The sequence below is a fragment of the Marmota flaviventris genome, chromosome 7 (assembly GCF_047511675.1).
Source record: "Marmota flaviventris isolate mMarFla1 chromosome 7, mMarFla1.hap1, whole genome shotgun sequence".
NCBI lineage: Eukaryota > Metazoa > Chordata > Mammalia > Rodentia > Sciuridae > Marmota > Marmota flaviventris.
The window spans coordinates 134,832,239-134,904,327 of NC_092504.1; positions in this window are offsets into that span (position 1 = coordinate 134,832,239).

Consider the following 72,089-nt stretch of genomic DNA (forward strand, 5'->3'; position numbering starts at 1 on the left):
TTTTTCACGTGAATAAGAGTGGAAAATTAGCATATAAAACAGTAGCTACTCTACCGTGTCATATTATTAATAAATTGAAATTATAACTATTCAATGCTTACTGAAGGATGTTGGGTAGACAACTGTAAGCACCAGTTAGGGAATCTGTTCATGTGAGATGTGATCACACGCAGGAAAAGCAAGTGGGGTGTCTTTGTTCATGTAGAATGCTATAAAAGAACAATGGACTGGGGTGCTTTTAACCAAGAGCGATTTGTTTCTCACTGTCTGGGAGATGAGGGAGTTCAAAATCAAGGAGCAGACGCATTCTGCTTCTGGTTAGGACTCTGCTTTCTCGCTGACTCCCCACATGACCAGAGGGCCACAGGTTCCTTGTTGAGGTCCCTTTTATGAACTAATGACCTCATGAAGTCTCTGCATTCATGATGTAATCACCCCAAAGGCCCATCTCAAAATCTAATCACATGTGAATTATGTTTTAATGTATGAATGTTAGACATAAATTTTCAGACCATACAATGTGGTAAAAACAACACTTGGCCAATCAAGTCTGGGCTTATCCTCTCTGTTATTTATAATTGGAAGATCTTGACCAGATCTTGACCATTTAGGCTTTAGGAACATTTATTTATGTATGGATAATGGAAATAATCATACTGAGCCTCAGAAGTATCCTAGGTTCACATAAATTGCACAATAAATCACTAAATGAATAAAAACACGTTAACTTTTTTAAAGTATAGCTGAAAACCATAAGATTCTACAAAAGAGCAACAGATTGCTATGATCTTAAGGAGAGAAGGGGTTGAATTCTTTCGACTGGCAAATAATATAAAAAATCTCTGATGTATTGACAATTGCTCTGAAATTGAGGGGTAAGTGAGATGACACTTACCCCTCAATTCCACAAGCTTTTGAAGCCAAGTGAACAGGCAGCACTGCTGAAACAGAATGAAGAGCTTTGCTCATATCAAGAACTGTGGATGCTAACCCACAATAAGGAGGGAGAGGGGAAGAATAGGTATCAGTAATTAGCCAAACAGGATGAAGGGAAGGGATGGGAGACAGGAAAAAGAAAGATAGTGGAATGCATCTGATGTAATTTTCCTACATATATATATGTTCATATATATATATATATATATATATATATATATATATACTCACACATACATACATACATACATACATATGGACCATAGTGAATCCCATCATCATGTAAGTCAATAACAATTGGGCCCTAGTTGGAATAAGAGATATTCTCTCCTGATATCATTACATCAAAATGGATTTGACTGTCATATATAACTAAAAAGAAACAATATAGAAAAGACAAAAGAAGAAGAACACATGAATGAGGAAGATGGTCAGAGAAAAGCCTAAGGAAGCAGAACAAGAAATAACTTAAAGAGATTGCAAAGAAGACAGGTCACACAATACTGAGATGCAATGAAAAAATAAGCAGGGAAATAAATTGAGAAATTATGTGAAAGATAAAATAAGTCAAATATTTCCTTGAAGCTGTCACTATAGAGCTCAATCTTATCAATGACAAGTTAAAAAGGAGGTAGTGGTTAAAAATATATATTTGTCACATTTTTTCTGAAATTATGCAGAACCAATTATCTGAAATCCACTCCAATATACAATGCATATATAGCATTTGAGATTAAAATATAGCCAACTTCTCTTAAGTGAAGAGTTGATGGAAAACTTAGCATTTCAAGAAAGTAAAGTATAACTTATTTTTTTTTTCTTTTTGGTAGTGGGGATTGGACCCAGAGACACTTCAATGCTGAGCTACATTCACAATCTTTTTATTTTTTAACTTGAGACAGGGTCTCTCTAAGTTGCTGAGGCTGGACTCAAACTCATGATTCTCTTGCTTTAGCCTTCCAAGTAGATCAGTGAAAACCAGTGTTGGACTAATTCAGTGACAGGCTTGGGAGTTAGATTTAGCTTATTTAAGTGGCTAAGGGACCTGAGACTTATGGCCATGTAGGTAAAACATGAGGTTTATGTATGTGATCATTGCTTAACTAAAATACACATCACACATGCATGGACACTCAGGGGAAATGCTGGGGTTGGTCAAGAGGCAGATACCATGGAGGGGAGACTATGGACCAGCAGCACCTTAACTGTAATCTTTGCAGGAAGGAAATATTAAGACAGAGTAAGCAGGTTTAGGACTGACCAATTTGAATAATTTTGGTGGATACTAGAACAGAGAAGTGGCTCCTATTTTTTTGGTACTTGGCCTTGGAGCAATTAGGGCAAGTGCTCAGCTGCCAGTGTGTTGAGAAGTCACAAAGAAAATAGACTTCATCCACTGCTCAAGAAGAAGAGCTGATTGACTTCAATGGGGATCTCAAAACAGTGATAAGATAATTTAAAAACAACAAACAAACCATATTATAGGCATATAGTATAAACAATAATCAAATTATGATTCCATATGATATTATGAAACTTCAGAACGCCAAAGACAAAAGACACCTCCCATGCAACCGGAGAAGAAATAATAATAACTGGAAGAAAATTAAATTTTGTCCCCAAAGTATTAAGAAAGAATAATTAGTATCCTGAAATTCAGTATCCAATTGAACTATAGTATAAAGCAAAGAAATATAAATGTTGGTATGCAAACATATGCTGAACATTTTATTTTATAATATTCCATGCATACATCAACTGAGTTATCACAATAATCATTTAAAATTGATTATATCAGTGACCTGGTTTCCTAGAATAAAAAAAATGAAGCATAGAGAGAACATATCAATTTATAACATTCTAAATCCAGTAAGACAATTTCTAAATCATAAGCTTTTAATTACAATTCTAAACAGACTCACTGATGTACTGAATGAAATTACCTCCATGACTAAAGATAATATTAAAGTATGTATTTCTGAAAAGAGGAAATTCTTCCCAGAAAGAAAAAAAGAAATAAAAAATAAACAGGGAAGGGACGGAAGGAGACCCTCATGGGTTCACAAAATATATATACAATGGTGTGAGGGGGAAAGGAAGAAAAAAAAAAGAGAAAGAGATAAGTGTCACAGTAGAATGGGTAGAGAATAGTGATGGGAGGGGAGGGAAGGGGAGGGGGGGGATAGAGAGGGCAGCAGAATACAACTGACACTAGGATTGCTGTATGTATACACATGGATGTATAACCAATGTGATCCTGCAATCTGTACCCCTGGAAAAATGAAAATTCATACCCTATTTGAATCAAATGTATGATATGTCAAGATCATTGTATTGTCTTGAGCAACTAATAAAATAAATAAACAGGGAACAAAGGAAACGGAAATGAGGAAAAACACTCCATTCACAATATCCTCAAAAAAAATAAAATACTTGGAATCAACCTAACAAAAGAGGTGAAAGATTTATATAATGAAAACTACAAAACCCTAAAAAGAGAAGTAGAAGAAGATCTTAGAAGATGGAAAAATATACCCTGTTCATGGATAGGAAGAACTAACATCATCAAAATGGCGATATTACCAAAAGTTCTCTATAGGTTTAATGCAATGCCAATCAAAATCCCAACGGCATTTCTTGTAGAAATGGATAAAGCAATCATGAAATTCATATGGAAAAATAAAAGACCCAGAATAGCAAAAGCAATTTGTTAACATCATCTTGCAAGAACAGATTACTCTTGTAAAGACTTTGGCAAGAGGGTTGTTAAAGACATAGTAGCTTGAAATTGGCCACCTGAGTGTATTTACTCCAAAAGCACCAGCAAGTTTCAAAAATCAGAGGTTTTTCTCAGAGAAGTAGATACACTTGGGGAAAATAAAATGAATAATTCATAAGAATGGAAGTATACTACTGATAACAAAATAATGACTAATTTGGAAAGAGTAGAAATAAGGTGAAAGGCATATAGTAGTCAAAAATTTGAGGGTATATTGTTAGTGCCAAGTAATCCTTGACTGCTGGGAAGTGTGGTAGAACTAATGACAAATGAAAAATAATAAAAATAAAGTCATAAACTGAACACAAAAACACAAAACGATAAGAAAGAACAAAATGATAGAGGCATTGTGAAAAGCATCTGACAACAGAAGATAAGGGGGGAAAGCAGAAATCAATTAGATCACAGTAAAACTTTGCTTGTGTAGATGCATGAGAGACTTCAGATGAAATTCTAAATATATTTTTTAAAGTAAATATTTAAAATCAGTGAAATTGGTGATTGTGTAGAAAAATACATCATATTAAAGCTGGGGGAATAAACAAAGAAGTGTAAAATAAATTTAACTATTAAAGTAGATAAATTTTAATAAATTAAATTGGCCAAAATTTTATAGTGCAGACTTCCAAACATTTAAGTAATTCCTACCTTTTAGGAAAGAAGACTTTGGGAATGAAAGACAAAACATTTCCTTCAATGTTTGTTTCTGATGCTATCTGGCTTTGAAACCAAAATCAGTTAAGAAAAGTGTGAAACAGATCATTTTAACCTCAAAGATGATTATTTCTACATCTTATACAGATTGTAAAGAAAATTCAACAATGACATTCCATGTTTTTGAAAGAATTTTAGGAAACAAAGAAGAGAAAGAGATTCCCTCAATCTGATTAATATCTTTTAACTCCCAATAACCCACAACACTGGGTTATTACAAAATCACATATGAACAAATATAAAGTTTGACTGAAAAAGAAATCTAAGTGACCAGCTCCATAACACATAAGATTTTATACTTAATCTCACTAAAATAAGAACAAATTTCAATCATAAAATATTTCATTTATTCTTGTCTAGTTGAAAATGAGGTAAATCAATTCCACTCCAACCAATATTCAGATTATCCCAAGATAATTATTCATATATATGTTCACTGACTTTTTCAAAAACACAAAACAATAAGAAAACATTAATTAAAAGAGTACTTTACAAAAATTAAAATGGAACAGTATATAGCAATGAAAACAAAAGAAATAATGTTACATATATCAAGGAACATATATGTATTTGCATAGTACTGGAAACAAACTTTACTTTACCTGAAAGTTAGTATATAAGGGCTGGGGTTGTGGCTTAGTGGTGGAGTGCTTGCTGGAACATGTGAGGCACTGAGTTCAATGCTCAGCGCACATGAAAGTAAATAAAATAAAGGAATTGTGTCCGTCTACAACTAAAAAACATTTTTAAGAAAAGTTAAAATATAATAATAAGCAATGAAGACAAATTTCTGACATTGTTTTTTTAACAAAAAATAATGTGTACTAAGCTAAATATTGATAGATCAGCATTGCGATCCTGATACGACTAATAATTTCATTACCTTCAACACAAAGAAGTTGTTCAAAATAGCAGGTAGTGGTATAATTTACCTTTTAAAAGTGAAAGTATGCCTCTCGTTTATTTGTTTTTAATACCAGGAGAAAAATGTGTTTGCATCTATCTCTGAGAAAAAGTCATAAATGTGTATGGATATCTCTATCATTTAAATTTTCTGTCAAAAGGAAATGATCTCTTAGCCCATTTAAAGTCATGGATGGGCCATGACCTATTATGAAAAACCTTAAATGCATATTTTTAAGTGAAACTAGCCAATCTGAAAGGCTATACTCCAGAACACAACATTCTAGAAAAGGCAAAATGATAGAGACAGTAAAATGACCAATGTTTTTCATCAGTTTGGGGCAGAGGAGGAGGAATAGGTAGGGCACAGAGAGTTTCAGTGCAGTGAAACTACGCTTTATGATTCTGTAATGATGAGCACAGCGGGTTCTGAGTTGGTCAAAACCCAAAGAACTGCAGAGAATGAAGAGTGAATCTTCATGTGCACCATGAACTGAATAAACACTAAGATCGATTTTGGTCCATCAATTTTAATGCATATAGCAAATTCCTGAAGGATGTCAGTAGGAGAGATGGTGTGAGGCGTGGTGGGGACCTCTAGAAATAGGGGACTCTGCACTTCCTGCTCCAATTGTCTAGGAAACTAAAGTTTCTCTAACAAACAATATCTTTTATTTAAAATTTTTCAATAAACAAAACATGAGGTATATTTTTAAAATGTAGATAAGTGATCTAATTTTATAAAATATCATCATGTGGAATTTGCATTGGAAAGATGAAAATATGCCCATTAAAAAGTACTCTGTGGCAAGATTCTTTACTCCCAGCTACTGGGAGGCTAAGTGACTCATTTGAGCCCATGAGTTTGAGGCAAGCCTGGGCAATGCAGTGAACCTGCTTCTTAAAATAAATAATAAAAGAAATAACTTTGCAGACTTGGGCATATTTTTTGGCTTGAGGTAGGTAGCTTAGTGTTAGAGTACATGGTTATCATGCACAAAGCCTCAGATTCAATTCCCTTCTACCCCCATCCAAATATATATATATTTTATGTTTTTATTAAATAAATATAAATATATATGTATATATAAATATAAATATATATATATTATATATACACTTTTGTGTATGCATGATATATATATATTATATATATATATATATATATACACACACACACAAACAATAGGACAAATAATAATTATCTTTATATTTCCATGATAAGACATGAATAAGGAGCATTTACTGTCATGGATATTTTATATTCTGTATTCTGTATTCTGTAAATAATTTCCACTTTTGAAGATGCTTTGAAATAAGATTTTTAGTTTCAACATTTTTAAAATGTTGAAAAAATATATATACAATATATATACATGTATATATATATACGGAGAGAGAGAGAGAGACCACATAAAAAATAAACTCAACATTATTTGTTTTAATACTCTGATATTCATTAAATGAATGAGCACCATGCTGAAGGACTCTCACAGATACCATGCAGATGGCTTTCACATTCATTTTAAGGTCACTTAATGTGTTCACTGTCTACCCCGCACACCGAGAGCCTTTTGAAACATGACCAGCTTTGTTTCTTCGAAGTACCTGTGTTCATCTTTCACTAATGGAGCTCTTCATCTATCCTCTACCTTGTACCTGTTTTTTATTTAAATATGGATAATATGTCTCTCTATATTTCTGTTTGAATGATGAATTCCTAAGCATTTTTCTCATTCTAAAATTTTAGATTATCAAACTTCTTAAAATTAAATGGTTGTTGAGAATTTTCCAAGGCTCTTCTTTGTCTCTGTATACTCATTTATTAAAAATCATTGGTGTTTTTTAAAATTATTTAATGAATCTTTATTTAATTCTCTCCACACACATATATTACATTTCTATCTCTTTAAGATCCTCTTAAAAAACCACTTGTTTTCTATAATTATTCACTTGCTATCACAACCACCAATTGCTTTATGTATGTATTCTAACCATATTTGCTTCTCACTGAAACTCTGTATAAGGCTTTCACTGTAGGTTAATATTTAGTCAGAATGAAAACATCACTATTGTCACTTTCTGGTCTGCAATAGTACATTTTTTTAAATTTAAATCACCAAATTATACAAAACTATAGAGTTTTTTTTTAATTTTTTGAGTAATTTTCTTGTTTCCTTATAAATCTCTCCTAAACCTCTTTCTACACTGATGCAATGATGCAGTGATTCTTCTATTCACATTATCACCATATGTGGACTCAGCATGGCAGTCAGCATCATGGTTAAGAACGATGGCAATAAAACTAGGACTTTTGAGTTAATATCATTCTTTGACACTTGTCCCCTCTTTCCTTGGGCAAGTTATTATTTCTTCCAGTGGTTCAGTTTCTAATGAGAGGGGCTAATAGCATTTGCCATTTCAAGCAAAAAAAATAGATATAAATATGAGGTTTATACAAAAATTTTAGTATATTATTTTAAGGGTATTGCTATGATTCTTATCAAGGTTGTATTTTACATAACAGTGTATTGCTTCCTATAATATCATATATTATATACCATGCTCTATATGGTTCAGAAAATTAGAAGATACTTAGAACTCTCTTTGTCATTTCTGTTTTGAAAAACACTAGTGGAAACATATTAAGCAACGACTCAGGAAGAATGTTGACTCTGGGAAAGTGGTTTAGCGTTCATTACAAATATGAATTGGTAATGAAAACCAATTTTAAATTTATTGGGCATCTGTAAAGTTTTAAACCCATAAAGGCTAATTTAGCTTCAAAAATGCAGGAAGTATGTCTTGTGACCTCTTTATTTTATAGGTGGTGAAAGCAGATTTGAGTTGATAGAGCCCTGATTTCCAAGCCCATAAGCCATCTATGATGCTATTAGGGAAATAAACACATTATCCTGATAGCCCAAGTCTCCGCATCATGGCCATACAAGAAATGTGTATTTTATTACTTTTATTTTACTTTATTTACTTTGAACACTAAAGGACTTATTCTTAGTATTTACTAAGAAGGAAGGTAATGATACTTTTCCTCTCCTAACCTAATTTAGAACTCCATACCCTCCCTTGGGGGACAGCAGTTTATTGAACATTCACCACATCAATATTTTTAAGCACTCTCATGTGTAGAAGATCTGTATAGCCAAGCTATGGGTATAATAATATTTTAAAGTGTATTTTCAGTTATCACAGTATTTTATTTTAGCATTGAATATTAAGTGATTTAATATTACTCCATTAGAGTCTAATTTAAGTTATAAAATCCATGATTTCTGCCACAGCTTTGCACATCCACAATCTAACCTTTCTTTCTAGTTGCATGGTTTTTATTGCTTTAAAAGGTAATTCAATTAATAAATTACTCTTAGGAGAAAAAGTTGAATTATGTTGTACTTCTCTTTTTTCCCACAAATTAATCACCAAATTATGATGCATGTACCAAATGCCTGTACCTACGATTTTCAATGAACTGTGACTGTAATACAGGTTTCATATGTTGAAGCCTTTCCCAGAGGACTCTAGCTCCTAGTCTTTCTGGTTCCACCCTTTCTCTTACCACCAGCAGACCCCAGTATGTCACTGACAAAGCATGTTGACGCTAAAGAACTTGGGTGACTGGTTGAATTTCTCCCATCTTTAGGGTCTCAGCCAATTGAGTTTTGTCCCCTTCTGTTATTTTTCTCAGCAACATTTTTGGTAGCATTACTGGAACAGTGGAATCTCCATTCTGTGTTGTCAGCCAAAGTTGTTCATTTGGTCAAGTTTAAAGTCAACTTTCAAGGAGGAGCAATCTACCTATTCTGAAAAAGTGTCAAGGTTGTCAATGAGCAAGAGAAATAAATATATGAGCAAATAATTCGAACTAACCCAGGTATTTCTGTAGAGTCAAACATGTCACCCCTTGACTCATAAGTTGACCTCCTAAAGCCAATGTAGGTAGTATTTGGATACAGACCTTTGAGAAGTAATTAGAGTTAGGCAAAGTCATGGAAGTTGCATCTTTTATGACCTGAATGTTTATGTCCCCTCCAAAATTTATGTTGAAACTTCTTCCTCAATGTAACTGTACTAAGAGCTAAGACCATTACAGGATAGTTAGATCATGAAGGGTCCCCCAATAAAAGAGCTAGTGCCTTAAAAAGGAGCTAGTGGGAGCAAATTGTCACTTTCGTTGGTTACTTCTGTTATGTGAGTAAACAGTAAAACAGTTTTGAAGTGAGACCAAAAAGGGAAAGTGTTTATATTTTGGAAAGTTATCTTCTACTGGAGCAAATATGAAATATGATCCTAGCTAGCAAATACCCATAGCACACACACTAAGTATAAATCATATTCTGATACCAAAAGAGTTTATAGATTGTGTATTCATGAATCATTTTCATATGTCGCACATAATATGTCCCAAAGAAATAATAAAAAAGAAGTTCAGAGGATCTCAGAAAAGGGAGAAATCACTTCATAGAGGATACATCTCACATCTCAATTTGAATTTAAGGAATTTAGATTTTCAAATAGAAGAACAATAGATGTATCTACTAAGTTTAAAAAGAGTTTGCACTAAATTATACAATGGAGACTCCAAAGGGCTAATTTTACCTGACACTCTGTTACCCAATTTTGAAACAGTTTAAGTTCAAGGGTATTTATGTTCTATAAACATTGACAAGAAGAACCAAAGGCAAAATACTGTCCTAAAAATAAGAATACAAGATATTTCTTGCTTCTTATTTCATATTATCTATGCCTCAAAATGAAACAAAATTTACTTTTAGTTATGAAACATGCTAAAAATCTGACAATTTTGGTTATCTGAAGGTTACTATCATTGTATTATTATCATTTGTGAAAACAAGGTAAACTGTGCGGTTCTTTTGTTTAGATTCTGCCACAAATTTAAGACTGGAGGGAAGTATTTAATCTACCTTTATGTAAAAATGAAAAAAATTGCTAAATAATCCCCTCTCTGCTATTTATGTTGAACCTTAGAGAAATAATACCTTAACAATGTTTTGAATCATTGCCAGAAAAAATGTTTTACTGTAACATTGAAAAATGACTCAGTTGTAGGGATTTAAATCATTACCATTCACCCTTATGAACACAATCCAATGTCCATGATAGACCATTATTTTAAGAAAAATAATTTCTTAAAAAATAGATGTGATTTAAATTCAAACAAGAGGGCCAATTTTTGAAAATTAATGTAGATAAATTTTTAAAAAGTTGTATTTAAAAATAAACTTCAGTTACATATACATTGTCTAATGCAGTCCCAAATTATATTTTTTTATAAAAATAATTCTGCATTTTTATAAGAAATAAATTATTTGAATGTAACCACAGCAGTGCAATGTAAATATTTGTAACAAAGTAATAAATTACATGGTGCTAAATTCATACTTAAAATTTGATTGCTTTTAATGAATTGGAGACAACATTTAGAATTCAGTTTGCCATTTATTTGGAAGATAGAAAAGCAGAAGCCCACAGTAAATGTGTTCTGGCATCTACCTTTCTGGGGTTTGTTGTTTAATAATTTTTAAATTGTTTCTACCAGATTGGTTTTTGCTAATGGATTTCTGAGTTAGTGGCACATAAGATTTACATTCATATCTGCAGAGTTTTCTTATGTCAAAATCATATTTATCTCAATGCCATCTGTGACAGCTCACAAGGAGGTGAGTCAGCTACTACGGAGCACAAGTGTCCCCAGTGTTGTGTTCCTGTAGTATTGTTAAATACAACCACAACATAGCAACAATGCATAATTTTATATCCCTGTTTTTTCTTTATTTTCATTAATTTCATCTTTATTTCATGGTATAACCAATTAGTTAAGGATAGGGCAGAGGGGTGGGAGGGAAAGAGAGGAGACAGGGAATTAGCAAGGATGGTGGAATGTGATAGACATCATTATCCAAAGTACATGTATGAAAACACAAATTGGTGTCATGATACTTTATATACAACCAGAGATATAAAAAATTGTGCTGTATATGTATAAAAAGAATTGTAATGCATTCAGCTGTCATTTATTTAAAAAATCTATAAAAATTTAAAAAAAATTGGAAATCCTTTTGACATAACTTTGAAACTGTTTTATTCATCTCACCTCCTTAAGAGAAACAAATTCAATGGAATTACAACATTAATTTAATATTTGATAGATCACTTTTTTTCCTAGAAATGAAAATGTTAGAACAAGAAACAGTGAGCAGATGGAACCAGGACTAAAAGAGCAAGAGGAGAAGCAGAATTTAACCAAAGGGAGTTAATACATGATGCTGCTCTAGGTCTTTTCCCTTTTCCTTAGCTTTTTTTGTTTAACAAATGGAGTCAAGAAACAAATGCGATTTTTTACCCTCCAATCATATAGATTTTATGAATTTAAATAACCTCAGATAAAACTTAGCTCTCAGTGATGTGCTTATTTCAGAACCAAGAAGAAGCCCAGAGAATGCAACTGTCCCCCAGAATATGTACACAACATAGGTATGTGAATGAGGACAGCTATATAATCCCATTTTGTTGTGAATTTGGTCCTTGGTTGCCTTTCTTATGCTGCTTTGTTCAATTCAACCCCCGTTTAATAAACAACCCTAATGCCACTCACCTTGGTAAACTGTGCAGAAATTGAACCATCAGCATGTGTAGTTGAAGCCACCATTTGTTTTCTCGGCCAGTGGGTCACAGAGAGGTTGATAATGTGGTTTCCAGTGTTTTTTGTTTTTGTGGAGTTTGTTTTTTATGAAGGATTCGACATCCATACCAATCAGCTCTGCAAATTCATCTAGCATAATACATTGTTCATAAACAGTACTGCTTCATTTTCCTTCAGAGAGTGCTGAACATGAATTGAATAGCATTGGTGGGACAAAGCCGACTGTCAGGGATGTGTGAACAATAAGCTATGCTTGTGAATTAGAAAAAATAAATAAAATCAAACATTAAGATAATCTATGAGTTTTCACTAATAATAATATTACCACGAATTTATTATTTGTCATACAAATCTGTTTATTGGATTTACGTATTAAAGAATCATAATTTTAATCAAATTTATCACTCAGATTCACTAGGATATCATAATTTGTTGCAAACCCATTCCATGCCATACTTTAATGAAAATACTTTTTTGACTGCTTCTTCTGTTTTCTTCTATCTCATAGAAATGATTATCATTTTATATTTTAAGTTAAATTATAGAACTTAAGTGGTTTTTAAGCAATATTAATTTCAAAGTTGACCTAATCTTCTTTCAAATGATACTTGTGGAAATGAATATATTCTGAAAACTATGAAAAATGTGTACAGTAAATCACTGCATAAAATACATTGCAATGCTTCAATGAGAATTACATTAGGTTTTAAGGAAAATACACTTTTTAGCTCTCATATTTTATACTCCATCTATGTCATAACCTTATTTTCATAACTCTACGTCAACTTTAAACATTTTTACACGACGGCTGTATTTCATATTTATTACATTTTTTAAATTACAGAAGTCATGTATAACCATGATATTCTTTCATATTGGCAAGCCTGTTTCTCAAGATAACATTGACTCATACTATAATAGGAAAACATGATGCTGAAAAGGAATTTTAGAAGAGAGATGGACTGAGAGAAGGGGAACCTAAATAAAAGTGGCCACATATTTCTGAATAATATCCTTATGGAAAGGGGCACTGACGCCCCTTCCCATGCTGAGGGAGATTGGGTCTTTGTCTATTAGAATCCAAGGAGAGAACACTCTCCTTGGGTGCCAGTTCTGAACCTTGTTCTCACTAGACATGAATCACCTGCTTCCTTTTTCTGAAAATTCTTGCTTTTGAGACATTCTCTTTCATAAATGCATCTCCACACTGTGAGAAGCACAAGGCACCTGTGCTATGGTTGACAGCCCAAACTAAGCCCAGATGCTTATCAACTGTCAGCCACTTGAGTCATCTTGGACCTCAATTCCCCAGCTCCAGAAAATCAACTAGAATGACACCATGTGGAGCAGGGAAAATAACAACAGCGTAAACGTGAAATGATGTTGTTCTAAGCCAGGACATTTCATTCTAATTTTAATGGAACTTTAAGTATTTTTAAGTTTTTCAGTTTTCTTGAAATTCATTAATTGAGGTTGACACAGACCTAAAATTTGTTAAGTCTTGTGTCAATTGTGATTTTTAGGGTTTTCTTTTCCACTCCATTCAGCACACTATCCTCTCACCCCCTAAATAGGTGACTGGCATCTAAACTGCAGATCTTGTGCTGGTCCTGTGAGATCTGACACTATCTTAAGACAGAACTGAACTGGAATAAAACATACCCAGCTGGTAGCTGCTGGAAAATTGATGGCTCGCTTACTGCATATTTGTGGGGTCACAGAAGTCTTCTCTATTGGTTTTTGTAGAATACAACAGAGAAAAGAGGGTTTGTTTTTTAGTAAACAAAATTAAGCTACATGTCCTTCAATGAATGAATTACTAATAAAAATATGATGTGTGTATGTATATGTAAATATATATTTATGTATAAATATGTAAAAATATATATATAACACATACCTATACATAATAGAATACTATTCAGTCACCATTTACAGCAACATGGGTTGAACTGGAGAATATTACAGTAAGTAAAATAAGCAATGCACAGAGTGAAAAATACAGCTATTTACAGAAGATTTTGAATGTTTTCAATGCAAGGAAGTAATAAATATTTGAGGTGACAGATATGCAAATAATATTGATCAACACACATTGTATACATATATAAAAATACTGTAGCCCATAAATATGTACAATTTTTAAAAAGTATCCCATCAAAAAATTGTTAAAATTACAATGTATACTCTTGGCAGAGGTGAGCTGTGAATTGCATATCCACATATTACCATATAAATGCTGTTTTCTCCTTTCACAACTAAAAATCATTTTCAAATTTAAAACTATCAGACACATGATAAGGTTTCTTGGCATCATGCATGCTATTTTATAAATCACATGATAATCAAGATCGAAACTTCTCAGTGTCAGTTTTTAAAATATAACATAATTAAAACATTTAATTAGGATAAAACATTTATTGTTACAAAGTTTTTGGGATTTTTTTTAAACTTAGTTTAGCTTAGACATTAAAATCTCCAATAATTGTTCTTTTCTGGCACACTCTTTGATTTTCTATAAAAGTCCAGACCACCACCATCTGGTAGAATTTTCTGTCCTCGGGGTGGTTATTGAATACTTAAAACGTACCTACAGCCATTAACAACCAGAAGCTTAAATTTTCTGTTCTTAATTAATTTATATTGAAATGTAAACAGCAGCCTGTGCCTGGTGCACACTGTCCTGTGAAGTACCAGTTGATGATATCAGGTTCACAGCTGGAGTGGGGGTGCTAAGTCTGGGGCTCGGTGGGTGGGTGTTGTGTTCTTTCTAGTATTTAGCCTAGTTCTACCAGGCATGATCAACTTCTTAGACTGTATATTATCACGTTTGTTGAGAACAACTTAAAAAATACGAATGTGCTGTGTTGTGCTCGGCATCTTCAGTCCACATCCACAATAAATAAAGAAGTAAAGGGAAAATCAATATTGCACTTTTAATCCTTCACAAATGCAAGCTATGCTTAGAAATGTGAATAGTTTAATAACATCGTGTATTCTTCTTATTTAATGTTATATTGCCCTCAAGTGTTTAGTCTATTAATATGTGCATCCCGACTATTGGCATTTCTTAACCTGGGACAAAAAGATGAGTTTAAATATTTTTGGTTCTTTGTGTTTTTTGTTGGCTTACTTCCATGTTTAGTTTTTCATAGTAACAGCAAGCAACTTACATTTTATAATGAAACATTTTAAAATTATCATACACTAATCATGTAAAAGGGAACAATCAATTAATCTATGTAAAATTGGGTGTTCAGCTTCATTTCCATTCAGCTAAACACATAGTAAACGCAGGACAGCTGACAGGCTGTATATGGTCAGTTGAAATACAGCAAGTTTTCATTGCAGACTTGATAAAATATGCCCCTAATTCTTTGGAGGTAGCTTTTATAAATGCTTCTGTAATTTTAAATCTTTCACAGTTAGGCCGCATTTGATTAAATGGACAATGAAAAATTATAAACATTTACCAAAACCGTGTATCAGACAGAAACTTTCTTTCTTACCGAAATGTCATGTGGCCAAATAACCATTAAAATAAAGATTCATGATTTTATTTTCTTCTCAGGAAATGAATCTGATTTGAAACTGTGTTCATCAAATATAGTTTTTAAATTCCTCTTTTTTTTCTTATTTTTATGTGTATATTAATTCATTGAAATTCCAGATAAATTCACCTGTCATATCATACCATTTCAATCTTATATGTAAAGAGTGTGAACTCTAAAACAATCACATTTTTCTCTTTAATGTTTCATATCATATATTATCAAAGAGGTAACATCAGATTTATCTCTCCTTAGATCTAATTCATGTTCTTCAGATTAGCTTAAAAAAAAAAAACTGGAGAACACTTTGTGATCTTTTTATTTATACAGTAATCACTATTTCTTTTTTCCAAGTCAGAGATTTGTGAGATGTAACCTCTATGGTTGGAATTCTTTGCATTTGGAAAATATAAAAAAGATAGGAATCTAGAACTGAAATGAAAAGAATAAGAAGCTAAAAGAATATGAAACTGAAAGAATAAGAAGCAGATTGTTCATTCTGCATGTCCCTTGCTGGTTTCCCTATTGAGCAGTTGGTAGTAAAGTTTTGTGCAATTTTTGAGACTGATTGTACTTATAAGCAATTTCTATTTTTAAAGTGTAAAGGACGATGATTCTAATACAGAAGAAAAGTTTCTAAGTTCCAGTTACTTTTCAAATTAAAAAAAGGTAATGCAAACATATTAAGTGATTACAGCCAACTTTTAAAAAGTCATGAAGAGTAAATGTTAAAATAGAAATGGCAACCATTTTGAAGTGCTAAATGTGTTCATGATTTAGTATTTTAAGTGAATTAATTCGGTCCATTCTAAGGAAATATCAATGCATTAATTACTCTTGCTCTTCCCAGTACATAGATTAGAAAACAAGCTACTGTTGTAGGTGGAGTGGTTGCCAAGGACTACATGGCTAGAAGCAGAAAGGCCTGAATTCCCAAGAAATCAATGAGACTCCATTCCTTAAGCCACCCTAGATGTGTGGGTGTCCCTTTCTAATACATGTGAACTCTGTTCATCTCAATCACCCTTTTGTTTTCCAAAGAAAGAGTTTGGTAATTTTATTCAAACCAGATTCTATGTGTGTCATGTAAACATCACTCATTTATGCAATTCACAAATAATTCCTGGATTAATTACATGAGAGGTGTTTTGAAAATCAACAGATATACAGCACTGAACTAAATGTTTTTGTATCGGGCCCCAGGAAATTTGTAATTTATCCAGAAAATAGACAAATAACAGTTGCATAAACACAAGAATTAGAAGAGAGTTACTGTTAGTATGCTAGGGTACATTTAAAACTTTGTAAATGCTTCATAAAAATAAGAATAAAATAAATAAAAACTTCTATTACGAGATTTGCAATGAGATTGCTCTATATGCACCTTTTGTTTATAATTGACCTGTAATAATAATTGTAAATATTAATGGGGTATAGTATGATGTTTTAATACATGTACACATTGTATAATAATCAAATAACTTTATTTAGTACATCCCATACCTATATTATTTCTTTGTGGTTAAGAACTTCATCATTCTCTCTTCTAGTTAATTTGAAATATTTGAAATATTATTGCTTAGTCATCAGAGTATGGAAAAGATATCCAGAACTTATTCCTCCTAACTATAACTACACACACTAGACAAACTCCACAAATTCTTCACCAATCTCCCAGCCTCTGTTAACCATTATTCTACATATGTTTATATAAGAACAACTTTTTAAAACAATTTTATTTATTTATTTATTCCAATTTGTTATATATGACAACAGAATGAATTTCAATTCATAGTACATATATAGAGCACAGTTTTTCATGTCTCTGATTGTACACAATGTAGAGTCATACCATTCAATTCTTCATACATGTACTTAGGATAATGATGTCCATCTCATTCCACCATCTTTCCTACTTCCCACCCTTCCTCCTTCCCCTCCCTCCCCTTTGGCCTACCTTATCTCCCTCCATTCCTCCCATGCGCCCCCAACCCCATTATGAATTAACTTCCTCATATTAGATAAAACATTAGGTAATTATTTTGGGGGGATTGGCTTATTTCACATAGCATTATATTCTCCAACTATAATTTTCTTACTGTATGATTCAACAATCACACTCTTTGGTATTTATACATATGACTTAAAAACTTAGACCCACAAAATAACATCCCAATAAATATTTATTCCAGTGTGTGTGTGTGTGTGTGTGTGTGTGTGTATATATATATATATATATATATATATATATATATATATATATATATCACAGTTTCTTTATCCATTCATTTACTGAAGGGCATCTAGGTTGGTTCCACAATTTAGCTATTATGAATCATGCTACTATGAATATTGATGTGGCCATGTCCCTGTAGTATGCTGTTTTTAAATCCTTTGGGTATAAATCAAAGAGTGGGACAGCTGGGTCAAATGTTGACTCCATTTCAAGATTTCCAAGGAATCTCCATACTGCTTTCCATATTGGTTGCACCAATTTGCAGTCCCACCAGCAATTTATGAATGTACCTTTTTCCCCACATCCTTGCCAACACTTACTGTTGTTGTATTCTTAATTGCTGCCATTCTGACTGGAGATGAATTCTTAGAGCATTTTTTATTTGAATTTCTCTAATTGCTAGAGATGTTGAACATTTTTTCATATATTTGTTGTTTGATTGTATATAATTTTCTGAGAAGTGTCTGTTTTTTTTGGGGGGGGGATTAAATTTTTTGAGTTCTTTATATATTTTAGAGATTAGTGCTCTATCTGATGTGTGTGTGGTAAAAATTTGCTCCCATCCTGTAGGCTCTCTATTCACCTCACTGGTTGTTTCTTTTCCTGAGAAGAAGCTTTTTAGTTTGAATCCATCACCTTTATTGATTCTTGGTTTTATTTCTTGAGCTATAGGAGTCTCAATAAGGAAGTCAGGACCTAATCAGACATGATGGAGATTTGGGTCTACTTTTTCTCCTAATAGGCACTAGGTCCTTGAACCACTTTGAGTTGAGTTTTGTGCATGTTGAGAGATAGGGGTTTAATTTCATTTTGTTGCATATGAATTTCCAGTTTTCCCAGCACCATTGGTTGAAGAGGCTATCCTTTCTTCAATATATATTTTTGTTGCTTTTGTCTAATATAACTGTATTTATGTGAGTTTTTCTCTGTGTCCTGTATTCTGAATTATTGTTCTACATGTATATTTTGGTGCCAATACCATGCAATTTTTGTTACTATTGCTCTATAGTATAGTTTAAGGTGTAGTATAGTGATGCCATCTGCTTCACTATTCTTGCTAAGGATTCCTTTAGCTATTCTGGGTCTCTTATTTTTCTGGATAAATTTCATGACAGCTTTTTCTATTTCTATAAGCAATGTCATTGGTATTTTGATTAAGATTGCATTGAATCTGTATAGTGATTTTGGTATTATGGTCATTTTGAAAATATTAATTCTGTCTATTAAAGATCAAGTTAGAGCTTTCCAAGGTGGACCTTAGAAGACCATCATTAATTAAGGTCTTAATTAATTTCTTTCTTTAGCATTCTATAATTTTCATTGTAGAGGTGTCTCACCTGTTTCATTAAGTTGATTCCCAAGTATTTTATTTATATATTTATTTATTTATTTATTTGAGCCTATTTTAAATGTGGTGGTTTTTTCTTGTTTCTCTTTCTAAGGATTTATAAACTGATGTATAGAAATTCCTTTGAATTTCTATACATCAGTTTATGGATGTTGGTTTTATATGGATGTTGGTTTTATATCCTACTATTTTGCTAAATTCATTTATTAGTTCTAGAATTTTCTGATGAAATTTTTTGGATCTTATCTGTATAAAATCCTGTCATTAGCAAACAGTGATAATTTGAGATCTTCTTTTTCTGTCCATATCCCTTTAATTTCTTTCATCTGTCTAATAGTTCTGAATAGAGTTGTAAGAATTCTAGTAGTGGTGAAAGAGGCATTCTTTCCTTGTTCCAGTTTTTTGAAGGAGTGCTTTCAATTTTTTTCCAGTTAGAATGATGTTGGCCAGGAGCTTCGCATAGATAGCTTTTACAATGTTGAGATATATTCCTGCTATCCCTAGTTTTTCTAGAGTTTTAAACATTAAGAGGTGCTCTATTTTGTCAAATGCTTTGTCTGCATTTATTGAGATGATGATTTGATTCTTATCTTTAAGTCTATTGATGTGATGAATTACATTTATTGATTTCCATTTGTTGAACCACTCTTGCATCCCTGGGATGAATCCCACTTGATTGTGGTGCACAATCTTTTTGATATGTTTTTTGTATTCTATTTGCCAGAATTTTATTGAGAATTTTTGCATCTATGTTCATTAGAGATATTGGTCTGAAAATTATTTTCTTTGATGTGTCTTTGATTGGATTTGGAATCAGCATGATATTAGCCTCACATGAAGTGTTCCCACTTTTTCTATTTCATGGGATAATTTGAGGAATATTGGTATTAGTTCTTCTTTAAAGGTCTTGTGGAACTCAGCTGTGTATCCATCTGGTCCTGGGCTTTTCTTCCTTGGTAGGCTTCTGATGGCATCTTCTATTTCATTGCTTGAAATTGATCTGTTTAACTTGTGTAAATCATCCTGATTAAGTTTGGGCAAATCATATGACTCTAAAAATTTGTTGATGCCTTTGATGTTTTCTATTTTAATTGAGAACAAATTTTTAAAATGATTTCTAATTATCTTCTGTATTTCTGTAGTGTCTGTCATGATATTTCCTTTTTCATCACAGATGTCAGTAATATGAGTTTTCTCTTTCCTTCTCTTTGTTAGCATGCCTGAGGGTCTATAGGTTTTATTTATTTTCCAAAGAACCAGCTTATTGGTTCTTTGAAATATTTTGGTTCAAAATATTTTCACTTGTTTTTTTTTGTTTGTTTGTTTTAATTTCATCCATCTCTGATTTTAATTATTTCCTGTCTTCTACTGCTTTTAGTGATGATTTATTCTTCTTTTTCTAGGGCTTTGAGATGTAATGTTAAGTCATTTATTTGTTGACATTTTCTTCTTTTAAGGAATGAACCTCCATGCAATAAACTTTCTCTTAGAACTGCCTTCATAGAGTCCCAGAGATTTTGATATGCTGTATCTGTGTTCTCATTCACCTCTAATTTTTTTTAATCTCTTCCTTGATGTCTTCTGAAACCCATTGTTCATTCAGTAGCATATTATTTGGTGTTCAGGTGTTGGAGTAGCTTTTATTACTCATTCTGTCATTGATTTCTAATTTCATTCCATTATGATCTGATACAATGCAGGGTAGTATCTCTACTTTTTTGCTAAGAGTTGCTTTGTGGCATATCATATGGTCTATTTTAGAGAAGGACCCATGTGCTGCTGAGAAGAAAATGCATTTGCTTGTTGAAGGATGAAATATTCTATATATTAGTTAAGTCTAAGTTATTGATTGTATTACTGGGTTCTATAGTTTCTTTTTAATCTCATTCTAATGCATTTCTTGTGTGTGTGTGTGGTTGTCTTTAGTTTTCTCTAAGCTTCATGATGTGTTCTCTTTTCCTCAACATTATGAATTTTTATCAGGTTTTGTTATCAGGCATTCTTGTTTTTCTCAGTCATTACTTGATTCTCTTGCTTCAATGCAAACATATTTCAATCTTGTGTGTTTTATTTAATATGAGAAAATAACTTTTTAATCAATTCAATAAAATTTAAACAGATATGCATGCCAATGTCCCAGATGCTATTGCAGCATTCAGAATATATCAGCAACAAGTGGAGACAAAAGCTTACTTTAGTGATGGGTCCATTTTAACATTTACTTTTAAATTGAGTATTTTATTCATCTTTTTTCTCTTGTGATAATTAATGAATTGTTTTAAAGAAGTAATGAAAGACAGTGAATACACACATAAATTATGAATATATATTTTTTGTAAAACTCTCTAAAATACACAGTATGTATATGTAATTTTCTAATTTAGACAGGCCCAGCATATTTACTGACAAAGCAAATTTGTCTTAAGATATAATAAGAGTCAATCTATAAAATGATCATTTTATATTTTTGTCCTAATATTATGAATCAACAATTTATAGAAATGTAAATATATGCCATTGATACAGGACTAATTGGATGTAGTAGGCTCTTTTGAAATAGATTGTTTTCTCATGTGATCAATTAAACATGGATATGTGTAAATTCATTGCAAAAACTAAAAAAAAAAAAAAAAGAAAGATATATAATTGTGATAATCTTTGGGAAGCTGAAATGTCTCCAAAGACTGCAATCTAATTTGCATTTTAGTCATTTTCAAACATCAGTGGATCATTTAGTCTTAAGTGAAATTAATATAAAAAATTTAAATGATAGTATTCTATGTCAAATGTTTTCTGTGATAGATATTTTAATAACCAGTTCATTAATACCAAGCAATTTCTGATCAATGTTCATGTCTATATATTACACCAAATTAAATGTACAACATAATCAATGCTCAATAGGAGCCAATCAAGTGATTAATTAAACATCCATTTTTGAAAGAAATTGTGCATTTAAACAGTGCCTAAAATATAATGCTATAATATAATCTAATATTTCTGGAAATAATATGAACCTTTGGTAGCAAATATAACTTTTCCAATTTTTGCTTTATCTGTCATGAAGTATTAATGGCCATTATTACTTTCCTAAATTCAACCTATTTTTCAATTAAAGATATAATAGTTTTTATTTGTGAAAAGAAGTATTGAAACTTTCATTGGGGCCTATAATTTAAATAATGAATAAATGTTAAAAAAAATAAGGTAAACGTTGGCACATTCATTTTAACCTATTTTCTTATTTATTTCCATTTGTAGAAATACAATAAGTAAGGAATAACCCACAGAATATTTTACAGTGAAACGTGTTTATTTTAAGAAATCAGCATATAGAGCAATTGGAATTCTCATTCACTGTTGGTGAGAATGAAGAAAGGCACAGCCACTTTGAAAGAGAGTTTGACAATAATTTTTTTACAAAACTATAATTCTCTTACTGTATGATTCAACAATCACATTCTTTGGTATTTATACATATGACTTAAAAACTTAGACCCACCAAATAACATCCCAACAAATATGTATATTAACTTTATTCATTCTTGTCAAAATCAGAAAGCTACAAAAATTTTAATAGGTGAATATCCATATAATCTTTGGTACATCCATGAAATTGAGTATTATTTAGCCTTAAAAAGACATGAGCTGTAAATGAACAAAAATATGTGAAGGATCTGTAAATGCATATTGCTGAGTTAAAGAAAGCTGTCTGATCTGAAAAGACTGCATACTGTATTGTTGCAAGTTTTGGTATTCTGAAAAAAAAAGATAAAACTCTCCAAACAGTAAGAAGAATATTGGTTGGCAGGGCATGACACTCTAGTTGTGGATGTATATCCCAACATATTTGTCAAAACCCATATAATAATGAGTGTTACTGAACACTGTGGGGGTTGGTGAATGGAGATGGATCAGTGTGCCTTCACTGATCATCAGGCTGGTGGGGGTGTTCATCCACATGTCCTGTGCATGTAGAGGGGTACATGGAAACTCTGTACTTTCTGTTAGTTGCAGTGTAAACCTAAAACTGCTCCAAACATTAAATCTATTGATTTTCAAAACAGTGTGTGATCAGAGTAAAACTTGAAATTAAGGTACTGCCAAACAATGTAAATATAATACTAATTTCTGTAATACTAAACAGAAATAAAATTGCGGCTATTTTTCTGTTTTTAATACAGCTTCTTTTTCTTAAAAAACACTTTAACAAAAGAAAGTAAAAAAAAATTAAAAATGAAAGACAAGTAAACTTACTTCATTATGATTTTTAAGCTAAAATAAAATATTGGAGAAATTTAAATGTCTTTCTGGTATATTGATGAGCAACTTGCTCTTAGGGGGAGAATTCTGCATTGCTCTCTTGTATTTATTCCTAAATGTGCTCTAAATAAAGCACACTGCCTCTTTTAATTCTGAATAATCTTTCCTAGGATATTTGTATAGAAACCCATATTAGAAGAGCCAAGTGTCTCAATTCAGGGCAAAAGGAAGATTCATTTTCTGGCTAGGATAACAGAGATTATGCCTTCCTTTAGGGCAAAGTTCAGGAGAACTGGCAACCTCTATGAGATTCCTTAGAGATTGTGATGCACACCCGATGTTTATGTAGAATCTAAATGGACTGCCTCACAAAATTTTGAATAGTTGTGGGAATCAAGGGATTGTATTGCCCTAATAAAACACACACTAACTGCTAATTTGAGAGTTATGAAATCCTTTGTCTCTGACCTGGAATCTTGTGTTTTTGGTCAGCTTCAATAAACCTGTATGAAGCAGACTAGTTAATTTACAATTAGAATAAAAACTCAGATGCTTAAAAGCTTCTGAATATGATAGTAGAATTATAAGATGATCACAACAAATCCTTGTATACACATTCTGTACTACACATTCTCATTGAGTGTGGGGAAATCCATGCATATTCATGACATGGTGCACATGATGGTTACATTGTACCACAAGTTGAATGGATCTTTCAGATAAGGTTCTACCCAGTTGACTGTTAATCAAAGAAGACAATCCTGATGCTTGGTGGATCAGGAAAACTGTGGTAAATCCTGTAAAGTTTGAGTTAGATCTTGCCTATCACATTTTTTTCTTTCATACTAACCTTTATGAATTGAGCCATTAATGAGTTCTACAACTGTAAGGAAATAAGCCATTCAAATGCCATATAAGCTCAGAGAAACACGTCAATTCTCCAATGAAATCACAGTCCATGATGAACTCTTAATTGTACCTTTTTGAGAACTGAAGCACAGACCCATGATATTGGCTCTGGAAACATTAAAATGGTAAGTGTTTGCTTTTCCAAGAAATAAATGTTTTTGATACTTTGTTATAAAACAAATGCAAGGCAAATTACACTTATTTCCTGTTTGTATATATCATGTTCATTTGTTGTTAAATAACACACATATTTTTCTGATTATTAAAAAATTTTTCAAGAGTCTTCTATAGCATTGCTAAGTGTTATGTTTTATCTTTCATCTCAGTCTTTAAAATCTTGTAAAAAAAGTTACAGGCTTTTGAGAAATACTTATAATAGTAGTCCATTTGGAAAACCTATTTAATAAATGAAATAAGTGAATGTTAAAATTTGTGGATGTCTACATGCTGCAAAATTCATCTGTATAATCTGAAACTTCTTTTGCCTTTCTCCTTTTCCTGAGTCTAGATCTTGCAACACGGTTGCTTCAAACCTGTTAGAAGTTTCCCCAGATTCTACATTGTAGACTGAGTCCTGCAACTTCAGTCTTCCTTTTGCAGCCAATCACTTCAATCTTCCAGTCTCCCTTCCTTTCCTTGCAGTGTGACTTTTATCTCACTTGCAATATCTATTCTTATTGCCGGTACTAGGAGCTGCCTGTGCCATCCGGTCACTGTCCTGACATATGAAACCACCATTCAGTGACAGAATTTCTCATTTGTACAATATATACAGTAAGGTTATGGTGTTGATATCAGGTGTCCTACTCCAAAGCTCATGTGTCAGACAATGCAAGAAGGTCTAAAGGTGAAATGACTGGGTTATGAGAGTTTTAACCTCATAGGGATTAACAGGGTGGTGACTATGAGGAAGAATGGTGCAGCTGGAGGAGGTAAGTCATTCAGAGAGTAAGTAAAGCTCTTTCTCTGCTTCCTGGTCATAATGTTTTAAGCTGCTTTCCTCTGTCACCCTCTTCCGTCATGATGTCCAGACTCACCTCAGGCCCAGAGGAGCTGCCTGTCTCTGGAATAAGCTCTTAAACCATGAGCCCCAAATAAACTTTTCCTCCTTTAAAATTGTTTGTGTCAATTCTTTGTTCACAATAGAAAAAAAAATGATTTAAACAGAAAGATTAAAGTTTTCTTAAAATTTTATACATCATAGATATTATTTAGTGTTTATTATTCTAAGAGTCAAGAGAATTTCATTGCCTCTTTCACCAGTAAGTCACTGAATTTCCCTGTACACAATACACTTGTTTTGTAGTCTTAATTCAACCATAGTATGTAAAGTGCTGTTATGCATTCCCAAAGTGATGACACAAATAACTAAGTAGCTTAAAAACATAATTGTGCAAAAGTTCATATGTGCAGAACATTTGTTTTGAAATTTTATAAAATCAAAATTTGTTTTATTTTACATCTTAAATACTGTTTCAGGCTTGAGTGAAAGAAGAGTTAATAGTTTAATATTAAACTTTCATAAAATAACAACACTTAATCTGAACCCATTCATTATTAATAGGCTAGAATTGCATTCTTAATTTCATCATGCAGTATGTTAACTATAGTCTTTTGGTTAAATAAATTTAATTTCCTAAGAGATTATCAAATTATTACTACATGCTTGCAATATTTGAATACTTTATATTATTATTTCTAATTTCATACCTACTGAATTTGATTAATGATTTACTTTTATTAATTTTAATTTCTAGGAGACACATTGGAAAGACTTTATTAAATACCAGCTCTTAAACAGGATCTCCTACCTTGCTTCAATATTTATGTACATATTATAAAGGTGAAAGTATGATGTTATGACTTTTATATATTCTCTTGAAGCCTTAGGTGGTTTTTAAAAATTAAAGCAATATTGAATAGACACTAAATTAAATGTAAAGAAAGTATCTGAAAGTTAACTTTTCATAGATATTTTAACCAAGAATACAAATTATATTTCTGAGAAATTTTTGATACAAGCAATAGAACTCAAAACCTTAAAGTTTACTCACTGTATCTCCATCCATCTTTATTATATTTCAGGTCCCTTTAAATAACTACTTCTAATTGAACTAGCTTAATTTCTTAGCAAGGGTTAAATTTTACGTAATTCTACATATATTTTGAGTAGTGACATGATTAATTAAAAATTAATATAAGTGATTTTAAGACTTGTACTAATTGTACAGCTACCAAATGGTTATATGTGTGAGTACACACCCATACACATACTGGGCATGCACATAAACTGATGTTTATGTGTACACACATACATACACACTCTATATATACACACATGTAAATGTTAAAGAACTATTATCTCTTATTTTATCCTCTTTGTTATAGTAGAAAGAGAGTAAAAAAATCATGCTTAGTCATAGGCTCATATTTAATTTAAAAATAGGAAACAGGTAAATTTTCTAAAAGTCAGAGACAGGATAAAAATATAATTATGATTAGCCCTGGTTAACAACTATGAATACTGGAATTGAAAATACTTCTACTTTTGCTGCTATCAATATTTCCTCTGATATAGCCACAATGTTTCACCAATATTTATATTACATCATTATGCTCTTTTACATATGGTATAAGCTACAATTCTCAATAACCTGATCATGTATGTATTATCATCATTTCATTGATAAGAAATTTAAGGCTCTCAATACAGTTAATTTGCACAACATCTGACAGGTAGAAAAGGATTCCTGGAATAGCATTCGATATAAAGGAAACAATATTTATTGCACAAAAAACAATTAGTTCAAAAGATGTTTTGTATTAGGTTATGTCAAGTAATGAAAATGTAAATATAGATATGGCATAATTTCTACATTCTAGATACATACAAATGCAAGTAATAATAGTATTTATAATAATAAATAACGAATACACATTTTTAACATTAATGAAGATGAGACTCATTTAGAAATCCTTAAAAAAACTTATTAAAATAATAATGAATTTAGTAAATACAACACTGGTGACTTGACATATCTTTACATAAATCTTTAGACAGTTAAGTAGATATAGAGTGAGAGCAAAAAGGAAATGGAAAACAGAGGGGGCAAAGGATGGGAGAGAGGCAGAACAAAGCAAGAGAGAAGAAATATGTTTCTGGTTTTAAGCTTGTATTACAAAACATTAAATTTGCTTAAGAAAAATAGTTTTGCTTGAAATAAAGCTCATTCAGCTCATGTTTGCTAGAATTATAAGTAAGAATGCATTATTAAGGAAAGAATTACAAGTAAATGTCAGCAATAACTACAATTTCTACCAAGACTCTGAAGGATATCTGTCAAATATATTTATATTTGACCTAATTATTTTCATTTTTTTTTTGTTTTTATATTCTTCAAAGTTCTTCAGAATACAGAGCTTCGTCAGTAATTAATTTGAGTAACAGAGTTAAGGAGCCAATTCTGTAAGAAGTCAATAACAAGAAATTGCAACGGTTAGTGTAATAAAACAAAAAGGTAACACTGGGAGAAATAAAATTATAAGAATAAGTAGAAGACAAAATCATGCATTGAATAAGATGAATACCAGAAGAGAATCATGATTGAACATTTTAACTACTTATGTTAGAACAGTCTCTATAGGAAGTTTAATTTTTGAAAATGCAATTGATTTATAGAAATTTTATGTTGAAAATCATTTATTCATAAATCAGTAAACTGAAAGATCAAGGTGAAAATATCTAAAGACAAACAAAAATAAATCTAAATGCACAAATATACAGGTGGGGATGATAGATGATAGAGTAGAGATAGATGGAAATACAGGAAAAAAAAAAGATTGACAGATAATTTTGGCAAAGATGTAATTCAATTAGGATACTATGTGCTTTCCTGAAAATGAAAATTACATGCAGATTTTGCAAAGATCTTTGCATTACTTAGAACTATAGGAAATAAAATTGATAAACCATAGCCATGCTAACAAACAGAAGAAGAGAAAAAACTCAAATTACTAACATCCATGATGAAAAAGGAAATATCATAATGGACACTACAGAAATACAGAAGATAATTAAAAATTATTTTGAAAATTTGTACTCCAATAAAATATCAAAAGCATCGCCAAATTTCTAGAGGCATATGATGTGCCCAAACTAATCAGGATAATATACACAATTTAAACAAATCAATTTCAAACAGAAAATAGAGGATGCCATCAAAAGTCTACCAACCAAGAAAAGACCAAGACTGGATGGATACACAGCTGAATTCTACAAGACCTTTCAAGAAGTAACACCAAAACTTCTCAAACTATTTCATGAAATAGAAAAAAAGGCAACACTTCTAAGCACATTCTATGAGGCTAATATCATCCCAACTTCAAAACCAAAGACACACCAAAGGAAGAAAACTTCAGACCAATATCTCTAATGAATATCAATGCAAAAATTCTCAATAGAATTCTAGCAAATCGAATACAAAAACATATCAAAAAGATAGTATACTATGCTCAAGTGGGGTTCATCGCAGGGATACAAGGGTGGTTCAACATATGGAAATCAATAAATGTAATTCATAAAATCAATAGATTCAAAGATAAAAATCATGTGATCATCTTAATAGATGCAGAGGAAGCATTGAAAAAATACAACACCTTTCATGTTCAAAACAATGGAAAAACTAGGAATATCAGGAACACATCTCAACATTGTAAAAGCTATCTATGCTAAGCCCCAGGCCAATATTATTCTAAATGGAGAAAACTGAAAGCATTTCCTCCAAAAACTGGAGCAAGATAGGGATATCTTCTTTTACCACTTCTATTGGACATAGTTCTTGAAACTCTGTCCAGAGCAATTAGACAGACAAAAGAAATTAAAGGGATATGGATAAGATAAGAACTCAAATTATTGGGCTGGGGATGTGGCTTAAGTGGTAGCACAATCATTACTTGCCAATGATAAAATTTTACACCTAGAAGACCTAAAACATTCCACCAGAAATTCTCTAGAACTAATACATGAATTCAGCAAAGTAGCAGAATATAAAATCAACACCCCTATCAAAGGCATTTCTGTACATCAGTGAGAAATCCTCAGAAAGAGAAACTAAGAAAACTACCACTATTACAATAGCCCTCCCCCGAGAAATACTTGAGAATCAACTTAATGAAAGACCTCTAGAATGAAAATTATAGAATGCTAAAGAAATAAATTAAAGAAAACCTTAGAAGACAGAAAGACCTTTCTTATTCTTGGATAAGCAGAATTAATATTGCCAAAATGACCATAATTCCAAAAGCACTATACAGATTCAATGCAATCCTAATCAAAATACCAATGACATTCATTATAAAAATAAAAAAAAAAGAGTCATGAAATTTATCTGGAAACATAAAAGACCCAGAATAGCTAAAGGAATCCTTAGGCAAGAACAGTGAAGCAGATGGTATCACTATACTAGACCTTAAACTATACTATAGAGCAACAGTAACAAAAATGGCATGGCATTGACATCAAAACAGACATGTAGAATAATGGTACAGAATAGAGGACACAAAGACAAACCCACATAATTATAGTTATCTCATATTAGATGAAGGTGACAAAAACATATATTGGAGAAAAGGTAGCCTCTTCAACAAATGGTGCTGGGAAAACTGGAAATCCACAAGTAACAAAATGAAATTAAATTTCTGTCTCTCACCATGCTCAAAACTCAACTTAAAGTGGATCAAAGACCTAAGAATTAAACCAGAGACCGTGCACTTAATGGAAGTAAAAGTAGGCCCAAATCTCCATCATGTTGGATTAGGTCGCAACTTCCTTAATAAGACTCCTATAACACAAGAATTAAAACCAAGAGTCAATAAATGGCATAAATTCAAACTAAAAATCTTCTTCTCAGGAAAAGAAACAGTGAGGTGAATAAATACCCTACATCTTGGCAGCAAAGCTTTACCCCTCACACATCAGATAGAGCACTAATTTCTAGTGCTCAAAAATCTTAACTCCAAAAAATCAAATAACCCAATTAATAAATGGGCCAAGGACCTTCTCAGAAAATGATGTATGATCAATCAACAAATATATGAAAAAAAAATGTTCAACATCTCTAGCAATTAGAGAAATGCAAATCAAAACTACTCTAAGATTCCATCTCACTCCCATCAGAATGGCAACTATTAAGAATAAAACAACAAGTGTTGGAGAGGATGTGGGGGACAAGGCACACTTATTGCTGGTGGGACTTCTAATTTGTGCAGCCAAAAGCAGTATGGAGATTCCTTGGAAAACTGGGAATGGAACCACCTTTTGACCCAGCTATCCCACTCCTCGGTCTATACCCCAAAGACATAAAAACATACTACAAGGACACAACCACATCAATGTTTATAGCAGCACAATTCACAATAGTTAAACTGTGGAACCAATGCAGATGCCCTTCAGTTGATGAATGGATGAAGAAAATGTGCCACATATACACAATGGAATTTTACTCAGCATTAAAAGAGAATAAAATCATGACATTTGCAGGTAAATGGATAGAGTTGGAGAATATGATACTAAGTGAAGTAAGCCAATCCCCCAAAACCAAAGGCCAAATGTTTTCTTTGATATGAGGATGGTGACTTATAGAAGTGATGGGTGGGGCACATGGGAGAAAGGAAGGAATGGAGGAACTTTAGATACAGCAAAGGAGAGGGAGGGGAGGAGAGGGAGCATGGGAGTAGGAAAGACTGTGGAATGAGTTAGACATCTTTACCCTGTGTGCATGTGTGAAGACACGAATGATGTGAAAATGGTTTGTGTACAACCAGAGACTTGACAAATTGTGCTGTATATGTGTAAAATGAAATAAATTTCATTCTGCTGTCATATGTAACAAATTAAATAACTTATTTAATTAAAAAAAAACAAAATAACCACGTAATCTTATAAGTAGTTTAATTTCACTCCCAGTTTTGTATGTACATGTTCATTAATAAACATGAACTAAAATGTTTATAGAATCAGTCAAGTACTGAAAATTATTGAAATATTACCAATAGTTGACGAAGCTAGATATATACAATGAATACTACATTGTAGATACATGGCTACTTTAGATACACGGCTACTTTCAAAAATATAAGCGTGACATAATTTGTTCACATAAGAATATCTGCAATATAATTTGGTTGAAATACAGTTCAAAAATAAAAATGGGACTGGGGATGTAGCTAGTGACAGTGATCTCATAGCATGCGTGAGATCCTGGATTTGACTCTCAGTACTGCCAAAACACCCCATCAGATTGTTTATAGTAGATTGGAAGTAGTTGGCTATGGATATAAACACAATCATACCATTTTTCCATGCAAACATGACGGCATTTATTTACTATGATTAGTGGGAAGTGTTGATGATGAACTTTGCCCCTGGAACATCCACATACCTTTAAGATACAGACTTCTGTTTCAGCTTAGCTCAGGTGTGATGCTTCAGTGAGCATATCCAATGTTCACTCTGGAAGCCTCTTTCTTCCCATGCTCCAACCTGCACTGGAGTCCTGAAGTCGTGCCAGACACTGCTCAAGATATTCAGCAACACCTCTCTGGGCCTGTTTTGTCGATGCTGATGTTCATTACTTGTTACTTTGTGTGTGTGTGTGTGTGTGTATGTGTGTGGCTTTTCCAATTGTTTTGTTGGTAATTGCCTGTCAGTGGCTCTGGGCTATTTGTTTCTTTTCAAAAAAGTATGACGATGGGCTTAGAAGTCTCACTCATGCCACAGTTGTGTAGACAGACCTTCAATTAAGTCATTTTACCTCTAGAAGTTGATCTCACAGTGCCCCCAGCCAGTTTGGTGTCACTCTCCATGGTAAACCCACATGCATGTCTTCTTCCCTCAGCTTTCTGCAGTTTGTTGTACCCACCAATGTCTTTCAAACTCCTTTCTTTCTTCTACAAATGCTTTGAAACCTTTGGAATCTTAAGATCTTTCTCATTTCCTTAGAGGTTTTATTAAATTTCATTTCACAGCTAAGTCTATAATCTTGAATGGAGGCATGGAAATAAAGTCATGATTTCAAACTTCACATAAAAATGCATTGTTTTAAGATATGTCGTAACTGAATTTCCAATAGCTGAGCAATAATTGAATGTTACAGTTTTTAGTAAGTTTTCTTTTTCCACATTTCTTATTCTCCCCAAGTTGTTCATGTTCTTTCAAATTATAAAATACCTAGAAACATTTTGGTCAAGTTTGTTATTTTTTTGAAAGAGAATTATTTGCTTATTTATCTATGTGAGGATGCTAAAATGTCCTATAATAAGAATAAATCTTTTATGAATGAGAATAAAGCCAATGTCGATTTCTATTCATGTAAATGTTAAACTGACCTATATCTGAAATATGAATATCAGTCATCAGATGGTAAAAATCTGACACTCTTCAGATAAGAAGGCACTAAGTGGCAATATCTTGATGAAAATAGTATACAGAAAATATACTTTGCCTAGAAATCTAATCTACCATGTTCTCAGGATTAGTCTGCCTTTGAACAAATTTATAATAAATAGCTGTATAATCTTTTTTTAGCATGGCAGATAATATTGTAAATAGATGTACATTTCAGATCTATTGTGACTGTAGCACCGTTCCTATAAACAAAGTTCCTGGGAAGTTAGTTAGATCACATTATCAAAGACATTTTGGCACTTTGTTGTATCTGGTAAAAGAACAAAGTCTGGTAGCTTTCATGATTCTTCATTGTGATCTTGATGATAATAAGGAAATCATAATTTTTCTATCTAGCATCTCATTCCTGTTTTATAGAAGGCTAATCCTCTCTGCTCCTGCCCCTCTCAGGTTGAGATTGTGAATATATACAGTACAAATTCAAAACCAAACCCAAAATACAAACACAGAAACTGGCACGATACTTCATTGTATTACAGGAGTTTTGGCAACACCTGCATAAGCAGGTAGTATACCTGCACAGGTTGAGTCCAGGTAGTTTCCTGTCCTGCCTTACTGAGGCACCGTTTTCTCTCCTGACTGCGCTTGAGTGGATTCCATTTGCCTCCTCCTGTATTGTCAGGAAATAGTTTTGGCTTTTTGTAAAACAAGCCTGTTTTCATTTTAATGTGTGGGTTTCACTCAATTTTAGAAAATAATAGTGTTTTCCATATTTGGTATGAATCTTAGTTTTGTGTTTCCTTTGCTAAAAAGAATCCATATAATCTACACTTTTTCTTATGGCAGTAATCAACCAAAATTAATGGTTTCCTTAATTTTTAGCTCACATGTTTAATAGAAAAAAATACATGTCATTGATTTTCTTGTTCAACCAATTTTTCTTTTCTTGCCAGAGTTCCTTCTTCAGTTTCTTGTATGATCTATTGTTACTTACTTCAAAACTCCTTATGGGAATGACCACTGTAACCTTAGCGTTTTCTTAATTTTCTATAATAAATAAAGTGCCTGAGTCCAATTTCTTCTGGGAAACTTATTGACTTTTAAATCAGTACTTGCATTTACATAACGTAACAAAACATTTTGCATACTAAAATAATGTGAATTCTTAATGGCTTTTAGTAGTCACATGATCAGAAGCAGGAGGCAGTATGGATTTCTATGGGAACTGGAAAGCTAACAGTATTTGCCATGAATCAAGATCAGTTCTAAGACCAACTGGGCATAGAATTCTGCTCTGGGATTTTCTTTAAAGAACACATTAGAAATGCTCATTTTGTTTTGAACTACAACAGCTACTGTGTTGCATAAGGTTTTAGGATTTTTTTTTTAAGTTTTAAAAAATAATTGTGAATTGAATGCTTTACTGAAAAGAAAGCCAGTGTCAATGTCCTGGAGTAGTCAAATGATGTGTAGTCTACATCTAAAGTTATGGGCTTTTAAAACTGACACTCTACTTTATTGTGTTAATAAATACTTAACTACACATATGGGTGTAAAGAAAATGTATAATATAGTATTAATGGGCAAGGAGTAAGCATTTTTTAACAATTTGAAAAAGTGATCAAATTCCTACTTTTTCTTTTTTCTATTTTATCTTCCTTCCTAGTCCCTCAATCTGATAATGCTCTCATCTAAATGTTACAGTATTTTATTTTAGGTGACAAGAGTATAAATAAAATAAACTTTATTTATATATATATATAATTTTTATTTATAAAAATTTATATTTATATATTATGTATATGATATATAATATATAAACCTATGTTTAATTATATATATTTATATATAAATATGTTATATATGTATATAAAATATGTTACATATTTAATTATATATTTATATAAAATATATAATTTATTTTATACTTATATATAATTATATTATATTTTGTATAATATTTATATTTATATATAATATTTGTAGACATATATAATTTTATTCTATCCTTTTCTTAGATCTAATTATTCTAATTTCCATAGTTTATCATGCAGGCAGATTTTGAAAAACTATTTCATAGTCAACCCTTACTTGATTGTGAAAATGGAAACATTACCAGATAAAGTGTGTTTTTTGTCAGAATAAATATGAATTGTTATCAGAATAAAACACGAATAATTAATAAGCTTTACTTGTGTTTCTCCATCTTTTCAAGATGATCAGGTAGATAGATGGCACTTTAAATAATGTGTTAAATTTAGAAGATACATTAAATAGCAAAGAACATCATGGAAAATAGGAAACCATTTCCATTATGGGTTCAAATATAAAATGTTCTATTCAGACACAAACTAAGCCTAAAATGAAAGTTTCTTTCTTTTTTTTTTTTTTAACTGAAAGAGCTGGAGAGTAATTAAAGGTAATTGGCATGTTATTATTCTTAAAAGGTTTCTTTTTCTGTTCTAAGAATACCAGTGAACAATTGAATAGATAAAAAGCAAACTATAAATGGCCAAATAGTTCTTGTATATAATAATACGTCTTTCTAGACAAGATGTTTCAGACCCATAAAATGTAGAAGAGGCGTATTTGCCTGACTGGCCTTGCACCCTGCCTGATCGCCATGAACTAAAGTTGTGTCAGGTTTTAAACTCACAGTGTTATAAAGTATCTTAATAGGTGAAGAGGGAATAGAAAGTGAGTGTAATAATCATGAGGGGAACCAGCTGGCAGAATTTAACATTGGGCTAGTAGAAAACTACTTAATAAATGAAATTGAAAGCTGAAAAAACATTGTAAGTATTATCAGTGGCAGATTGATGCTGTTAACAATATTGATCCAACCTTGGAAGCCCTCTCTCTTGACCTTTCTCTACCCAAATCCTGCATATTTTTCCAGAATCAGATCAATACAAACTCTCATTATGAAGCCATTTATTTACTACTCGATTCCTCAATGAACTCTTTTGTACAGCCTTCTATCCCTCCTGCAGTCAATACAGTCACACACTCTTTCCCCTGCATATTTAGTTGCTCAGCTCAAACACAACTCCTTAGAGACTTAACATAATTAACCCAATATTAATTTAAGTTAAATGTAAGCCCTTACACATTTATTCTTTCCAGAAATTGACGTTTTTCTGCTTTACCTATTGCCATGTGATTTAGAGAGTTGTTTTATTTCTACCTCCATTATTTTTTCTACATTGAGGACAAGGATTGTGATTTCTTTCCCCATTTTAGAAACAAAAAACATTACTGTTGAAATATCGTGCCTTTAAGACCCAATGTTGACTTTGTCAATGCATGAAAAAAGTGATCACAAGTGGGTCTTTCTTTTTTTCTTTCTTTTTTTTTTTTTTGGTGCTGAGAATTAAACCCATGGGGCTTTACCATGGAGCTACAACCCCAGCCCTTTTTTTACTTTTTATTTTTAAGCCGGTTCTCACTAAATTGCTTAGGACCTCACTAAATTGCCCAGGCTGGTCTTGAACTCACAATCCTGCTACTTCAGCTCCCGAATCCCTGGGATTACAGGTCCATGCCACCCTGCCTGAAACAGTGAGTATTTCAATTTAATTTTAAATTCAATGGGGACAAAGTTAACATGTTTATTTCAACTATAGTATATGACATAAACATAAGGATCCCTTTGTTTTTATATTCTGGAATTGCATTAAAGGCATGTGAGAATGTGACATCAACTTCAGCCTAGTATTTTGGGTACATATTGATGAGACAAGAGGCTATATATGAATTCCAGATAATTAATAAAAGTTTACCTAACACCTAGTATTTGCACAAAATATTTCACATAATTTTCTAAATTTCATTTTTTCCCAATGATATCAGTCATAAAGATCAAACTGGATGTATGTCAAGATCATTGTAATGTTTTGAGCAACTAATAAAAAATTAAAAAAAAAAAGATCAAACTGAAGACTTATGATCACATAAGAAGGCACTGACTGGATAAGCCTATGGATTAAAACTGCTCCTTTGCCATAATCTAACAATAGACTGGTAAAAGTAATTTATATGTTACTAAAATAATTGTACAATGAAAAATCAGGAGCAGGTTATATAACTTCCCTTTGTGCTTCCTTCTCTTCTTTCATTCATTTTATCTAATGTAAGTATACTGGAGTCATAGTTTCAAGACCCTAAGCAGACAAAATAGAAAAATAAATTGTCTAAGTGGTAAGCAAAAACTTATATTGGTGAGGGGGAGATAATCTTTGGTTTTTATCCTGGGTAGCTTCTATTCTTCCTTAAATTTAAAGGGTAAAATTATTCCTTCTGTTTAATAACAATTTTGGCATCTCTTTTGATACAGTTTTGGCCCATTATTTTCACTTTTTTATCTTCTTTGTCTACTTCTACATATATTAGTGATAGAGGCAAAAATATTAAAAAGAAAAATGAAATAAAGCCCTCATCCTTCAAAATTATTCTTCCTTTGAATCAAATTTTGAGGATCTTTGCCTCCACTTTATCTGGGGGGGCGGAATTAGGCATTCACAGCTACAAGGAATCTGGTGGGACAGTTAGACACATCTTTTCCCCTTCGTGATATTAATTTCCTAGGCTGCCACAACAACTTAACCATCCCTATATGACAGCAATTTATTCTAAACCACTTGTGATCTTAAAACTCCAGAGAGTCCACACTAGCCCTGATTTTCCCAGGTTGAGCACGTTTGGGGCTTCCTCCATCCTCTGGTGGCTGCTGGCTTCCTTGGCTCATGACAATGCCATTCCATTCCTATTCCCTGGGCACACAGCCTCCCCCCTCTGTGTGCCAGGTCTCTGTGTGCCTCCTACTTTACAGTAGGGCACTTGCCTCCAAATTTAGGTGCCAGAGGACAGTTCAGGATGAGCCCTTTCTCTAAAGTTTCTTAATCATGTGCTTTACCCTGTAAGTAACGGCACAAAGGTGCAGTCATACATTCTGGGGATTTTCTGACATATGTTTTAGGGGCAGCTACTCAGTCTACTTACTATACACACAGGTTTTCTCCTCAGACAAGAGCAAAGTCAGGTCCAAATCTCTACAGTATTCCACCCCTTCACTAAGTTTTATAAACAATGTACACAGATATTTTTTTTTTTTTTTACAATTATTGTCAATAAGAATAGGACAAAAATGTAACTCTTGTCTTCTTTTGTGTTGTTGTTTTTGCCCAGGTTCCCCCTTTGTATCTTGTGTTAATTGTGAATTGTCATATTTACATTTTTCCCATTTGAATTAATTACAGTCAATGGATGATATTTAAAATTCCAGGAATTATTATTTGTAAGGTCTCAGGACCACAAAAGCCACAATGTGCAATTAAAAAGCATGTTCAAGCTTTAGAATTTGTGAAAGGAGATTCACTTTTAGATTCTTTAAAATGTTCAATGCTCCAGTAAGTTAACTATACAGGTGAACAATAATATTCACAAGAGTTGAAAATGAAATGATTATGATACAATAATAATTCATTCTTTTTTCACAATAATATATATTTACCAGGTAGTGATCTAGTGATCTAGGCCCTCATTCATTTAACCTTCATTTTATAAAGCACAATATATGTTACATATTATGTTATATAACAGATGTTAGGTATATCTATAATATTAAATATTACATATGCATTCCATATTATGTAGCTTATAATATATTGCAGATACATAATATACCACATTATATAATATATTGTATGTACTATATTGTAGTCAACTTATATGTTTATGCATAAACTGACGCTCATGATTTCTAAAAAACTGAAGATCACAAATAAAATAGGTACTTCAGTGACTGAGCAAAGATCTCATTCCAGAGATTTTGCTTGTGTACCTTGTACTCTAAGCTTTCAAACAGAACAAATGCAGGTGAGGATAGAAGACAATGAAGTAAGCTGTTCATGCTAATGACTGGAGGAAAGAATTCATGTATACTAGAAGGGTTTTTCTGAAGTCAATAAAATGAGTTTATTCACAGAGGGACCCTCAGTTTTAGCTCCACATTTAGTTTAAATTTGGAAAATATATTATTTGACTTAACTTGAGTATTCTAAAAACTTATTAAATGATTAAATATTGTTAAGAAATAACATCTTTTAAGTTTTACTTCACAACTATGCATCTTCAGTGGATGAATGTGTCCAATAACAGCTACTCTATAACAGTCGCACATTGTTTTTTAACACAGATTTACCAACTCTAATGATAACAAATTGTTCATGTGGGAAGTATATAATTTCATAAGTATTCGCTTACTATATATCAATGAAATAATTCCCACAATCCAAGTAGAAGCATATCTGGAACAGCCACAAATTTATTCACAATTAATTTTATTTTTCTGTAGCACTTCCCACATTCTCTTTCTTGCCTCCAGACAAGCAGTAATTTTCTTTATGTTATTGCACAGGAGTTTATTACAGCTGTTTATCCATTTGCCTATTAGTGGATACTTTTATTATTTCATATTTGGGAATATTTGAAAAATGGCTATGAACATTTGTGCACCAGTTTTATATGTGCATAAAAATTTTGTGTATACAGCACTAATTGGTCATCACAATAGAGGTCCATAATTATAACATTTAAGAAACCAACAATGATTTTTTTTTTCCTTTAGTCACTGTACTGGTCTTCATTTCCACCAGCAGTTCAAGAGATTTGAAGTTTTCTGTTGGCTTCTTGTATTTTTATCAAATGTTTATTGAAAGTTCTGTATATTCTTTTTATATTCTTTAGACTTTACTTAATTCCTTCCTAAGCCACAGCTGTTGAGTTTAGAGAGAATTCTTCAACTCAAATTTTCATCTTGCTACTTCTATCTGACCATGTCTATTCTGCGCTTCAGAACATCTGGTAAGTTCTTAACCTAAGAACTCTTATTATATATTTTAAATGTTTGCAGTGTTCCCCCTCTCTCTCTGAAGTTATGAATTTTACTCCTGCTAAGTGCTCATCTTTCTTGTACTAACTGATTCTTTGGATGGTAGTTCTGTTGGCTGAGGTTTGTGTCCTTATTTTTTGACAGAATAACCAGTTTCCTTGTCTGCTAACATTACTGCTTCCTGGACATTCCTGGTTTTGCCAGTTTGAAGTTCTGCCCTGTTGAAGGTGCAGGCAATTGAGGACAGTTTTACCTTGCCACACTGAGGCCCCTCCTGGGCTGTCTGGGAAGTGGTCTCTAGGACATTAACTTGAGGTTATTTCCCTCTTTTCAAATTTTCTATCACCAGCTATAATGCTGCTTTCTTCTTTTCTATGAGATTTCCTACTCTATCTCAAAAATCAAAACAAACATCATCAACACTATGAAATACTCCAGGCAGAGAGCTTCCTGATCAATTCTATCAAGTGCTTATGAAGGAAAAAGAACACTACTCAAACAAAATCAAAGAGAGGAAAAACCTGCTTAACATAATCTGAGCTCAGAATAACCTTGACAATCATGAAACCCCAAATATGACAAGACCAGGAAGGGCAATCATAAATCAGTGTCACTTACAAGTACAAATCTCAAATCCAGAATCAAATATTAGAAAATCAACCCCAACCAATTATAAAACTGGTTAGTTAACATGCATTGACCAATAGTAGGGCTTTTAATGTTCATCCTTATCCATGACATAGTGAATGAAAATGCACTGTGCTCTGAATCACAGTCACATTTCCTGGTGAGCATGTAAGACCCATGTTTGCTCCAGCACTTTTCCTGGGGTAATGCTGTAAGTTCCAGGTCACTTGAGCCAGAGTAGTCCTCAGACCCCCACATGTAAAGGAAAAGGAAAACCTTTCCTTTGCCAATAAGTTCCCCTCCTTACTGAGTGCTCCTTACTCCAAACTTTTTTATATAAAGTCAAGTGACATAGAATCCTCCCTGAGGCCATTAGCTTCATCACTCCTTGAAAGGTAAATTCCAGGGAAGTTTGCTGGGCTCTTCTGCTGCCTTGTTGCTTAACCTGGGGACCTTGTTCTGGGCTGTAAATACAAGCTTAGTTTTAGTATCTTTTCAAGTAGAGTAACTAAGTAGTCAAATGTCTACATCTATAACCCTCACAGTATGTGACACACTTATGAGAAGAGGATCAAAATATTTTATTTATTTTGTTGTTGTTGTTGTTGCAGGAACATTTAGAAATGCAGTGTATGGTTCATCCAAGGAGTATTCTAGTTTTGTAACAATGAAGAAATGCTATATCCTAAGATCATCTTGAATTTGGAAAAATCATTCAATACAACCTAAGTTTCCATTTATGATAAAAAATTCCTAGCTAACAAAGAATATGTATTAGTTAATTCTTTACCAATAACATAAAATTTTAAAAATCTGGCAAAGTATAACTGCTAAATATATGTATTCAGTATTACAGATACAGTCTAAAGTAATCCAATAAAATGCAGACAAGAAATGAAAAGGATAAAATTTTGGAAGTTGGAAAATAAATTTTTTTTTTATTCAGACTTGTTATATTTTGCATGTAAAAAATCCTGATTCCTCTATTTTAAAAATTCACTATTAACAATGAGAAGCAAATTCAGCAATGTTGTAGGACATAAAGTTAATATACAAATTATCTTATGCAAAAATTAGTTGAATTTCTATGTAGTAGAAATAAATAATTGAGAATTGGTTTTTAAATATAATTTAATTTTTAGTAGTAATAAAATCATGATTTTTTTCCTTTGGATACCAGGAATTAAACCCAAAGGCATTTGACCTCTGAGTCACATTTCCAGAACTTTTTATATTTTATCTGAGACAGGGTCTTATTAAGTTGCTTAGGGCCTCCCTAAGTTGATGAGGCTGACTGTGAACTCTTGATACTCCTACCTTAGTCTCCCAAGTAGCTAGGAATTAAATTCTTAAGAATAATTTTAATACAACTCATGCAGACCTTCCATACTAAAAATTTTAAAATTCATTATAAATACATTAAAGAATACCTAAATAAATATAAACATCCTACCATATTTATGATATTTCAATTTTTTTAGATGACAATTATTTGAAAATTAATCTATATAGTCACTGCGATATATAGATAACAATTTATAGGTTACAATTTGACAGTAAATTCTAGCCAAGTCTTTGAAGAAATTTAATCCCTATTTTTAAAATTCCCCTGAAAAAATACAAAGAAACTGAAATTTAAAAAAAGGGTGGGCGGGGAGAGCCAGTTGAGGTGACATATGCCTGTAAACCTAGCATCTCTCAGAGCTGAGGCAGGAGAATAGGGAGTTCAAAGCCAGTCACAGCAAAAGCAAGACCCTAAGCAACTCAGTGAGACACTGTTTCTAAATACAACACAAAATATGGCTGGGAGTGTGGCTCTGTTGTCAAATGCCCATGAGTTCAATCCCATGTACCCACTGCAGCAAAACAAACAAACAAACCAAAAAATGGCTGGAGATGTGGCTTTATAGTAAGCCATCTGGCGGGGGGCGGGGGGGAATTGGGAAAAATTGCACAAATTTGCAGACCTTTTTTAAAGCTGCTCCAATCAAAACATTGTGCCATGTACATAATAAGAATAGAGAAGAGTTGAGAATTAGACCTAAACACATACTGTCAATTTTTTACAAAACTATAAAATTAATGGGTACAGTAACAATAATATTTAGTGAAGCAAATGCATGCTTGTATTAAAAAATACATATATCATTTCTGTACTCACAAAATACACAAAAGTTAATTCAATATTTTAACTGTAGGTGAAACTGAAATCTTTTTAAGTTCAGAACACTTTTAAAAGAAAATATCAAATAACTTCTTTAAACTATTTGGGGAGGAATATACTATTTTTGAATTGAAATAGCAGTAAATAGTATAAAATCAGTAAGTTGTAGACTGCAATAATTTAAACATCATTTTAAAATCTTTAAATCAAATTGCAAAACATGAGAAAATGAAAATTTAACAAGTGACTGGGAGAAATTATCCCATATAATATGACATTTAATGTATGTTCAGAATATGCAAAGCACTTTTAAGATCTTCTATGTACAAAAACCTTAAACAGATTTTTTTTTAAAGTGATACAAGTGGTCTAACAGAACATAAAAATATTCTCAGTATTTTTATACAAGAGGAAAATGCTTTCAAAAATTCAATAAGATCCTATTTTGTACCACTAGAACTGATGTTAAAAGAAAAATAGGAATATTCTCAAATATGTTGGGAAACAATGAATCATATCTGGTTTATTTCTGTAAGAGTGTAAAATATGTTACAACCACTTCTCAAAATAATTTGTTTCTTAATAAATTGAACATATGTCTATCACATAAGACAGCAATTTCAGTCCCAGAAATTTATCCAACAGAAATAGAAACGTATGTTTACTCAAAGACTTGTTTGAGAATGCACACAAGATCTTTATTTGTCAGAGCTAGTGCTGAGAGCCATCTGAACTTCCATTAATGAGAGAACGAATAAAATTTGACAAGTTCCTATGAAATCAGAAGTGATAAGGGAGAATAAACTAATGATACACACAACACGGGAACAAATCTCAAATACTTCATACTAAATAAAAACACACACAGTATCCTACAGGAATCGCAATTGTAAGAATTATAAGATATAATGTATCAAATATGATAGAAATTATCATTTTACCTCTGAAGTAGAGGAGGAAAATAATTTTAAAAAGCATAAGGCCATTTTTTAGATTGGAGTGATCATCAGATAATGATGTTGATTCATCAAAAAGAAATTACAATTATGTGTCAATTAGCACAAAATATAACAAATAAAATATTTTATAAAAAAGTGAGTATTACTCTCTGAGAGGAGAATAGGCATATATTATTAGAATTAATAGCCATTCATTTTCTTATATGATTTATAGATAGATGTATCTATGAATTTGTGTAATCTTACATAAGAATAACCATTCAACATTTAATTTATGGACACAGTAATTTATTTCAGGTATTTTCAAATAAATCTTAAACATTAATTCTCATACAAATGATAGATTATCTCACACAATTACACAGTATAATAAACAGAAAAATTTAAAATAACTTTCCTGAATATTTTGGTATACTGAGATTTCACTTTTTCTTATAGAAAAAAAATAGAAAACGATCCATAGTGAGGGTAATATTTTAGAGGAAACAAACTAGGAATACTTATTTGAGGTGAATAAATCTAGTTTCCCAATTTCTGGTAAAAACAAAGATAATTGGATCGATTTTGTTCTTCTAACACTAACAATTTCCCTTTTTTATGAGAGAGGTTTGTTGGCTAATATGTCTATCATTTTAGTAGTTTAGTTTTGAAAAGGAAATGACTGTTTGACCATTTTCAAATTGATTCCTGAAACCAACCTTTGTTGATCTCTAATTGATATATTTATCTCATCTTTTCAATTATAGCTTTTCCCCTCTAATGCTGCTATAAAAATAATATTATAAATGATCTGTGAACCCAATTGAAAAAATATTTATGCTATATTAGACAACTTGATAAAAATCCATTAGCTTATAAATTTCTACAGCTAGTACCTGGGATCTATGTGTACAGGGACATCCATGAAAAATATTTTGCAATAAGAAACATGTAACTTAGTGAAAAAAGTCAGTAAGGGATATTGATATTTACATAAGATGCCACAAACTGGTCATATTAATTTTTACTGAGAAAATAATCTGAAAAAAAAAAGTCATTTAACCAAAACAAAATCTTCTCTTCTATCAGATTCAGTTCAGTTCAACAAACATTTATTAAATGTTCTGAAATATAAGATATTGCTGTTGGTTCTGAGAATGCTGAGGTAAGTTTACCTCTTCTTACCCTTCAGTTCACATAGTTGTGGAAGCAAGAAGCTCGTGGACATATATTTCAATGCAATATAATACATGAAATGATAATAATACATTTTTAGTTTTCAGATATCAGTTATTTATTTCAAAGCAGTTGTTAGAGAGTGATTTATTTTCTTAATGGACATTGCCTTGTTTGGTAAAAATAAATAAATCTTAGTTTTTTTACAGATGCATCTTATTGAGTCATAAGATGATGCTATCAAATGTGAGCACTTAACTTAGAATTTATGACTCTGTATCTCTCTCTGTATATTATAATGCACACACATGTATCTCTCTGTATATTATAATGCATATATATTATAATTATATATGCATATGTATTATTTTTGATATTTTATCAGAAATAAATACATATTTTACAAGTGCATATTTTACACATATAATTTAATTATCGGCATATGATAACAAGAGTTGTGGTCTTTACACAAGCTGACATAGAATGTAGGTTAATACCAGCAATAAAAATATATCCAGGCTAGTTCCTCAAACAAAAATGATTTTCAGTGTGGATTCAAATATTTTGAGGTGATTTCATTATTTATGAAATTTTAGATGCAAATCAAGTTTTAACCCCACTCCCGTGCACCATATCTTTTCTTATAAAGTAAGGTACTGTTTAATGCCAAACTATTGTCTACTTCCTGCAGGAACATCTGTACAGGTGTCAGCTTTACCCTGAGCTCCGAATCCATCACCGTGACAGCCTTTTTGACAAGTTGTATTTCAAGTATTGCTTAATATAATTAATTCAATAAAGCATAAATTGTTAAAAATGATATGAAATTAAGTAGATGCTAAGTGTGATTTCTTGTGATATCTCAAATCTTAGTAAAGGTCTTAAAGACTCAAAAGAATAGGTGCCACCTGTTCAAAGCAGATAGGCCAAGTGATTGTGGTGATTGTGATCATGTTGCTGAGACATGTTTGCTCATCTCTCATTACCTGAAGTTTTGTTTTCAAAGAATTATTTTTTTTTTCCTGCAGGGAGGTTGCCTATGGAGAGATAATGATGCTGGGCTCATGCCTCACTGGATGCCAAATGAAGGGTATTATAAAACACGGTGGAGAAACTGAAGGATTAGTATCTGACTTATACCTTAAAAAACCTCAAAATGTATAAGTTTTTTGTTTGACTGTTTTTGTTTTTAGGAATAAACCAGACAAATGAACTTGGTTGACTGCAAATTGCATGTATATCAGTGATTCGGTTTGGTCAGATGAGCATAGTGTGTTGGTAGCTGGACTTGTTTCACCTTAAAATAATCAAACCAAAGGGAAGTGTTTTCAATGACGACATGAGCCCAGGAAAAGGAGCATGTTTAGGTCTTCACAGCTGGACCACATGGAAGGAGAGTAAACTGTAGTGGCCAATTCAAAATGACACTGCTTGAAACATGGAGCTATGGTTGAGATAACCTGGTGGTGCAGTTTCTTAATAATTGATGCCTCACAAAATATGCGTGCCTCACAAAAGAAGGAGCTTAGAAGTAGACATCCCGCCATCCTCTGGACACTTGCCAGCGAGAACTAAAGGAATTAAGTAAGGTACTTTATGCCCCTTTCCCCCTTATTCCTACCTTGTAAAGCTAGAAATTGCACAGAGGTTGGCAAAGATTCAAGAGTTAATAATAAAATGTTAGACATCCTATCCGCATGCTCTCCTGCCAATTGCTCAGGTAGGAGACAGACTGAGTTGGAGAAAAAGCAGAGTTTTGAATTGAATAAGAGACAATATCTCCAAAATTCAAATATAACACAATTTCCAAACTGATGCCATGTATTAAATCCTAAAAATAATCAGAAATATTATAAAGACTTTGAAGAATCAGTATAGGAGAGGAAGAGGAAGAACTATTCTTTCAAAAATGAATCTTTCAAGAGTCAATTCCATACTCATAGTCCAAAGAATTTTCTTTAATTTCAAACACAGGAATGAACAAACACATAGACACGTACACAAAGATATATATGTATACTTACTTGTGGGTTTTATATATATATATATATATATATATATATATATATATATATATATATATAAATTGTGTGTGCATATGTATATATAATGTGTGCATATATATAATGTGTGTATATATATACACAGATATATGTATATGTATACATACATGTATATACATATGTGCATATATATATATGATCAAAGTCTATGACTTGAGCATTGAGCATTGTTTCTTTAAAAAAATATATAGTCTATAGTTTTTAGTGTTTTTTTAATGAACCAGTTAATTGAAGAGACATAAGAGATAATATGCATGCAGATACTTGCTGCATCCACAAGTAAGACAAAATGAAACACAGCAAATGTTCAGACATGTTCCAAAGCCCTCATAGATGCTGACTCATAAATCCATTTTGACAGCAATTTTCAGCAGCTTGTCTTTGTCAGTTCTTTCCAAAATATTGCTTTGTTTTCTGAGAAGCTTTGTTTAAGAGTTACATATTAATGTATTCCTTTTTTACACAGTAATTATTTAAATTATGGTGCACCAGTATGAAATATGTAATATATATATATATTTGGTAGCCAATCCAGTGTACCAGAGATGTTGGAAGAAACATGTGAACATAGGAGAGAAGGCCAGGAGAACAGGGGAGCTACTGGGCAGGGACTGGAACAAGCCCTAGTGACTCCACAGCATGCTGCAGACATGAAGGAAATCAGTAAGAAAATTCTAAAATAGCTGAGTATTTAGGCAGAACCAAGGAAAAATGTGTAATAAATGGAAGTACAAGACGTAGAGAGTAATTCTGGGAGGTACATTTTTCAGTCAATCAACGGCATCAACTGCCCTAAATTGACAATTATACACTAGTTTGCCTAAACTCTCACTTGTCAATTGACTCAGCTACAAGTTTGGTCCTGCTGTCAATAATTTTAGACATGTTGGTCAGTGCCCCTTGCTTTAATCAGGATTATGGCTGAAATTAATGTGTATTGCCTTAATACATGCATACCATATTTAAATATATTTAACATTATCATATATACACAATTTTATTTTAGTAAATATTATATATTTTATCATCTTGTAGCAACTATTCTTTTTAGGAGAATAAGTACAACAAAAATATAGTAGAGGAAGTGCTTTTTTTTTCATATGGATACATTTTACTTGATATTGACATATACAGAAATAAATTATTTACCCAGAAAAAAAAAGATTCCTATGGTTTGGATGGCTCACCCTTGGACTTGGAACCTTTCAAGGAAATATTCATTCAGAAGCACTTAGAGCTTTTATAAGAAATGGAAAGTCGGAGGGAATGTTTTGGCTAACAACGAAACAGACTTTGCTTTTAGAGATCTACATTTGTATCTTAAAACTTCACACAAAAATCTATTCTTAAAGAGGAAAAAAATAAGAAAAAGCTAAAGAACAAGACAAAAATCTACTTTAGAAAGTAAAATATTTTCATGTAACCATAGTTAGAAAAAGAAGTGAAAATCAGTATGTGATTTCAGATGATTACATGTTTTGATAACTGTTATGGAGAAGTATATCAGCACTCTTATTGCCAGTTGTTGGGAGGATCAGATTCAGAGGTAGCATCTATACTGAGACACTGTGTTGTAAGGATAAACACCTTTTAAAATTGAACTACAAAGTAAATAGTTACAATTTTTTTTAAATATAGATTTTTATTAGTTTGTCTTTGAACAGTTACAATAAACAACAACTTCACTGTCAATTAAAAAAAAATCTGGGACCACTCTAAAAAAATTGCAATGCCAACATTTATTTTGCAATATTGCTTTCCTTTAAAATGAAAACAAAATCAATTGTAGGTTTGCTTCACTTTAAGAAGGAACTATCTGTATAAATAATATTTACTAAAAATCAAATATAAACCTAAATAAACAGGCATGTAATGAAAATAGATGATGATTGAGAATTGCTTCATAGTGATTACATATGGTTTTAAAATTATTTTCTATTGGAACAACGCTATACAGAAAACAAGATAAAGAGGGCAAATTGGAATTCACGCATATTGCTTTGAGGAGATTAATAGTTAAGTGACAAGTGATTCAGCACAGCTGCTGGTGGAGGAAAAGATGTAATTAAAACTGGTGTTTCATGTGATTAGTGTATTTTGTACTTACCTACATTCTAACCAATGCTAATTTCTAAAGAATGTGAGATTTTCACCTTTTCCACTGTCAATTTGCTCTTCACTTTGGCATACTTCTGTGATATATCTTCTACTTTATAAATTTTAATATATTTTATGTAAATATACCTTCAGACTCTACACTGTTCCTTTGGACATTAGGATGGGAGGAATACAACAAGTACAAGACTCACTAGTGGAGGAAATGCTAATGAGAGAGACCTGAGCCATAGATGAATGTGATACTGCACTGTTTGGAGACAGAAAAGTGAGTTAAAAAGTGCTTGGGAAGCCAGACTTTTGAGTACATATGTCACAGCACTGTACCTATATACTTTGTTAAAAATATTATGTAACCTATTCTAGTTTCATCTAATCATTTTTCATTTATTCCTTCATTCAATGTAATCTCTCTTACTTTCCTGCTTGTTTCATTTACTAATTTGCTGAACCCTTATCTTATGAGTGACTTCTGTGCAGCCATTACTTTCTGTTCTGGGGATACAGTAATAGGCAGTTTTCACAAGGTCTTGCCCTCCTGAAGCTACAACGCAGATGAAGAAACTTGCTAATAGGCAGCAGAAATATAGATATTATTTTTGAATAGTCATAATTACTATGAGGAGCAATAGTCAATTGAAGGATAAAATCTAGGTAATAAAAAAATTTTGAAATTTAAAAATCTATGTGTTGAGCCATGAGTAAAGGGAGAAAAGAAGCTATTTGTAATTTGGTTGAAGACCATTGCACTGGAGAGAACACAGGCTCTATGTATTTAAAAAGGTTCACGTGTTCCTGAGAGAGCAAACCAGCACTGTGTTTGGAATCAGCAACAGGAAGAATGGTAGAAGAGGAGGTCAAGCAATAATCTGGGGTCAGATCAAATCTCATAACAAAAGCTGTGATGGAGAAATGCATTTTATTCTAAAGTGTTACAGATTTGATCAGGAGAATTGCATGATCTGATTCAAAATGAGGATTCTTGATACTGTGTGGAAAATAGACTGTAAGACTGTGAGATGGAGCACAAGGTGAGCCACAGGGAAGGTTGACCAGCACCCCAGGCAGGCTGAAGTGGGGAACAGCGGAAGTAGCACTGGAAGAGGTCATGAACAGTCAACCCATTTTGGATGGTCTCATCATGCAGAACAGATTGGCAATGTGTTCTGAAAGAAGGAGAGAAAACAAGGAAGACTTCTACTATTCTATACATGGAAACATGATGTTACCCCCACTTTATGAAGACTTTAAAGGAAAAGATAGGAGTTAACTATTATGATAACATACTTATTTAAAATACAATTTCCAGTGTTCAAAGGGCGCTTTTTCATTAGCATTTGGATATCATGAGAGAAAGTTGAGATTCCGTTAACCAGTACTAGTAAAGCCAATGGGCAAGATGAGATCACCACCGCCTAAAATGACTGTCTGTGATAGAGGAGACTTTATTTCTGGTGCACTTTAGCATGTAGATGTAGTCCACAAAGAGGAGAAAAATGACAGAAATTAAACACAAAGGAGCAGTCATTGGCATAAAAGAGAGAGAGAGAGAGAGAGAGAGAGAGAGAGAGAGAGAGAGAGAGAATTGGAGGAGTGTGGTTCTGGGAACCAAGAGAAGAAATAATGCAAAGGAAGGACCAGTAGTTTTGCCAAAAGTCATAGATAGAATGAAAATAATGAAAAGTGAAAACAGTAATAAATTTCATTGAAGGGAGGCTGTTGGTAATATTATGAAGATTAGTTTGAGTGAAATGGCAAGGTTTAAAACTGGATTAGAATGTATTTAAGAGCAATTAAGAGAAGAGGAAGCTGAGACACTGATTATAGAAAGCCCTTTTGAAAGAAAAAATTAAAGCAGATAATTAGGTTAATCCTGCAGGATTGTAAGATAACACGGGGTGAAATAAGAGCAAAATTTATAAATTAAGGTAAAGAGGTGATAATTTAGGGAGGGAGGTGTATTGTGGGGCAAGAGAGGATATGACCCATTCTATGAGTGGGCTCCTGCTCTCCCCATGGGAACAGAGACAGCTAATCTGTTGGGGTGAGAAGGAAGGGAACGTGCTTGAGTGGAGAGGAGAGATATAAGGAAGGTTGCCATGTGAGTGGGTGTATCATGGAGTTATCTTCTCAAGACTGCGTCCAGTGAAGTCAGAAGAAATGTCTGCTGACACAATTAGGAAGAAGGTAGGCGACAGTGAGGGTTTGAGATGGGAGCAGATAGCCGGGGTTGTTTTCACCTCCTCATTCTGTGGAAGGAGAAAGATTATGAAAGGAATGGCCAGAAACATAGTTTACTTCATATTAGCCAAAGAGAAAAATAGCTGCAGGGGCTGGGATTGTGGTTCAGTGGTAGAACCTTGCCTCACACGTGTGAGGCACTGGGTTCCATCCTCAGCACCACATAAAAATAAATAAGCAAATAAAGATATTGTGTCCATCTATAACTTAAAAAAAGAAAAGAAAAAGAAAAATGTCTTCAAGGAATGAATGGCATTTCTCAGTCATTTTTTAGATACAAGTTGACTCCCCCACTAAGGTTACTGATAGTCATCACCAGGATGTTTCAGTCAGCTTTTCCAGTGCTGTGCCCAAAAGGCCTGGCAAGAACAATGGGAGGAGGAAGAGAGGATTTGAAGGCTCAGGGTTTCAGAGGCCTCAATCTATCCATGGCCAGCTTCATTGCTCTGTGCCCTGGTGAGGCAGAACATCATGGTGGGAGAGTGTAATGGAGGAAGGCAGCTCGGGACCTTGCACCAGGAAGCAGAGAGAGAAACTCTCCTCATCACATACAAAATATATGCCCCAAAGGCATCTCTCCAGTGACCCTCTGCATCCAGCCACACCCTATCTGCCTACAGTTACCACTCAGTTCATCCGTATAAGGGGAGTAAGGCACTGGTCAGGTTAAAACTCTTCTAGCCCAGTCGCTCCACCTCTAAACCTTCTCGCATCATCTCACACAAGAGCTTTAGCAGGACACCTCGTATCTAAACCATAACCCGTGGTCATTGCTAGTTCATAACTCTGTTCTGTGCTGGATGAAAGTGGGCTCTCCTGCCATAGAAAAGGTATGGCAGGGACCGATATTGCCCAATTTGAAGTCACCAGAAAGATTCACTTATCGTCTCGACATGCATTCCAGACTAAATTAAAGCAGGAATCCTCACTAAATCAGGCAAATGATAAAGACCAAGCCAGTGTAAGTGAAATGACCCTATCGTGGATGTTGTCTAAACAGATCCAGGTATGTGTTATTATTCTCTACTGTGTTGTGACAACTAGGACCAGATTAAGAATGACTGTAAAGACGATCTATGTTCATTTTACTATATAAGTATACTTCCTGAATTGTGAGTTGGAATAAGAAAATATTTGTGAATGTGTAGTAATGACTTAAAATATGGCATGAATGTGATGTGCTTTTACTCATAATGAGCAGGTAAGTGATGAAACATCTTTAGTACTTGTAATCTTGAACACTTATTCTCTAAGGTATTTTTAAAATTATTTCTTCACTAAATTGCTCATAGTTTTAGTTGAAGAATATGTTCTAACCTAGGTTAAATAGTTCATAAGTGGAATCACAATTAATGACTTTTTATTATTCAATCAGCTATAGATTTCACTCCTTGTTTTGCCCCACAAGCCAATCTTCAATAGGCTATTACAAAAAAAAAAGTTCCTATTTGTCAAATATCTTGAAATTCCTTCAGTAAAGTTGATATAACAAAACTTACAAACACAGCACTATGAATTTAAGTCACAGAGGCAGAGAGATGCTATTTTATTTGCTTTGAGCATCTACACATTGTAATAAAGGATATTGGATGCAATTCAAATGTAACTTTATTTGAGGATAACCCCAGGCGCTTTGTGTCTGCTTTTCTTGTAATTTCGTAGTGGCTATTGGAAACTCATTCAGTTTTGCCTGAAAGCACCAACTAACCTCAGATCAAAAAGCATGAAAACCATTATGGGATGATTAGCCTCTGTAGACCTGACATACAGGTATGTGCAATTGCATAATATTGACTCATAGAAAGAAAAAGAGTCTCTTTCTTCAGATGAAGTGATTTGTAAAAATAATTAATTTAAGAGAAAACTAAAGAGTATAAACAAGAATTAGCAAATAAAGTTGGAGGCAGTCAAAATGGATTGAATTTCTTATAGTCTCTTAATATAATTACTCTTCTAACAGGGCTTGCTTTACTCTATGACACTGCACATATTTTGATTAGTGTGACATTTGTACCTGTTTTGCATCCTTCAGAGATACTACTATGTGTTCCATACTTGAAAATCCCTCATTAAATATTGTTGTGTTGGATTACATTTACTAGTAGCATGAAAGTATTTTTTTACAAATAACTAAAAATGATTTGAATAATTTGTTACTAAAGTACTTCTAAATAATATCATGGAGTGACTTTAACCAAGATAAGAATTACAATGTAGGAGTAAACAACAAGAATCTAAGTTCAAATTTAGAATTTCATGGACAATATAGTTATTTTTAGTTCTAATTACTTGAGGATTAAAATTTATAAAACTTTGAGGTCTAAAATAATTGGTAGAAATATTTATTTAATATTATATTCAAAATATTCAAATGTTTTACAGTTGGAAAGTGTATAGATGGGTGACTTTTTTAAACACTCCCAGAAAGCACAGAAATAAACATACTTCTAGGTTTAATGCACTAAATCATATACCAAATGTAAGCAAAGTGTTGCTATTTTTATTTAAAATGTATGCTTATCATTGGGTTGACATAGATGATTTCTGCTTCTTATTTATTGCTGATGAATATATAACAACAACCTAAACACATTTGTTACTGGAGTGGAAGATAAAATTGTTCTGTGATAAATTTTACCTCAAGCAGTGCTTTGTTTCCTTGTTAACATTTGCTGTGTTTTCCCCATGAATTCTTCTTGCCACAAATCACTCCGTTCTGTAATAAAAATCTTGGTGAAACCCTCTTCATGTCAGACTTCATGTCAGCCTGATGTAAGAGAGATTAAATTTAAAAAGAGGAATTCCTGTTTAAGGATCATATATTTTTCCTTTTGTTATGTATCAGGGTAGAATCCCAAAACAACATTGGCTTAAGAGCAAGGATATCTTTATTTGAATTACAAAAATGGGAAAATCATGTGTTCACTAAAAGACAAAAATGACATTTTATGCAACTTAGGTCAAATTCTGAAGTGAAAACAGGACTTCTGGGATATCTTGAGTCCTTGTGGCCAACTTTCTTCCTATATACAACTAAGAGAACCCCAAACATTTTTTCAAAGAAGCAGTTTCTATGTGTTGAGTTCTAGCAGAAAAATTGGGTTGATGGTCTGGCTTATAGACTTTAAGCTGTTTTGAAAGAGTATGTCATAGTGACATATTACTAAGCTAACATAATAATGTCTCTTAATTGCCAGAACTTTATTCATTATTTTTTTGAAACTAACAACTACAGGTGAATATATTTATGTGTGTGTGTGTGTGTTTATATTTATTTGTTATTCCAATCATTCTCCAAAACAAAATAGGAATCTAAGACTTCATAGCTATTCTCTGATAACCAGAGAGAAGTAAATTTTGAATGTTTTAATAATATTTCACTAAAATATTTATATTACTAATGATAAAGAAAATTTATATTTTAATAGTAGCTATTGGAAATTGTTTTTAGTAGAATGATGTGCATTGGGAGATACTTTTGAAAATATTTGTTTCCATTACAATGTTTACCTAAACTTCTTCTGAAGCATACTGTGATGACCATTAAAATTTATTCCCTTCTTTCAGTCAGTTCCTCAATTATCCATTAATATTTATATGATCTCTGCAGAAGCACCATTGAAAAATCTAGGACATCATAAACTTTAGAATAAAGTGAGATGACTTATATAACAAATTGACCACATTTTGTAATTAGCCATTTGATTGATTCCCAAAACTCACCTTAACTGAATAATATTTTAACATAATGACAGTTCATGTTTATTTCATCAATTACTTATAGATATGTGATTCTTCTGTTATGGTAAGATGTTTTACAATTTCCTTGAAATATTTTGGGTGATAAGATTCAAATTATAATTAACATGTAGTGAAACCAATTTAATCTAGCAGTCTTTATTTTATGTATGCAGTCCTGTTGCTTTTTAGTTTCAAAATCATATTTAGAGTCCAGGTTTAAGGGATGATTGTTATTGGTCACTTGCATTAACCACAGTTATTAGATCCTGATCTAAACTTAGAGTTAGAGTATCTTTGGTCCTGATCAATTCCCCTGCCTTTTACTAAGAAGCCATGAAATTTCTCATGTGTAACTCAATTTAAGAACACAATCTAGAAAAATCAAAGCACTTACAAGATGCGTGGTCAATCTAAGATAATTCTGAGATTATGTCAAGCCATTTAATCTTAAAACACCAAAGCCATGATTTTAGGATGCTTGCTATCATCTACTATATATTCTTAAGAAAATAGTTAAACTTTTAATTTCCATATTTGTCTGCTCATTAAAGTATATTAGGAATACCTGCTATAGGAGGTTTTTGTGATGATCAAATATGGCAATACATGCAAAATTAATAATCCACAAAGCATTTTAAACAGTATGGTATTAGAAATCTATTTTAATTGACATTCTATAGAAGAATCATTATAAATTACTTTTAATGGAAAAACTGTACAGTACACTTACAATTTGATGTTTCAGTGATGTAAACATTATAGAATCTTCTACTCTTATTAAATTATTGGTAAGATGATGTTTCCTTTGAATTCTTGAAATTTTTATTTTAAATAATGGCACTGCTTGCAGATTTTTCTGACATTATGCACTGTTTGTGATTGCTAGGTAACATGAACATGATAATTATGGAAATCTTTTAGTAATCATATGTAGAATTTTTCCCTGAACAATTTCCCAGATGTTGTAGCTGTGCTATCTTATTAACTATTTAATGCCACCTATAAATCCTATGAAAAGTCATATAATCTTATAAAATTAGCATTTAAGATAAAACTAATAAATTGAAGCAGATAGAAAGTAGAAAGAAATTCAAAATAAAAAGACTGAAGTTTCCCCATGTTACTTGATAAAACTTAGGGGGCAGTCTCAAGAAAACATTTTTTTTTTCTTCTGCATCAGCTCATTTACGAACCAATTTATTTCTGAAATAGGCCCCAGGGGCTGGCTGGTGGGTGACTGTAATAGGGGATCTCTGACTGGCCACTCAAGGAAATTGCTATGGACTTTTAATCTTATTTTGATTAAGTTCTGTGTAGATTGTGTCTGCCAGGCTGCCACTAAGATTACTGTTTCTGAGATCTTTTGGCTGCTATTGGACTGAGACTCAATTTTTTTTTTAACTTTTTCAAGGTTAAGTTGAAACAATATTGCCCATTTCTGATAAACAGTATATGTTTAGATTCAGAATTGTTCTAGAAACTGTAATGTTAATAATGACACCATATTTAAGAAGTCACAAGTTTACAAAAGTCACTTTTTCAGAAAAATAGTTTCAACTTAAAAAAGAAAGAAAGGAAGAAATTATTTTACGGGAAAAACAGTATCTTCAAATATTTCAAGTTGCAAAATGAGAATTTTATAAAGAAATGAAAGATAGTGCAAAAATAACTAACCAGAGATAAATTTTTAGTGCAGAATAGCCTTGATATGGTGGAATATTAATTTTTTAAAAAGCATTTGAAAGCACATATCAAATCAAAATAGAAGGAGTGTTGTATTCCTTCTTCAAGGCTTTTTAAAAATTTTAATATGCATCATGAATCTCCAATTGAGAAGTGTACAACACATGTGAGAGATCTAATCTACCTGTTGGAATATTAAGGTTTAGAAAAGATATATTTGACAGTATATAATTTTCTGATTTTTCAAAGCCAGGAATAAGATTAAGCTGTTATTCGAAACACAGAAATTTCAACATGTTTACTTCCGTTTCCCCCCAAGTCACTTGCTACTTCTTTTTGACTATTTTAATATTTAATTTGTTGTTTAATTTTTGAAACATTTTGTTAGCCATTAGGCAGACACTTTTAGGGTAAAGCTCCTATACTTACAGGGTAAAATCCTGCTGCCCCTATTTATGACAGTTACTATGACTTCAGCTTTTTGTTTTGTTTTGGTTTTCTGTTTGTTTCAGATGAGAGACTCTTCAAAGAAACTTACAGCCAAATCCCCAAGTCATTCTGACTCATCTTTTCAGGTGATCTAGTATAAACTTTGATCATTATAATACTAAATTCTCCAGTTAAAAAGGAGGGCAGAATAATTTGAATATCTTTTCATGTAGGGTCATGGGTTGTAAAGATAAAAATCCCAGTTGTTCCCTCCGACCTTGGTTATGAACCTTCCAGGTGTACCAACCAGACACAGTGACAAAGTACATGGACTCGGTTGAGCTGTTTCTCTGCATTTGGAGCCTGTAAAAGGAGAAAACTTCCTTTCCTGAGTTTCTTAGCAGTGCTGTCAGGAAGAGGGAGTGTGTAACTGTAGAGCGGCTCTAGATGTGCAGGCTCTGGGAGAAGTCTGTGCATGTGCATGTGGGATCAGGAGAATACAGAGGAGGCCGATCCACCAGCTCAATAGTGGGAAGGAATCCCCTCTCTGTGTAGACCTGGGGGAAGGGAAAGCTGGGCATCCTTCTAGGAAGGAATTTCAGACACAAGAGGTGTCTCCAGTTCTGATCAGAGGTTTATCCCTCATTCTGGCTAATTCATATTTCTTCTGGAATCCCTCATTCTTATATAAGCTCATACAACCATGCACATAGGGAATTTTTCTTGCATTTATCTCTTCCTCTAGCAAGATGGATCTAGTTGCAAAGTAGGAGTGGACCTTAGGGATGCATGCTGAAGCCCTTTCTCCTGGTCTCCCAGATTATATTGTGACGAAAATGCATTATAGAGGAAGACCATCCATTACTTCATCTTGGGTCAGTACCTCAACATGTGCCCTTGATGAAGAAGATGACCTGTTAGTGGACTTTCCTCTGATCTGAGTATATAATTGTCCACACTAGTTAGCTAAGGACTGAAAAAAAAAATGGTCTGTAAAAATACAAATTCCACAATTCTTTTCCCAGTTATATTTTTACAATTTGATCTATTGCCAAAGGATTTCAGAAAACTGAAACTGTAAAAGTTATATATCTAAGGGCTCTGAAATATTTAAAAAATATTAAAAAAATGAAAAAGAACAAACAGAACTCCAGATTTCCTTTGGTGTTAATTTGCATTCATCCACAAGTGCAGGATAGAAATGACTTCAGATCCCCCAGATCTTTAGTTTCATGCAGCCAGAGCAGAGATTGTTATCAATCTTTTCTGAGACTTTCTTTGACCAACCAGCCTTGACAAGTCTTCCAGGTAAAAATTCTTCTGCTTGATGAGTTATGCGACTGATATTGTAATTGTATTTTTTATTTTATTCACTGAGTTATTTAGCTTCAAAATTTCTGGTTGGTTCTTTTTATGATCTTTGTCTCTTTGCTGAATTTCTCATTTATACCATAAATTTTCCTCCTAAATTTATTTCAGTATTTGTCTGTTGTTCATACTGTCCTTTCTCTCATTGTCTCCTTAAAATCATTCAAATCTTTGTCAGGTAGTTTGTTTCTTTTCCTTTTAGGGGATGTCTGTTGTTAGAGAGTTATCGTGTTTCTTTGGACAAATTACAATACCATATTTTTTGTGGGTGCTTGCTGTGTCCCTACATTTTTACTTTTGAACCTGGTACATTTTACTTGTCTATACTGAATTTATAGAATAGTTGTAATTGTTAAAGAATCTTTGCCAATGATTTGACCCAGGGTGTTTGTTGGATATGTGGTGTTGGTTTTGGTTTCAGGTGTATGCTTCAGTGTAGTGCCTGAGAATATCTTTCAGCAGTAACAATGTTGGTGATGTCCACAAGTATCTTAAGAGCAACTGCCCAGCTGCCTCCCAGAGCCAAGAGTGGGTGGGCAGGATGAAGGTGTGCTTCTCACTGCCTCAGTGGGCCAAGCTTCCACAAATGGACCACCCAACTACTTCTTGAGACCCCAGAGCCTTCCACAGTGCTGTTTAATTGCTTCCTTGGGGCTTGTCAGCCTGAACAACTTAGGAAAAATGGAATCACTTGCTTCTTAGGTTTGTAAGTTGGTGGACCTGTTGTCTGCTTCTGTGAGCTTCTGTGGACTGAGATGTTAAGGGCAAGATGTCCAGGTGCTCTAGGAATAATGATGGCTGGGGTGAACAAGCCCCCCTTGCTGCTTCATGGGGTAGAGGGAGAGAGAGTGGGTGTCTCCTTGCTGCTTTCTGGTACTTTGGGTGGGATAAGACACTCTCAAGTTTGGTTTCTTGACTGTTTCTAGGGCAGCAGAAGGGTGGGTAAGGCCAGAAAACTAATTTCAGGTGGTTTCTGTAGGCTGAGCAGCTCAGGGTGTTCTACATTAGTGTTTCCTGTGGCAATGTAGGTATGTCAGGGTCTGCTGAGTGGTTTACTGCTGGATTGGCAGAGCTCGGTGGTGGGGGTGGGCAGCTGTGCAATTGCTTCACAGGATCCCAGGTGGTGAGGGTCTCAAGACTGCATCATGAAGAAGAGCCTGGCCAAATGGGCACAAGGTAGGCTGGACTCTTTCTTCAATGCAATGCAGCAGTTTGGTGACTCAGCAGCTCCCAATAGTAAGCTAATGACTGAAGAGGCCTCAGCAGTAAATTTCTCAGATGTCTGGGGCATAAGTGATATGCTTAGTGGCCTCCTGCTTGCTTAATCTTTTCTCATCAAGCAAAATCCTTCTTGGTTCAGAGCTGATCTCAGGAGAAGAAATAGTAGATCCGGTGCACTTAGTTTCCTTCTTTATAGTGCCATGATGTATCTCTATTCTATGGCATCTCTGCCACTTCCCCACTGCACTGTGGTGCTCTGCTGAATCCCTCCAGTGCCATAGTGCTTGTTTGTACTTGTTTTGCTCATGTGCTCTGGAGGTCAGAGAAGTCTGCCAGGCAACTCATCTTACTGACCTCACTCTCCACAACTTCTGCACATATTTGTCACATTCTTTGCTTTTCCATCTTTTTTGTAATCTGGAACTTTCTTTCAAATTCTTTTTTCCTCCAATTTAATAAAATACTTTCACATTTCACTTAGTGAAGCTTTGCTCATGAAAAAATGAACAGTGTTGACTTGTTTATCTTAATTGTCTCTACCAATTTCATCACTGTGCTATATTTTGGAAATAATTCTGGATTTTAACATGTTACACTTATTCTACTGTATTGGGGTTTTATTTTTGTTGGTTGACAATGCTACTTTAGTGCTATTAAGTCTTACTTTCAGGCTGCTTTTAAGTTTTATTTTTCTTTGCGTTTTGGATTCTTCATTGGAATTTTCATACTCCATCTGGAACTGATTGGCATGTTTGAATCTGCTTATATTTGCCTCTGATCAATATTGAAAATGTTTGATTCAGTTTTTCTTTGTTTTTTGTCTTTGTTTCTTTAACTCTATCTTGTTCTTCGAAAGTATACTTATGTCTTAGAGCTTTGAGTTTTATTCTCTACATCTCTTAACTTTTCTTCAATATTTTATCTTATTTCTCCTTACTGCAATTAAACTGTTTCTAGTCATTATGTTAATATGTTAAAAAGGCATAATATTCCCAAATGTTTGTATTTTCCCTGAATATTTGTATTTTCCCTGAATGAATCTTTAAGTTTCTATTTTATTCCTTTAAATGCTGTAGCATATTTGTAGTCTAACTTCCATCTGACACTTTTATGTTTTAAATTGTTTCTTTTGTCTGTTGAATCATTTTGAGATATTCTATTATCCTTAAAAACATGGTGAACCTCTTCCTTCTCTCTGTTTCTCTGTTTCTCTGTCTCTCTTTCTATCTGCAGGCAAATGTGCATTCTCTTTTTTTCTCTCAAACACATACACACATTACTGGAAGAAGAAGAATAAAATTATAAATTTAATAAAATTATAAATGATTTGCAAGCATACTTAACAAAAACTGAGTATTTCACTTTGCTTTTGCAGGGATTACCTATACAAGACTCCATGAAGTTAAGGTCAAATTTTGGGAGTCCTTGGATTCCAGTCTGCAAGTGTGCTCAAAGCTGCTGCATGCTTGTTTGACCCTTCATATGATTGTGTCTCCTTAAGATTCTAGTTTAGATTAGAGTGAGTGTCTGGACACATGTTCTGCACTTTTTTCAGTCACTAATTTGAATATCTGTCTCATATAGATTCTATCAGAATTTATTTTTGTTTGATTCAATATAGTGTTTCTTTACATTCATCTACATTGTGTGCGTGTGTGTGTGGATAGATAGATAGATAGATAGATAGATAGACAGACAGAAGTATTTAAAACTGTACCTTTCTTGTGATTACAATAGAAGTATCCTATTGTAATTTTCCTAGAAGAAGATAACCATCATCATCACATTGTTTCTGTTTTCTCCATTCTCTTTCTGCAATTATATGTTCCTGGGCTCATTTTATTCTGTATTCCAAGCCTTTCCACTTTTTGTATGTTCTTTTTATTCCTGTGTTAGCTTTTCATTGCTGTCACCAAAGATCCGACAAGAGCAATTTAGAGCAGAAGTGTCTTTGGGCTCCTGGTTTCAGAGGTCCACTCCGTGCTTGGCTGACTCCACAGGCTTGTGCTGAGGTGGGGCTGAACACGTGGAGCAGCTGCATGACAGAGAGAAGCTGCTCAGTTCATGAGAGCTAGGAAGCAGAGAGAGAGTTTGGGTACAATGATTCAGGGATACTACAATCCCCATTTTTGCCAGCGGGCCCCTACCTGCTTGAAGCTACCACCATTAATCCATCAAATGGATTAATCTGCTGACTAGGTCACAGCTCTCATAATCTCATCATCTCACCTCTGAATCCTGTATTGTCTCAGACAAACTCTCAGGGGATGCCTCATTTCCAAATAATAACAGTTTACTTATTGCATTCCAAATAATTCTTCATCCTTCCTTTCTATTTTGTTGATTGTACCTTTTGTTGGATGTATGCTGTTATTAAAAATAGCCAAGAAAGCCTAAAGAGTTTATTGTGTGATTTTTTTGCAGAAACAGTTTTCTAATTCTTGATCAAGAAAAATATGGGCCTTCTTTGTCCAGACCCTCAGAGTATCAACCAACATAACATATTTGTGTGTTAATTTGTTAGTTTGTAGGTTCATGGCCATACAATTTTTAAGTTTGAAGACACAAAACATATGATAGCCATAGATTCTCAGAGAAGAATGCATTTATTTTTTCCTATCTGTTGCTCCAAGATTGACAGTCAAACTTCATTTTCCATTCTCTGTTCTGGTTAATGAATGTTTCCTTGTCTTCTCTTTAATTACAGGTTCAGTTATGCATCACTTCTTCATTGATGAGCTGTGATGAAATCAAAATTTATAAGTTGCTGTGCTGATCTCTCTTACCAGGTAGAAAATTTAAATTAGTTGATTGCTTGTGCACAACTGTTGCTGGTGTTCTGGCCTAGGTCATTTTCCTTGTTTTTCTCTAGTTTTAGGTATCTATATCTACAAATGTATATGAATTTGTATACTTATATATGAAATAAATTTTTTTTCAATATAGCACTTGTTACTCAGAATTTGTCATATATCCCAAATCTGCTTCTAAATCCCAAGTTATCCTTTTTCAGTTATAAAACCTAAGTTTCTTGGGAAGCATTAGAAAAGTGTTTGAAAGAAGACTGTTTTGGCTGATTTGGTAAATATGGTTATATAGCATTCACTGAGATAAATAACCATTATCAATCTGAAGTTTTCTCTTTTTTTAGGTACTGAGGATTGAACCCAGGGATGCTTACCCACTGAGCCAAATTCCCAGCCCTTTTTAATTTTTTGAGACAGGGTCTCCTTAATTTACTGAAGCTGGCCTAGAACTTGCAATCCTTCTGACACAGCCTCCCAAATTCCTGGGATTACAGGTGTGTGCCACCATGCCCAGCACATAATAAATCAACTTATTTGAATGTATAGCCTAAAATGAAGGCCAGTAATATGAATTTTTCATGACATACATCAGAAATAGCACTTTGTACAAATAATCTCATATAAGAATAAGTATTCCTATTACTAGTAAAATTTAACAAGAGGAGAGAAGGTTTTCATTTACATGTAATCAAAGAAAATTTGAAAATAATTACTTGTGCCATTTTAATTCTTTAGTATTTCTTTTTTAAATGTGAAAAATTTAAAGAGTATATTCTCTATCATGATAGAAAAGAAATGTGTGGTATATATATTTGCTAAAAGTCCAGTGTACAAGATTTAATTTGATTGGTTTTGAAATAGTAATTTCCTGACACAGTCTCTCTGAATGTTTCATTTACACAAGAGAAAACTCTTTAATTATACGATTTTTAATTTACCCTGGTAATTTCATAAGAAAAATGATTAATTACTTTGAGCAATCAGTTATACAGATAATCATAGTTCTTTATTTAAACCACCAAAAAGGAAAGAAAGCAGATAAGCTAATGCATAAAACATACAGAAAAATTCATTTAGTAAAAATGATGTGTTGAAATATTTCTTTGCACATGGTTGTTTAATATCTGCCCATTTTTGCTGAGTAACTGATAATTATATTTTTAAGTACAATTGACTCTTGACACAGCAATGGGATTTTATGCAAACACTATTTTAAAAATAAATGGTATATTTGGAATGTTGACATTTAGAAAATGCAAGTTTTGTGAAATTTTTACTATGCTGAAGAATCATAAATGTTAAAGCAAATGAATGAAAGATTGTATATAATGGAATTTAAAAAGAACATTTTATATACTTGAAGGCCCAAGGCAGGATTCTATTATAAGTAGTTGCTCTTTTTGTGTGTGTGTATGTATATGGTACTGGGGACAGAACCAGAGGCACTTTACCACTTAGCCACAGAGCTACCCCTTCTTATTTTGAAACATTTTCTCAGAAAATTACTGATGCTAGCCTTGAATTTATAATCCTCCTGTTTGAATCTCCTGAGTTACTTGGAAACAGGCATGCAGCACCATGCCAGGCCAAGCAATCTTCTTTCATTTGAAATGATAGCTATCCAAATTTTCAAAATACTTCAGCTATAAATGCTTATTTACCTTAGTGATCTAACCTATAGGTTGGAACCCTGATTTCATAGCAGAAAACATAGCAAGATTTGAAATAATGTAAACATCTTTACCCTACTCTGGCCCTATTAAAACATCAGTTTTTAGGAAGATGTGTAGGTAGTTTTAATGTCACATATTATTCTAAGATGTGGTTTAAGGTAATAACCAATGAGCAGGCTGCATAAATACCAACTGTGTAAACTTAATCTACTTAATCTATGCAAATGTCTGAAATTGAAAGAGGAACATAAACATGAAAGAATTTGGACCTATCAGGGTTTCCACTTTTTTTCTAATTTGTTTGAGAATAAATTTAAAATTATTAGTTGTAGGAGCTTACAAGACAAAGTGATATCAGATTAATTTTATATAAAATATTAATTGTACTATTTTACACATCAGAATTTGACTTTAATAAATACAAATTTTGGTAGCTACTTTCAAAACTATAGTGTTTTAAGAAGTGTCAATATCAAGAGCATATTTTAATTTTCTATTTACATGACAAAATAATGTTTTTCTTTAACTTTGGTAAGTCAATTTAAAGTAAGATGTAACTGGTTTTTTGTTATGGTTTAAATGTGAGGTGTTCCCCAAAAGCTCATGTGTGACACATTGCAAGGAAGTTCAGAGGAGAAATGATTGGGTTGCGAAAGTCTTAATCCAATCAGTGAATCAATCCCCTGATAGGGATTAATTGAGTGATAACTATTGGGGCTTGGCTTTAGAGTACATATTTGTATCTGGAAAGTGAGTCACTCTCTGCTTTCTGATCACCATGTAAGCTGCTTCACTTTGCCGCACTCTTCCGCCATGATGTCCTGCCTCACCTTGAGCCCTGAGAAAAGGAGCTGGCCTTCTATGGACTAAAACCTCTAAAACCATAAGCCCTCAAGTAACCTCTTCCTCTTCCAAAATTGTTCTGGTTAGATCCTTTTAGTCAGAGCAGTGAAAAAGCTGACTAAAACAGTATTTCAATAAAGGTAACAAATTTTGAGTGAAATATCACAAAAGTGTAATTTTTGTTATTTACCACTACTTGAACCTCCTTTGGACTTTATTTGCCAAGTAGACAAAGGATTCACTGGTCACCTGAATAATTTACCAATAATGTCTCACCCTAACTGAAAAGATTCAGCTTCTTTACAGCATCCTTCTTTGTTTACACATACTAAATAGCTCCCCGTATTTTTCATTTCCAATTTCTAATATTTCCACATAGAAAGAGAATATTAATCACATTACTGATTTTTAAGAGTTTTTTAATTACTTTGGTAATTTGGAAAGAAAAATAAGCAATAATATGGTTTCAAAATGCCAAAGTTCCATTCTAATAATTCAACTGAAAATAGCATGAAGGATAAACAGAATAGGCTGTGACAACCCTTGAAAATAATAGAGGAAGCCATCAACAGACCAGAAAATTGATGGATTTCGGAATAGATGAAGCATATTGTATCCTACTGCCAGAGAAACTAATCATTTTCTGTTACTGATCTTGGGTCACGAAGTCTGCTGCCGGCTAATCTGCAAGTGGGCATGTTTCTCTAATAATGGCCCCAAACCTCACAATATTGGAGGAGAAATCATTGGCAAAAAAAGCATTTCCACTTAGTAAGAAAAGAAACAAAATAAATAAAATCAGCCTAGAAGCTGCAACATTATTCCATATTTAACAGGAAAGGGCCATGTTTTTTTTTTTCAAATTCTGGTTTACTATGGTGGATATCAGTGGACAAGTACATATACTACTACATCCTCCAAATGGAACAGCAAGTAAGAGAAGCAGCAAATTTGAAGGACAACAAACAGAATATAATTGTAAAAGAAAGAAAAAAATTATCTCATCCTTTTCCAGGATTTGTAGTTACACCTTTTTATTTTCTTTTCTTTCAGTAAGAGCTTTAGTCATCTAGTCATCTTGGGCTTGCAAGAGTTTGGATCTTAAATGTCTCCCATAGGCCCATGTTTTAAGGCTGGGTGGTGGTATTGGGACATGAGGAAGCTTTCAGAGTTGAGGCCCTGTGGGAAGTCCTTAGCCCATTGGTGGCACGTCCTTAAAGGTGATGGTGGGACATGGCCCTTCCTTCCTTTTTCTTTTTCTTTCTGGCCTTCCGGTGTGTGGTTTTCTTCCAACATGCTCTTGTGATGACCTGCTGCTTAATGACAGGTCAGGGAAACAGGACCAATGGCTCATGAATTGGAAACCCTAAAACTGTGAACAAACATAAACCTTTTCTCTTGGAAGATTGATCATCTCAGGAATTTCATTAGGGTAATGGAAAACTGACCAATATAGACTGCTTCATCAAAATACCTTAAACTGGTGGTTTAAAAACAGGCTTTTATCTCTCACAGTTCAGTGTCTGGGGGAGGAGGATGAGGGCTTGAAGAGGGCTGGAGAAAGCCCGGTTCAGGGGTCTGATCTCGCGGTGGCACTAAGGCCTTCAGGAGCACCTGTAAGCCTGCCCCCCTTCCAAAGCCACATCTTTGCCTGCAGAGGCATAACTTTCTTCCAGGGGGCTAGAGTAAGACCTCAGGATCTCTCCCTTACTTACTGTGGAGACACTCTTAGAGTTGAGGCAGCTGGGTCACTGTGCCACACACAGGCCCAGATTGTTTTCCCAGGAGATCCCCGCCAGGTTGGGAGCCTGGTTCTCTTCACATGAGCACAGGGGTAAAAAATAGGGAAAGGAGAGGCCCGACAAGGTCACTCTTGCCTTTTACCCTCGCACCCTTCCAATGTCGGTGTCAAGCACTGTAGAATGTGCCGCATCTCCCAGCATTCCTCTCTGTGCCATGTGTTATGATACCAGGTGAGTCTACAGAGAGCAGTGCCAATGCTCCCGAGTACTTGCAACAACTACATTTTACGTGGAAGTGACATTGAGGTCACATGTAATGACCTCAGGAAACTCAAATTAATAGTAGCCCTATTCAACTTGAACGGATTCTAAAATTGCTGGAATGAACCAGCATTACCTGCTAGGAAGATAGGTGACTAAAGCCAAGAGGCAGTAACCTTTATTAGTTTTAGTTAAAACATTTGCATGGTAAATTTTGTAAAAAAAAAAAACACCCATGAGCTGGAGAATGACCCACAGGAATGAGAAGTCCTAAAGATTTAACTTCCTTTGATTTAAAGTAAAGCTGATTCCCATTACACAGACAGAAAATTAGAAAGAATCATATTTATTATGTAATAATAGTAAATTTATTTCAATAATTTTTCTGAGCAATATATGCTGAAAATTTTCCCAGTATTATTTGCTATTGTAAACAATGCCATATTTTAAATCCTTATATCTGAAATCTAATGTAAATGTGTATTTATATATATACACACAAACATGCTTGTCCTAAATGTACCATATATTTTATTATTTGTGTGTACTCAGAAGAGGAAATTCTGAGATACAACTTACAGATATAGAAAATTTTTCAAAATATTGGTAAACAGCAAGGTTTGAGTTTTGTTCCTTTACACCCCTAAGCAACATATACCAATTTCCCCAACGACTAGCATTTCCCAATTACTTTAAATATCAGCCATTTTATCTAACTTATACATGCTTTTATTTTAATCTGTCTATACAGATTCTTGCTTCCCTTAAATGTCTTTGAAAAAATAACTGTATCCAAATGATATGTTTGATCTCCCGTTCAAACTATCATAAACATTTTTTTTTTTTTCTGGGGGAAAACATAACAAAATAGAAACAAGCTTGGTGATTAGAGATATTGATTACATGTATAAGTTCACCTGACTGGGAAAATGGAATGAAATTTATATTTTTATCTCAATTAGGAAAGTAGAAGTAGAGTAAACATCAAAATTATATCTAGATTATATTGTGATACCATATATATAAGCAACTTAGTTAACTATAACCATCTCAATATAAAAAATGTTATTGAGAATATATGAAAAATAAATAAAACATAAAAATAATATTTGAACAAAATGAATTTAGAAGTAATAATATTAGATACATCTGAAGCCCTTTGGTAAAAAGTTTAGATTATGATAAATTTTGCTCTAATACATTAGGAAAGAAATTAAAGATGGCTTTTTTTTAGCATTGTAAAGATTGCTTTCAGTGGTTGTGGAATCAATATAATCACTTTTATATAATATTTCTGAATATTTAACATTAAATTTTGTCAGAACCAGAAGAATAAACTAATTTCTTTTTTTTTCTTGGAGTCAGACATGAGTCTTATGAATTCACTCATTTCTAGACACAAAACAGTGCTTTCAAAAGTAAAGTTTCATTTGAAATATGTGAAACTGAGGCACACAGCATTACCAAGTGCATGAAAAAATTAGTCAGCCCAGTTGTGCAGAAAAACACAGGACCTTAGTCTAGCATCTGAAAAACACTCCCTGGCATATGGTGGAGTGAGTACGTAAGATCATGAAGCTCGAGCCCAGAGCTTGTCACCTCTAAGAAGGTGGGTCATTGAGTGTTGCTCACATAGTTAGAGTTGCTTAGGGTTCATTATGACGATGATCATAATAAAATAATTTAAATTATGGTAAGAATATTCGGATAAGACAGAACTGAATTGACAAAAGCAATTAAATCTCAAAGTCAAGATTGAAACCCATATTGCACTTGTTTTGTTTATTGGAGTTTATTTGCCATATCTGATGAGAAAAAGAAAATCGGTATGAAAGTTCTCCACATTTTCTCAGTCACCCCACTTCATTTCTTATGCGAATCACTTTATGCACCATTTCTATTTTTTCTCAAGTAGCACTATTCTTTCCTTTTTTCTTGGCTTGCTTCTGCTATTGCTACCCATCAATCCCCAGAGCTCAAATAAACAATGCTTAACTGCCTCTAATATGTATATTACTCCTCCTCCCAAATGTATGACTTAGGTTTCATGCCAGATAGGGAAATGAACACATTTTCTTTATATTGCTTTTTCTTTTCATCAATTACTCATGGAAATACCTTAAACAAAATATGAATAGCTCTAAAATGGTGTTTAGAGGCTGCCAAATATTTCATATGGGCAAGTTATCACACATCATTCCAAAAAAAAAAAAAGCATTTTAGTAACAGTATATCAACAAACTTCTCAGATATTTTTTGTATAATGGACTTTGGTGAAGGAAAGAAACTTGTTCTAAACTTGCTTGGAGGGCAGGGGCGAAAGAAGAAATGGTTTAAAGTTTCCCAAATATCTCCATTTATTGAGGAAGAGTAAGTGGAGACAAACTGACTCTCTTGATGAGGCAGTACATGGGATCTTGATTTCAAATCATTCTTGAAAATGATACATCAAATGGAGAGAGCAAGAAAAGGGAAGGAACAAGAATGCAGGTCTTCACAAATGACAGGGCTGTAAAGGAATGAATAGAAACTTTATCTACTGGGTAATAGTATTTATAAAATAATGCTTTACACCTAACTAAAAGAAGGACATTTTGAGAAAATATTGTGTTAAAGTAGATGACAAGAGGTAATATTTATAATATATGTAAAGATCCCCAAAACAACAATAAAAAATGCAGTTAGGAACCCCAAGAAATTAGCAAAAGAATATGTACATACTATGGAAGCTGTGGTGAAGAAAGACAGTAAAAAATTTATGTCTTATAAGATGACTCCTCTTTTCCCTCTGTTAAAAGCCTATCAGAAGAATACTTAGGTCAGAGAAATTACTTCCACTTAGATATTCAGTGACACAAATTTTTTCTGCTAACTTCAACATTTGACAACCAAAATTACTCTCCAACTCAATGCCCAAGTTAGGTGAGAGAACTAGGAAAAAGGGTTTTTTGGGATTTATAAAGAAAATGTCTGGGAAATTGTATCTGATTCATTAGTGATAAAGAAGATAAAACAAAAATAACAAGGACTGTCACTAAAAAACAACAGGCAGGACACATTCCAAGGTAACATAGGACCTATAGCTGCTAGCATTCTTCCATTTATTTCTGGTAAAGAATAAGTTGCTATAGATATTTTTTAAAAATCTGGCAATTTACTTTGCAACGAAATGTACATATGCCAGGAGATCTACATACTAGGCATCTTGTCTTTATGGTAAAATCATGTACAACAGTGGTTCTTGAATTTGTCCAGCTGTTATTAAATTACTTCTGACTTTGGTACCCACATATTCACAATGAAAAGCTTTCTTATTCATTTGCAGAAACTGAACATTATGGGTATCTTTATTTCAATGTGCTAAAAAAAAAAAAAAAAAAAAAAAAAAAACAGATTTCATTTGGGGCCATCACATTGTTGTAATGTATAGCTTTTGATTTGGAGTCAAGAATTCTACTTTAGAACAGTACATTTTGTTCCTAAGAATTCAGAGATTATAAAAGCTAAATGTGAGTGTATATCTAACTACGTGCATATCAGAAATTATCTCTTATATTTGGTCAAAATAAAAAATAACTTTTTAAAAGAAGAAAAGAAACAATCTATACTGAAAATGAATAGCAGGTTAAATTTCTTATTTAAATAATTTAAGCTGTATAGATTTGTAAAATTTGAATTATATTTCTCAAATTCAAGAAAAACAGTCAAGTCACTGGAATATAACATATCTTTCTCAATCTTTTGTTGTTCCACAGGCATAAGCTGATTTCACTCATATTTTATTTATTTTTCTATTACAGAATTCAAAAAATATTATTACAGTTGCAGTAGGAATTACAAGTTGAAACTTTCACTATTTATGGAAATTACTGAAATTATGATATAACTTAAAATATAAATTAAACTTTGCATTCATTTTATTTTATTTTTATGTACTTTCTTTTATTGCTTGGTTGTTGTTGTAATTAAAAGTCAATGAAATAAAATCTTTAAAAATTCTAACTTTGTTTGAAATAAGTGATTGGACAAAGGTAATAATGCAAACATCCAAAGAATACAAAAATAACAGTTGAAAAAATAGAACAGTTCTTAAAGTTTTTGAACTTCCAAAAGTTACTGATGAAATATTTAGATGCTTTTTATATTTTTTTTTCAAGGATGACATGTTGCTGAATGCAAGGAATACACTAATGAATTACTAGACCAAATAAACAAGGTCAGTGAACATTCAGTGCATAAGATCCTCATATGAAAATCAATTGTATATCTAGATACTAGTAATGAACAGTCTGAAAATAAAGTTAAAAAGACAATTTCATTTACAATAACATCAAAAAAGAATAAAATACTTGTAATAAATATCACAAGAGAAGCATGATACTTGTACACCAAAAACTACAAAATACTGTGGAAAGAATTAAAGAGACTTAAAAGAAATGGAAGGACTTTCTATGTTCATGGATTAAAATACCTCATATTGTTAAGGTGGCAGTACTCCCAAAGTGATCTACACATGCAATGTTTGTTTATTTTAGAAAACAACGACTGAAATTTAAATGATAATAACAATGGGTTCACTAGTGAACCCATGGATATGTTGTTATTATCATTTAAATTTTATTCATTATTTTCTAAAATAAAGTAGTAAAAGTTGTGAAAGGAAAAAGAATGCCAAATTCAAGAAAGAAAAAAAAAGAAACTGAAAACATCCTAATGTTTTAATATTCAAAAGGCAATCTTGTCTTCTTCCCTGAAATAAGAACCTTCACTCTGCAATGAAATTAATTATTCTTACAAAATAAAGATATATCCCAACAGCATAAGTGAAAAAATAAACAAAATACACAACCAGTTGCACTTTCCCCTAGTGAATGAAATATTTCAATTTTAGACTAAGCATCAAAGCAAATTTATTAATTTGGCACTTGCATAGGTGTATAATCAGAGCCTACAAAGTGTCAAATAGCTTTTGTAGTCCTAAAATTAATTCATTATCAGAATAGCTTCAGAGTATTCAGATCCATTCTATAAACAGTGTTAGAAAAAAATGAGGCTCTGTGCTGTAGTTTTGTTTTGTTTTGTTTTTTAAAGGATATGGTCATTGAATGTAGGGGAAGCAAAGCACTTAAAGAAAAGCCTTTTGTTGGTGGCAAGTTTCTGTGCATACATGAGCAAAGGTGTGAACACACACTCTCCAAGCACATGCATGTGGAAGAGGCATTTATAAATGCAGGAGCTAAGTCATAATGCAATCAATATTTGTTAAAATGAGAAAGAATTCTACTAATACTTCTAACTAAATCAGTGATTATTGAATGCATAGTTAATATTTTGCTAGTGTACCTAAATGCTTCTTTGTATGAAAATGACCATGAAGTGAATT